Genomic DNA, 61,863 nt, shown 5'->3' on the forward strand with positions numbered 1-61,863 from the left:
TACCGTCTTTTGTCCGCAACCCAGCTCGACCACCCTCCTGTGCAGATGCTAGAGACCACCGTAAACTATACGTATTGGTCATTTTCAACACTCGCTTAGTCCTAGTGAACGTAACAAATTGGTCTCAAAATGTTCTGCCAATGTAAGCTTAGAGAAAAATGTATGCGCAACATCCATTGAACCTTGGACGCAATGAAAGAACGCCGTTTGCATACAAAATATATTAACGGTGTCTTCTCAGTTAACATCATGCACTAAATAACACTCAGAGGGCGGCAACACTTTCTACAAGCAATGTGAAAGCAATACGAAATCCCCGCTCAAGCAGGGTACCCACGGACTCTACATATGGCAACTTTGACGCGCTAGACTCGTATCCTGGCAGTGAGTGCATAACTGGCCAACTGCCCTCTGCTAGCAGCGAGCAAAACGTTTATAAAAATGCACACGGAACAGGTACCCATAAGGAAGGTTTCGATCTCTTGGATCGTTTCGATCACCTTTTGGTTAACGTACAAAAGGTTGGCAAATGCACCATGTATCACAGCTAGGTGAAGTCGCTACCTGATGAATCTTCGGTGCTCCAAAAGCTCATCTGTGAGGATAACCGCTGGAATTTACTACTCTGGTCTCGCTTCGCACTGGCAGTGTGGGCCATTTCTGTGGAACTGTCATCACTGTCATCCACCGCGACCACTTCTACTTCATGAGCACCTTCTTCCTTCTTCCTTGGTCTCCCTCTTGTTCGCTTCTCTTTCTGAGAAGCCTCTTCTTGTGCACCTTCTGCCAGGTTCTCGTTCTTTCTCGGTCTGCCTCTCGGCCGCTTCTCTTTCTGAGGTTCTTCGTTTTGCTCTCCGTCTCCGGCGCTCTGTCTCGCTCTCTTTGTACTCTCTCCCGCTCTCCCTCCCCTCCCTCGACGCCCCCTGACCCCGCGAGAGCCACCCCGTCCCCTCCCCTCCGCACTCTCTCCCGCTCCCTCCGCACTCTCTCTCCGAGTCTGACTTCCGCTGACTCCCAGCTCTGCTTGCTCAGAGGTCGCGGTCTCTTCTCTACTCGGTCCTCCCGCGCTCTTTCTCGGTCTCCCTCTCTTTGCTCTCCCCACTCCCGCACCACCCTCTGCCACACTCTCTCCTTCTGGAATCTTCCTCGGCCGTCCGCGCTTCCTCTTCACAACTTCTTCCGGCTTCCCACTTCCACAGCCTTCAACATCACCTTCCACATAATCGACATCATCAGCTCCAGCATCACAAGCCTTCCTGCCGCTAGCCTTCCCTCTTGCTCGCCGCTTCCTCGGCGACCGCACCTCCTCTCCCTTCCCTCTGGCGTTCTCAGTCTTCCTCTTTCCCGCTCCTCGTCTGCCGAGGGCCTTCACGTAGCAGACCTCCGCCTCGGCGCCGTGATCCAGCAGGTACTGTATCCACAGTATCTGCTTGGTGGAGAGCCGGTCGTTGGGCCCCTTGACCTCGACGATCCGCGCAGTCAGGGTGGAGGGGTTCCACAGGACCAGGTCGGGAAAACCGCTTCTGGTGAACCTGAGGAGCGGGAGAGAGGGTGGGATTAGAGTTAAGTACAACACCAGCCGAATGGAGGAGGGGGGGGGGGGGGGCAGACATATACATAACATACAACTTCACTGGTATACACATTGACTGCACAAAAATCATATCAACATTTGTTAATCTTGATCACCTTAAGCGGGTGTGCGATAAAGGATATGACTGACTCTGAGTCATGATTCATTCTTAGAACGTAACAATACAAATCAAAGAAGAGTTAAGAGTTATCTAGATGAACATTTCTAAGGCACGCACGTAATCTTTAGGCCACACGAATAATACGAAAAAATATACAAAAATAAGACTGAACAACAGAATTTAGTTCTACGACCCTCCACGGCCCGAACAGGAGGCCATCACACCCAATACTGCCTCTCCTCGAATTCAATCTGTACACCTCAAACCCCACTTCCTTGCCATTGTGCTCTCCTCGATTCCCGAATTAAATTCTCCACTGATGAAGCATGTATTTATCGACTAGAATTCCCTCAAATCTTTCCTTAGCCCGAGTCACATATCCTCCAGTCTCTCCCCCCCCCCCCAATAATTTCACCGCAACCACCCACCTAAAACGAACCAATCTCCTACCTCTACCCACCAGTCCTGTCTCCCACTTTTCCCTCCCCCGTCCACCCATCTCCCAGTTACATTCCTCTGTTTGATTCCCACCCCTCTCCCCTTTCTACCCACCCTCTCTACTCTACCCACCCCTCTCTCCTCTACCCACCTGTACTCTGTAGCCAGCCGGCGGCAGATGGCGGTTACCAGCCGTACTCCCAGACACCTCAGCAGGCTCAGAGCGTGCTCACAGTCTCTGAACACATCCCAGGAGGCCAGTGATAGACACCCGTGGTGCGCCTCCCACACCTCCGCCACGCGCTGACAGGCATCCTCCTCTGAACCGGCCTCCAGTTCAGCCAGACGTGCCTCCACTGCCTCACGACGACGCTCCAAGAAAGCTGGCGAGTTGAGATCGAGTGGGAGGGTCTGGTAGGCACTCCGGAAGCTGTCTGGGACCTCGGCGGAGTACAGAAGATCCCAGAAGAGGAGGGCGAAGAGGGTGACGGTTGGCGCTCCCTCGCGGTGGACTCCTTCAGAGTAGCGCGATGAGTAATGCGAGAGAGCCAGTTCCTCCACTGAGCAGACTGTGACGTCACCGCTGGTGACGTAACCAGTGACGTCAGCACCGCCGGAGGGCTGTTCAGGCCGGAGAAAGACCATCTTGAGGCCTGGTACGTCACGCGGTAAGCAGCGAGCCTCGATCTCCACACTGGGGAGGTGATCGGGCTGGAGTGGGGAGGGGGTTAGCGTCGGCTCCAGGCGGGCTAGCCGCTGCTCTAGCGCCAGACGTCGCCCACCGCGCACCTCTGGGTCTTCCAGTGCGCTCCTGACAGCCTGGAGAGCTTCATCAGGGCGGCGGAGGTGTTGGTGTAGGGTGAGAGCCAGACGGTCCGACCAGAAACCGCGGTAGTCTGGAAGATAGGTGTGTTGATCGAGCAGAGAACGTAGCAGGGTCACAGCCGCGTCATGCTCCCGTCGTCTCTGAAGAACCTCCACGCTCTTCGACATGACGTAGGTGATGATGGAGCCGGCGGTGAAGCGACGAAGGAACGGAGGAAGAGAGGCGTCATGCTTCGCCAGCTCCGGAGCTTCTTTCAGCGAGGCCAGCATGGTCTCTGCCGCTTGGTAAGTCTCGTAGGCCGCGTCCCACTGTTTGGTTTCAATTGCATTCCGCAGTTGACGCTCTAGCTGACTCGCTGTCTCGTATCTTAGCAGATCATCCCGGGTGGCGAAGATGGCAGTCTGTCTACTGACGGTGACTGGAGGATACACCATCCTCCCCAAGTTCACCATCAGGAGTGTCAACAACTGCTGCGACGTATCCTCTTCGTCCTCATACAGAGGAAGGTGGAACAGACTGAGGACTCTCAGCAGGACTCTCCGAGGAGCTGAGGCCACGCGCACACACCGTCCCAGGAGCGTCCGCGCTCGTCGAGCTGCCACCTCTGCCGGAGATGTCGCACCGAACATCACCGCTCCGCGCTTCTTGTCAAGCTCTGCCAGTCGCGCCAGGAGGTCTGGACGAGGCCCGGTGGCAGTCAGGTGCAGCTGCTGGCAGAGCTGCCGCAGCTCGGGCGCTGGGAGAAGCTCCGCCAGCTGCACGACACCTCCAGTCAGTTGACGTTCGGTTTCTACCAGTCCTTCAGCCGCCAGGGCGTCCAGCGCCGCGTTCACCGCCGACTCATCACCAATCTCTGTGTAACGCAGCTTCTCCGGCCGAAGCCAAGCGTGCTTACGCTGGAACATTCTGACGTAGAGCATCTGAGCAGCGGCAGGCAGAGAGCGGAAGCTACTGATCACGTTCAGATCATCATCATCGAGCAGAGGAGTGTGAAGATCATCGGAGAGCACAGAGTTTATGATGAAGAGGAAGTTCTGTAAGTAGTATGGCTGGGAGGAGTCTGATTTCTGGGGCGAGAGGAGAGCTACCTCAGGCATCTCGGTGCTGAACTCCTGGGAGAGGATCTCCTCCTCTTCCACGCTGAGATTTAGTTCGGCATCTGCATCTGCGGTTAAGGTCCGAGTTGAGCTTCTGGCGCTTTCCGAGGTCAACATCGAAGCTTTTGCCGATGCACCGTTTGAGTCGCTATCTATTGTGACCACATCGCCAGGCGGGATGGGATCACTGGCAGGTTCACGCCCGTTGCTAACACTGTTCTTTTTCAGCGGCGAGCAGGGAGTGACAGCGTTGTCGGAGTCTACTCGGAAGTTTCCGATCATTCGCTCATCTGAGTCGCAGCGAAGCAGCCCCACGTCAGCCAGTCTCACCAGGCCGTTTTTCTTGCTCCCGCCTCCTTCGTTTTCCCTTTCCTTCCCCTGGTCTCCTTCTCTTGCTGATACACGAAGTCGATTTGGACTTCCAAAATCTACCAGCTCGGAATGTCCCACCGTGTCCCCTGTGGCTGAACGTGAGGATGCGGTAGCGGCAGGTGAAGCTGGCGCAGGCACCTCCCCAGAGGTTGTTCGATACAGCCGTCGTCTGGCAGCTCCTGGTGAGTTCAGGTACCGCAGAGGGTTCGTTTTGGGGAGACGCCGGTTAGGACTCTGTAAAGGACTCGACCCCGGACTCATGAAGGGGCTACTTCTCGGATTCTTCTGTTGACCTCCTGGACTCTTGCCTTGCCACCTTCCGGGACTCTTGCTTTGACTTCTGCTGGGACTTTTCCCGGCACCTTGTTCCCTGCGCTGTGCGGGACTCCGCCTCGGACTCCGACCTTTCGCTGGACTCTGATTCCTGCTAGGACTCGCACCAGTCGGCGCAGGCAGATTCAGTCCGGACAGTGCAAACCGTCCCATACGGCCGGCCACCGCTGGCGAAAGCCGTACCCTCGCTCCCGGCGACGCCAGGCGACCTGCCGGCGATGACGTCACAGCCGCCGGTGATGACGTCAGCGGCCGGCCGGGCGTGACGTCACCAGGAGACTCTCGAACACGCCCGCTGGGGCTGACGGAGGGCGAGCGAGTGGGCGACACGAGCCAGCCGCCCGGACCGACTGCCTTGCAGCGCAGTTGAGGTGTGTTAGGTGCGCTTCTCTCACCGACGGAGCTCGAGTTACTCCACATGGTCTCGCAGAAGGCAGCCGCGGCGCCTCCAATGACGTCAGAGATCTGCGGGGAGTCCTGGCCCCACACAGGCACGTCGTCCTCCTTCATAGGAGTGGAGGAGAGTGGTTGGGCGCTGCCTGCGATGGACGGCTCTGCAGTGGTCGAGGGATTGGCCACATCACTGGAAGGGGCAGGTGAGGATGTTGTGGATGTAGGCGCACCAGCTACAGATCCAGCTGCTTTTGATGGTGTACTTCTTCTGGGTACATCAGCAGTGCTGTAGGGATCTGGTACATCTTTCTTGACTTCCAAAACATTTCTTCTAGAAGCACTTGGTAGAGGTAGAGGTGCTGTGGTCTTTTTGATTGGAGTTTTAGTGTCCTCAATGATTTCAATGTCTGAATCGCTGTCATCCTTGGGGACAGGGCGTTTCTGGTTAGCGACTGTGCAGTTCTTCTTGTGGAGGTTCAGCTGAGGGGTGCTGACTTCCTTCAGGCAAACTGGACATTTGGACACAGTTTTAACAGACCCTGCTTTGGAGAAGAAGGCAGTGAGGGTCTGCTGGCCCTTCTCCAATGGCCTGTCCTTCAACAGCTTTGATCTGTTCATTTAGGCTTTCACGCCTTTCTTCTACTTGCATTTGCAGTGCTCACCTCTGAAAAGCAAGTGAACCATTAAATTTCTCACAGGCAATGACAATGCAAGAACAGTACAATATAAGTACAAAATGTTCAACTCTACTGAATCATTGAAGACTAAAATAAAACACCCATCTGCAAGGAACTACATTTCTTTGATCATCAAAACAATGAGTTTGTCAGATTTCATTTGTTGCTAGCATGTGCAAAAGCTAATGCTAGGCTGCCATTGCTGGGAGCAGACTTGGTTTGTGCAATCAGTGATACTTGCACTTTGCAGTGTATCAATTCTATCATGTGAAAGTTCTTTTACCAACGTTTGACTATTGTGTATACCTACCTCCACCCTACTCAACTATTTTCAGGGCATGTCACACTGATGTCATTTCCGCCATTATCACATTGTTACATCATTGGTGGTATATGTGCCAAGCTATTGATAACTATGCCAAAAAAGTGGGCAATGCAACATTGCTGACATTACCAGCCTGAGCTGACAGGAAGCATAGTCAGTTTAGATAGGCATTTGGTATTGCATTCAACATTGTATTTCCATAGCATTCCTTAACCCTCGCCGGACCTATTGGTTTTCTACATACGCGCCGGCCGAGGGGGGGGGGGGGGCGGGTACGACCCTCCCCCCCTCGCCGTTTCGCCCCTGGTGGAGCTAGCGCGTCGCGGAAAAAACGAGCGTGTGCGCCGTTACGAGACGCAGAGATTGGTACCCGAGTTTAAGGTCCTAGGTCAACCGGTGACCTCTGAGGTCAGGTCAAGTGCCCCAAGGTACGGTTCAGATTTTGGTGAATAACTTCGCAAAAAACGGCCGCAGAGCGCTGATTTTGGCAGCATCGTGTTCGCCTCGCTCAGGCGCGTCGAATGCTATACTTTTTGTCCGGGTCAGGTCAACTTGGGGTGTTGACCTCAGGTCAAGGTCAGGTCAGCACCCCCAGGTCACGAAGTTGGTCGAAAGAGGTCATGTCGCATATCATTCGATTCGGCAGGCCTTCCTGAGTCCATTGGTGGCTTTCCCGACTCGCTAGCTCAATTTGATCAAGAGTTATTGACGAAATCTAATATGACCTTGATGACGTCATAAATGACGTCACGCAAGGTCAACATTGCAAAAGTGACGCATCTAACCTTGCAAGGAGTGCACCAAATCACGATTCTGTGTGCTTGAGATAGTTAGAGATCGTTCCCGGCGCCAGAATAGCAGTTTTCATTTTTCCCCATTGACTTATAATGGTGAGGTCACGAAAATGACCTGACCTCATATGACCTTTAGGAAAAATCCGAGATATACAAGTTGTGGGACTCATAATGGATACTAGATCCTGCAAGTTTCATTTCCCTGTGACATCTCCTCTGGCAGTGAGGACGTTGCGAAGTTGCGACATCTGAAGACCGTGCAGAGGTTCACTTATGACGTCATAGGTCAGTGACCTGACCTGACCCAAAAATGCAGTTGGTGTCAAAAGATCGGGCTTGGATCAAAGGTCAGGTATGCCAAGTTTCAGCTCTCTATCGCCAGCGTGTTCGGAGCTATCGCGAAAAAACCCTATGGGGGGGGCGGCACCCACCCCCTCCTCGACCGGCGAGGGTTAAGGTAAATCTATATTTGCTTGAAGTCAATTCAATCCCAAATGTAAAATCCAACACTCATAAAATACACATTGGTAGGTACAATAATTGTGTGACAAACTCAAAGTCAATCAAGTAATATCGCAAATTGTAAAAGCTCAGCCTCAGTTCAGGAGGCAGCGGCAGCACGCCGCAGCAGGCAGCAGCCAGCAGGCACGCACCGAGAGAAGGCGGTTCCGAAGAGGCAATAGAAGCAAAGGCATCTAACTAACTTTTCAAACTAAAAACCTTACAGATGAAAAATGGGAAGCTAGCAAAAAAGTGGATCAACACAAATTGATGTAGTAAAAAGCAAGTTGAGATTCAAAACAAGGTCCAGTGGTTGAACACGCACCACAACACAAACATGAACAGGGAGGGGCGCTGTGTCTTCACAATATGAATCAAAATTGCTGAAACATTGATAACCAGTGAAGTGCTTAGAGCACCTCAACCTCATAATAATGGGAATTTGAATTCGATTGAGATTCATCAACTAACACCACAAAAAAGCATAGCATAATCCAGCCTAATCCTCACACACGAATGCATCCCTCGGCGGCCTCGGCGAGAGCAAGGGCGAGAGTGAAAAACGCGCGAAATGAAAAAAAAAATCATTCGGGTACTGTTCATTTTCAGATAATTTTAAAGTCACATATGAAATACACGAATCAGTGAACTAGTTTCCGACTTTGGCATACATCTTTTGTGCTAACAAAATCACAAAACAGAACAGGTATGTATAGATATCGAGCGTCATTTATGTAGCATAAAAGTGCTTCCATATCCACCCACATTGTTTACATGTATGGCGCAGGATATGCATTTCATGTTGATCATACACTGCCCATCATACAAAAAGAGTATTTCATATTAAAATAACGAGTAGGTGCTGGTGTTGCATGGCTGTTTTCACGTCAAATGTCTCCTTCACATTTCAATTTTGTGGTATAAGAAAACTGCACTTGATAGCCCAGTTCAAGTTGTATTTTTGCACGAATTTGCCCCACTAGTCTCACTCGCTGTAGCACCCATCCCAGCCAAATACCTATAGCAAATAATACATGCTACTGAAAATTGTGATTTTACTTACTTTCATTAGGTACATGCGTCTACCATGATCCATCCAGTGGTTGCATCATTGGTATCGGTAACCCTGGCACCACCAGTACCTAGTGCTTTCGTTCAAGGTTAAGGTTTCCTGTATTAGGCCGCCTTGTCAAGCCGGAGCATGCTCTGATGTCACTGGGTAAGAGGAGATGATAAGGTACCACTCTATTAGTGTCGACTGAGACTCAGATAGACTCAGACTGACTCAGGCAGACTCAAGCTGACTCGGACCAACTCAACGGATTCAGATAGACTCAGACCAACTCAGATAGACTCAGAACGACTCAGACAGACTCAGGCAGACTCTAACAGACTCCAGACGGACTCAAACTGATTCAGGCTGACTCAAACCGACTCAGGCAGTGTCAGACTGATTCATACCAACTCAGGTACCTAGACTCATAATGACTCAAACTGACTCAGACCAACTCAACCGACACAAATCGATTCTGATCGACTCAGACAGAATCAGTCAGACTCAAACTGACTCAACCAACTCAAACCGATTCAGATCGACTCAGACAGACTCAGCTAGACTCAGAACGACTCAAAATGACTCAGACCGAATCAACCGACTTAAATCGATTCTGAATTCTGATCGACTCAGACAGACTCAGAACGACTCAGACAGACTCAGGCAGACTCAAACCAACTCAACCGTCTCGAACCGATTTAGACCGACTCAGACAGACCAATTGGTTTGACCTGAATCATCAGACCTGAATTGGTTTGAGTCGGTCGAGTCAGTTTGAGTGTGCCTGAGTCGGTTTGAGTCTGCCTGAGTCTGTCTGAGTCGATCGGAATCGATTTGAATCGGTTGAGTCGGTCTGAGTCAGTTTAAGTCGTTCTGAGTCTATCTGAGTCGGTCTGAGTCGATGTGAATCGGTTTTAGTCTGCCTGAGTCGGTTTGAGTCTGCCTGCGTCGGTTTGAGTCGTTCTGAGTCTGTCTGAGTCATTCTGAGTTTGTCTGAGTCCATCGGTATCAATTTGAGTCCGTTGAGTCGGTCTGAGTCAGTTTGAGTCGTTCTGAGTCGGTTTGAGTCGGTATCAGCACCATCATCATCATTTATTTCGATTGGAACTCCATATACATGGCTTTTCAGTCCAAGAGTCAAATACAGTATAGTTCATACAGCTATCATCATCATGCTATCAATAATCAATAAAAGTGACACCAGACTACCTAGCGTTGAGGTGCTTCCTGCAGCGTTTGCGACACGGCGCCGATGATTGCGATTCTCGAACGTCAGCGGGGAGCGAGTTCCATAGGCAGGTAGCGCGATATTGAAAAAACGTACGGGCGTGTTCAGAACGTACTGGTACTCTCGGTACCTACCTCGAGCGCCAAATTCTCTGTAGCACGTGTCCGCCTGCTCGACACATCACCACGTCGCAGGAACCGCTCGGAAAGACATTTCGGTGCATGAACATTGTGACACAGATAATGAACAACACCGCAGTCGCTCTCTGCCACTAGCTGGTCCACTGTGGGCCGTTCTAACTCAGTCAGCAATGGAGTCACGTGAGAAGAGCGCCGCACTCGCATGACCACCTGCGCACAGTGGTTAATGATTTTCTGAATACGATGTCGCTGCACTGCGCCACAGCCCGACCACACGGACAAACGGTGGTCGGGACAAACGATATGAATCGGTCTGAGTCTGCCTGAGTCGGTTTGAGTCTACCTGAGTCGGTTTGGGTCTTACCTGAGTCGGTTCGAGTCTGCCTGAGTTGGTTTGAGTCTGCCTGAATCTGTCTGAGTCGTTCTGAGTCGATCTGAGTCAGTCTGAATCGGTTTGAGTCGGTCGAGTCAGTTTGAGTCTGCCTGAGTCGGTCTGAGTCTATCTGAGTCTCAGTCGATACCGATAGCGCGGCACGTTATCTACTCTTACCCAGTGACGTCACAGCATGCTTCGGCTTGGCACGGCGGCCTAATACAGGAAACCTAAACCTTGAACGAAAACACCACCGCCCACCGGTGACGCCAGGGTTACCGATACCGCATCATTTGCTGGTGTGAAATACTGGTGCTCATTGTTTCAGGCAATGGGGGCCAAGAAGAAGCAAAAGCTCTTGTCTGCTGCTGTGGATGATTTGAATGCTGGTAAGTGACTGTTTATGCAGTTACTCTTTTGGCTTATGTAAATCACAATTTAACACATGCTACTTAAGCTAAGTGAATAGTTAAAGTGGCAAACCTACCTAGCTCACTGACATATAAGACTCATGGAAAGGGTTACAAAAAATATGCATTGTGAACATGAGCCTTGACAAAGAATCTACTGAAATAGAACCCCCACACTGCTGTCAATACCTCATCAAATACACCATCACATGTACTCACTTTCTTCACCCTTCACCCGCAGGTCTGCAGGCCATTCTCCATGACGCCTCCCTATCCACTGAGGAGCGGGCCTCTTCGGCCGGCCGCGCGCTGCGTCAGCCCGGCCTGCCGTCTGGCGTCTGCCGCGCCGCTGTCGACTGGCTGCTGGTTCAATCCGACCCAGCGGTGGGGGCCACACTTCGGGACTGTCTCTCGACTCCCGGAGTTCAGTGCGCGGTGGATGCGGAGCCGAAGATGCTGGATAAAGTGCTGCTCTCCGCGGCTGGTGTGAGTGGTGGGTCTGATGGTGCTGGAAGAGATGTGAGAGATGAGGGAGGTCGTTCAACTGGTGGTGGTGCAAGCCGTGGAGAGGCAGTAACGCTGGATCTATCGGCCTTCCCCGCAGAACTTCTCATCAGCCCAGCAGCCTCCGCGGCCAATCAAGCTCTAGCTTCGTCCTCATCCACCAACCTCTCAAACTCTCATAACGTCACCGACTCGAATGACGTCACTGATTCCACTGACATCACTGATTCCCGCTCCGTGTCGCTGTTTCGATGTCTGTGCTCGCGTCTTTCCAGCGTGGCCGATCCGTCTGAATCCCTCCGCGCTACCTATCTCGCCGAGCTCCTTCTTCCCAGCCTGCGTCTGGCCTCTGCTCGACCCGACCTCACAGATACCGTCAGAGGGCCTTTCGAGGCGATCGCTCTAGGTTCGGACGGACTAGCTGGACTGACGGCTGCGGCAGGGGAGGGACATAAGGCCCCTGAAGGACCGGCCCAGCAGCTGCTGAACGCGCTACAGAATCTGTCGGCGACGGAGCCGTCACTTGGAGTTGAACTTCTAGGTCTTCTGGCCGGGAGGCTACTAAAAGAGAAGACACCCCTGAATGTGATCACTCTCCTGGCGAGATCTGTTGGAATCGCCACTGAAGCGCTTGATGAGACCCAGAAAACACCTCAGAAGTCGACACCGAGCGAACTCGAGACCGACCTTCCGCTATCCACTCGTCTCTTGATACTCGGAAGACTCGCCAGATGTATCCGCGAAGCTCGTTTACCTCTCACCTCAGCATCTGGCGGACAAACCCTCCTTCAGTGGCTACGGGCGGCGGCGGCTTCCGCAGAATATTCAGCTAGTTCTGCAGCTTCGTATCGAGACGCTGACACGGCTGCGGCGTGGTTTGACTGTGCGGCTGAGCTGATGAGGGTGACACCTCTAGTTCTGCCACTGCAGGGCAGGCTTGGAGCGGTACTGCTGGAGGCGATTGAGGAGAGTCATGGGGAGGAGGGTGAGTGCCGAGTGGGGGAACCATGGGACGGAGGGGTTGGGACTAGCTAGTCTGAGAAGAGTCATGAGGGAGGATGGATGGGAGGAGCTTGGTACTTTGAGACTTGAGTATGTATTTTTTTTTTTTTTGAATATTTTGGCTAACTTAGAATTCAGATGTTGATAAGTTTTATGGCATCGTCGTCATTTTAATGTACTTTTTGCTTATTTCCGATATGATTCCAGAGCAAAACTAACTACTCCTTCAGCGAATGCCATTATGCTCCATATTTCATGACCTCTTTATACAATATACATTATTGCTGGTTTTCGAAACGACTGTCGTTTGTTTCGTCACCATTAACGCAGTCTCCCCTCCGCTGTCTCGCGGTTTCAGGTCCCGCCTCGGCCACCGCCACTCGTCTGGTCTCCCTCATCATGAGCACCTACTCGGAGCTGCGACAGCTGCCCAGACTGCTTCCACGTCTCCTACTGGCCGCCCGCCAACTCTCTTCAACATCAACACCGTCACCAGCTTCAACACATACACCGAAGAAGCGGAAACACCACGAAGAGGAAGCGGGAGAAGCGAGGAAGCGGAGGCGGCTGCGTCTGACGCCTGCTCAGGAGGCGCAGTTGGCTGAGCTGGTGGCGCGCCTGCCGCAGCAGCACGTGCAGGACGTGTGGAAGACCCTGCTGTACCATCTGACGGAGGACGGAGCGGCCAGGATGGCGCGCGGAGAGGAGAGCGAAGGTGAGATGACAGAGGAAAGGGAGGGGGAGGACGGGAGATGGTAGGAAGGGATAAAATATGGAAGGAGCTGGGCTGGATAGGGACAGGAGAGAGACTGAATGTGGTCTACAGTCTACACACTCTACAGCCAATACAGCATACGTGGGGGGAGGTCAAAGTGCAGAAGGAAGGGAGAGGAGGGGAAGGGAGGGAAGAGGAAAGGAGATAGGGTAAGGGGAGAGACAAGAAAGATGGTGGGAGTGTGTCTTTGATAATGCCGTGAACTTGTGCTGCTATCCTACAGCTGGACACTTGCCACCATTGATGAAAATCTGGATCCGCCCGATATCGCAACCCCAAGCTTATTAATTTACGGTACCGGGTCCCATTACCGTTGGCACTAACCCAACCCACTCCCTCCACCTTTCAGATCTCATCTCTCCGGTCCTGGAGCTCACTTTACAGCTGCTCTCCGTTTTTCTCGGGCACGCCGCCGTGATCGACCAGACCACCGTCACGGCCGCCACGCGCGCTCTGTTGGCCGGTCTGATGACTCAAACTGCCGAGACTCTGCAACAGGTGGCAGCACAAGTCACCAAAACATACAGGGTAAGCCGGTACAGCGGGATTGCTGGGAGATATATTTATTATATAGCTATCATGCTTTAAATGATTGCTTGATTTTGCAATGGTTTTGTGCTGGTTAACCCGCGCCCAGCTGGGGGTCCTGGATTTCCACGCCCTGCTGGGGGGGGGGGGGTGTTCAAACACCCCCCTTCTAACTCGGCTCCTGGGCCACGTAGAGATACGCCGAAGGCGGCGTTCGAAAGAGCGTCAAAAATAATGACGAAATCACTTCGGTCAATTTTTTGTTCAGGTCAAAGGTCAGGTCACCAGAGGTCATTGAAGGCAAAATTTCGCCGATTTCCAGGTCGAATGTCGACAATTTCCAAGAAGCCAACGCATAACTCGGGAACCAATAGAGCTACAGCGCCGCGGAAAAGCGCATCCGATAGCCCTATTAACGCCCTTTCTGAGTAATTCCTTCAGATTTGACCTAACGTCAACGGTTTTGCCTGCAGGGGGCAAAAACTGCAAAAATAGCCGATTTTTTCAGAAACAGTTTTTCTGCAATAACTTTTGATCCAGGCCTTGTACGAGCTTACTTTTACCGGCATCGTGTTCCTCTCGTCAAGACGCGTCGAATGAACTATAACTTGACCTTTAAAGGTCAACTTGAAAATTTGACCTCAGGTCAAGGTCATGACCTGACCGGGAAGGGTCGTGTTGCATATCAGTCGATCCGTATAGTCGAGCTGAACACGTCTAAGGCGTTTTCATCGCTCTAGCATGCCTCTATCAAAAGTTATTTGCGAAAAACTGTTAGATACCATTCGTGACCTAAGATGACCTCAGGGCATAAACAGGGGTCACGGACACCATTTTCATGTTCAGTGTGTCTAAACCACTTGTAATTCAGTGTTTGGGAGTGTTTATAATGCCTTTCGTCAAAAAGAGGCGCATTTCAATTTTCTCCCATTGACTTATAATGGGGAGGTCGCAAAATTGACCTGACCTTAGGTCATCGATATCAAAATTCTGAGATATACATTTTGTACATGCTATTGCTCTTAGCAATCGCTGAAAGTTTCAAAGCGATCGGTCACTCGGTGTACCTTTGACAGACATTGAAACTTTTTATGAGGTGAGGTCACTTCAAGTGACCTGGTGACCTGACCTTGAATGACCTTGGTCTGAAATTTTAACAACATGTGTAGAATTGATGTATGATAAGGTGTACCAAAAACGGCGGCGCTCCGCGCCGCCGTTTTTGAGATATTCGCGAAAAACCACAAGGGGGGTGTTCAAACACCCCCCCCCAGCAGGGCGCGGGTTAATAACAGTTTGATTACTAAGAAACATGATTTTCGTCGTACTCGGCTGAAGTGAGCGTTATTTCAATAGGCAGTTTCAACAATCAACATAACCCAGGATTAATTTACCATTCTTCTGCCGATTTTTATCGAGTCATTTGCTTTCGTCATCTCCATTATTCAACTTCGCACTTCAGGTTTCAGCTTCATATCCGATCTTATAAGTGTTTTATGATCTTGAAAGTGTTTTATGCCAACATCGACAATTCTATTATGAGTAAATACGACGCGATGGCTGGCACTCACTGCACTTGAGAGCTATGATATTCTTGCATTAACAGAAATGAAACCTAAAGTTGGGTTGATGCCTGAACACCCTGTAATGGAACTGCCCGACTACGAATTATTTACTAGCAACTTTTCAGCCGGAGCTACTAGGGGCACGGGAATTTATGTAAAAAAGAATCTGATGGCCAAACAAGTTTATCCCACGGGAGACTGCAACTTTCAGGATTGCACCTGGATTACGGTTAATGCCCGGGGTGGAGCAAGTATGCTTGTTGGGGTGATCTACAGAAGCGGGTCACCAAATAAAGCTATTCTTCAAGATCCTGATCTTCACAAAATGCTTGGCTGGGCAGCATCCACAAATCATTCGCACAAGGCTATAGTCGGTGACTTTAACCACCCAGAAATATTCTGGACCCCGGACCCAGAAGTTCCAGAAGGTGTCAGCCAGAACAGCCCAGCTCGTAAGTTTATCGAATGTATACGCGATACCTACTTTCTACAGCATATAACAGAGCCAACAAGATACAGAGATTGACAGCGCTCTACTCTCGATGACCTACTCTTTACAAATGAGCGAGACTTGGTGGAACAACTGACAATTGGAGACCCGGTTGGAGCAAGCGATCATGCCAGTGTCTCATTTGCTATATCGTTTGTCCCTTACGTTCCAGTAAGAAAGAGTGCGGTACTGAATTACCACAAAGCCAACTATGAAGAAATGAGGAAAGCACTGGACGTTGACTGGCAAGTACTATTTGAAGGCAAATCTGTGCATGAGATGGCAGACACGCTTGAACAAACGATCACGGATTTAATGGATAGGTACGTGCCCAAGCTGGACACCAACAAGAAAGCGAAAAGAGGAAATCCCCTGTGGATGAATCGGAGTGCTCTTAGAATGGTGAAGAAAAAACATCACGCTTGGGTTCGTTTTCTGAACACCAAGGACAGTAATGATTACGAAAGTTATGTCAAGGCAAGAAATGAAGCTACCCACGCGACCAGGAAAGCAAGGCGGGAATTCGAGTCGAAGCTGGCTAAAGAAGTCAAAGGAAATCACAAAGTGTTTTGGAACTACGTCAACCGTCGCAGGAAATCAAAATGTGGTATCTCGGACTTGCGTAGTGCTAATGGTGAACTGGCAACTAACGACAAGCACAAGGCTGATATATTGAATCATCAGTACGCAAGCGTTTTCACAAAGGAAGACAAGTCATCGATCCCAACGCTAGCTCCAAAGCCTTTGGAGGCAGAGATGCAAGTTGCGATAACTGTTCAGCGAGTCCATGCCAAGCTGGAAACACTGAAGATTGATAAATCGCCAGGCCCCGACAACATGCACCCTCGTGTTTTGCACGAACTTGCTGACCAACTTGCGACACCCATCACATCTCTGTTCTGTAAAAGTATTGAAACTGGAGAAGTTCCACGGCAATGGAAGGTGGCCACCGTCACGCCAATCTTTAAAAAAGGCGACAAAAGTGATCCCGCGAACTACCGACCAGTGTCACTGACATCAATATTATGCAAGATTCTGGAGAGGATCATATGCGAGGACATCATCGCTCATCTGAAGACAAACAATCTTATCGCTCGCCAACAACATGGTTTCATCACAGGGAAATCTACAGTCACAAACCTACTGGAAGCTCTTGATATTTGGACGGAAGCGCTAAGCCACAGCTTACCAGTGGATGTTGTGTTTCTGGACTATGCCAAAGCGTTCGACACCGTGCCCCATGAACGGCTTCTAGCCCAGGTCCAGGCTCTAGGGGTGAATGCAAAGACTCATCAGTGGATAAGGAGTTTTCTAACAGGCAGGCGGCAAAGAGTGAACGTCAATGGATCACTCTCAGACTGGGAGTATGTAACAAGTGGAGTGCCGCAAGGCTCAGTGTTCGGGCCTCTCTTGTTTTCCATGTTTGTCTGTGATGTTCCCGACCTCTTAAATTGTCATATCTCTATGTTTGCGGACGATACCAAGGTCTACCAAGTCATCAACGAGCGCGATGGTGAACTTCACAATCTGCAAGAGGACATCAACTCTTTGCAAGATTGGGCAAAAACAATGCAGATGATCTTTCATCCACTCAAGTGCAAGGTCATGCATCTAGGACCAACAAATCCTGGAAGTGAGTATACCATGACAACTATGGGTGGAGGCAAACATACCCTTGAAGCAGTCTGTGAGGAAAAGGACCTGGGAGTCACTATAGACATGAAGCTATCCTTCTCAAAACATGTCACTAACCAGATTAACAAGGCCAATAGAATTCTTGGTGCAATCAAGCATACCTTTGCAAACATTGACAGCGAGATTTTCAAAGCCTTGTACAAAAGCATTGTCAGGCCCCACCTCGAGTATGCAACTGTTATATGGAGTCCCAAGTTCAAAAAGGACAAAGATGCACTCGAACAGGTGCAGCGGCGGGCAACACGGCTGGTGAACGGACTGTCTCACCTTTCATATTCAGATCGCCTCAGGAGCCTTAATTTACCTACTCTGGAATTCCGACGGAAACGGTCGGACATCATCGAGACCTTCAAAATTTTGAAAGGCTTCGACAAGGTGGACTTCCAAAGAGAGTGCCCGTGTTGTCACAACAGCATGTTCAAGAACTCTCTCAGCCGTGTCACCCGAGGTCACGATCAAAAACTTCAAGTTCAGCATCAATTGGGACCCAGAAAAGCCTTCTTTGCGGCACGAGTAACTCAGACATGGAACAAGCTGTCAACCCACACCATCGATGCTCCAAATGTCGATGTGTTCAAGTACAGACTGGGGAAGGAATGGAAGGACCACCCTGAAAAGTTCAACTACAAGTTCTCATACTAATGATCATCGTGGCCATCAATGTATGGCCTCACCTAGCATGGCAGCCTACTCGTCTTCGTCAGAAGAAGAGGAGGCATCTCTTGAGTAAAGGGTCTGATTACTCGAAAGGGTACCTAATGACCTTTACTTAAGGTAAATACTTAAGGTAAATACTTATAGTGCTGCAAAGACAGTAATAATCCAAACACCAACTGTTAATTAATGGGGAAAATGACCTTTGCATTCGGTGAGCCCTAAAGCCCCAATAAACAAACGACCAAACCTACCGTCACTGCTAACTGCACCCTCCCTCCTCCCCCTCAGTCCCCAGGTCACGTGTCCGGCCTGCTCTCCGCCGCTCTCTCCTGGCGGCGCCTGCACTCTGCCCTGCTGCACTACTGCCCCGCCTACCGGTCAGAGATGACGTCAGAGGACGCAGGGATGACGTCACCTCTGGCGCCACTCGGGGAGAAGCGATGGACGAAACTGGTGAAACTGGAGGCGGCGACTGAGGCCGAGTGCCAGACACTGGTGGTGAGTGGGGCGCCGGGAGCTGGGCTGTGAGGTCGGTGGTAGCTCGAGGAGTTGGGCGCTGTGGAATCCCTGGAATTAGATGGATGGAATGGGGCTCGGAAAGGGCTGGCTGCATACTGCATAGGTACGATCAACAACTTTGAATGGGTTTAAAAGCGGAAACTGTTTGGGATGGCTTCACTAAAGGCTTTGATTGGTGTTTAGTTGCTATTGATCCTCTGCCCAATCGACAATCGTGTCCCAGATGCAGTGTATCTTTTTATTTTCCAGGCACTGGCGAAAGTTAAACCGTATTCTCTTTTCTTTTTAGGTTGCACAATTTATCATTGTTTGAGGTCTTTTCAGTTTTACAGCAGGAATCCTATTCTTTTGATGATAACTAGATAAGCATATTTCTGACGACGGACCGTTTCCGCCTTCCCCAGACGGAGTTCGTCTCTGAGGCGGCCCGAGTCGCTCCGCCGGACTGGCAACCGCCCGCCGCGGCGGGGGCGAGGGCGGGTCGCCCGCTGAGCGGCCCCGCCCTCCTGCCCCTCTCCCCCTCCCAGCTGGGCGCTCTGCTCCCCTCGGGAGCTGAGCAGCGCCCCCTGCCTCTCGCTGTAGCTGTCCTACTGGCCGACCGGCTGGCAACGGCTCTGCCACCTAGCGACGGGAAAAGGAAGCTCGAGTGCGGCCGGCCACCGCAGCAGCTGGCGGCGGCGCTGCGAGCGGCGGCAGCAGCGGCGCTGGAGAGGATGGATGCGACGGTGAAGATGCCACAGCCTATGCCGGAAGATGTGCTGGAGATTCTGGAGGAGGTTGGAGCAGCATTGCAGGCAGACGCAGAACGCTGGAGCTCGACCAATGGAAGTTCAGAGGCGGAAGATGTGAAGTCTGGGAAAAGTTCAGCCTCACTGACGAGGCCTCTTCAGCTGGTGCTTGCTCTACCACTGGAGCATGTCTCGGAGCTGGCAGCGTCTCTCCTCCTCCCACTGCTCTGCCTCTGCCTCCTGCACTCTCCCTCCGGCGGCAGAGTGCGGGAGCTGGCTCTCTCTGCCCTTACAGCTCTGCTCGTTTCGACGGGCTGCAGCCGACCGCTGGAGACAATCCAACCGGGGAGACTCCTCACATGGCTGGCTGCCACTCCTCCCTCTCTCCCCTCCTCCCATACTCTTTCCACTGACAGTGATGGCTCGGAATCAATGGATGAGGACGAAACAACCTCTAAGAGTCATACAGACTCGAAACATACCAACGGTACGGTCTCCTCTCCCAAACCCCGCCGGAAATCTACCACGTCTGTTCCAAACGGCTGTGCTGGCGAGGTCGCGGGTTCAACTCCTGGCGCCGGCTGTACTTTGGCCCGCCGGGCAGTACTGCGCTGTTACCCGGGCAGACGCTGTGCCCGGCTGGGGCCGGTGGCGGAGCAGCTGGCGGCGCGACTGCAGGACGGCTCGGCGGGAGAGGGAGCGCTGGATACGCTGGTCGAGATGCTGCAGCACTTCGTGCAGGTGAGAATGGGGCTGGGATGAAAAGAATGGTGTTTGAGACGTTAGTCACCTTTTAATGAGTGATAGCAGATCAGGTGTACTGTGGACTTGGAGACATGATTTGTAATGATTCGTTTCAACGAAGGAAGTATTTTATAAACATTGTGTTGCATCAAAAGGAGGTTCATAGATCCTAGTGTCTGCTGGCTCTAAATGATAGTATGACTTTTTCCAGAAACTTTGGTCAATAATGATATTATGATGATGATTTTTTTTTGTCACGATGCAGTTCATATACTGTTCTGTTTCTGTACCAACCTATAAACCCTCCACGTGCTATTATCCCTCATTATAAACACATCACTGAAAGTCTTTAACCAACCCCTTCCACCTTCACAGGCCAACACCTCTCTGAAGGGCTCGGACTCCGCCGTGAAGGAGCAGGCCAAGTCTCTCTCCGCCTCTCTGCCGCGCCTGCTCTGCGCTCTCCCCTCTGCCGGTCGGCGCCTCACTCTCTCCTCACTGGCTCTTCTGGTTCCTCTGCGAGCCCATAAACCCACGGCGGCCGGGGGCCGCCCGCCACGCTGGCGGAGACTGCTTGCCGAGATGTTCCCCGTGGCTTTGGAAGCTGCTAGAAGCAAGGAAGAGGAAGTGGAAAGGAAGAGGGAGAGTGAGGTGGAGGAGAGAGTGACGGAGGAGGGAGAGCAGGGAGCGGCCTGGGAGCTACTGACGGCAGTGTGTGCAGCCAGGGAACATCTGAAGAGTGATCTGCCGCCGGGATATGTACTGGTGAGTTGAACGGTGGGGTGGGTAGGGGACGGTGCGGGGTCATGGGTGCCAGGCATGCATGAATTGCATGAAGTTTTAGGAGTTGAGGTGACCATGACGTCCATAATTGAAGTTTTTCTTTAGATATGTACATTCCTTTGTTGGCTGTCAATGCTGTATAATCATTTATAATTGCCCTACACTCTGCATAATTATGTATGTAGATGGCTCGTTTCTAAATCCCTATGTGCATTGGACCATAGATAATTGACATTGCCTCCGCAGTGGATTGTAGCTGGACACCTTCACCAAAACTAAATAGGCTGGCAAAATTACAGTGTTGACGTACCGAAATGGCGTCCCTTCTGCTCCTATGACGTCACCAGTATCGAACTCCGCCCAATTGTTTCGTCAGGATGTGTGGCGGTGTGCCCGCTCGAGTGACGTCACTGTCGATCAGCTGCGCACAGTGCTGTCAGCCGCTGATGATGCCGAAATTGAACAGATGGTCACCGAGCTGACAGACGAGACGGTGAGAGGGTTTGGGGAATGTGAGATGAGGCTGTGCTCAGGGTGAGATAAATGTAAGCTAGTGTAATGTTTGGCGAGGGTTGTGTGATATTTTTAAAGTTGCGATGTTGTAAGGAGAATATGAATGTGATATAGAAAAGTGAGGGGCTGGGGTACTGTAAGATTGCGATAGGCTTTTCAATAGATAACATGAGTCATGTCATCTATGGCTCTTCTTATGTGAGATGGTTAGAAAATGACATATTGAAGGATGACAGTTTGGTTGTGTGGGACTGCAGCTGTTGGGGTGTGCTGACATGAGATTGGGTGGATGCGTCTGGCCACGTGGGGCCTGTGAACGCCTGGTCTCCCAGACACCCACCACACTGCAATACCTCTCTCGCTCGGCCCTCTCTAACTCCCGCTCCGCCCACCAGACGTCTCTGCCGGTCTCTCCATCCGCCGCCGCCCTCTGGCGTCGCCTGCTCTCCGCCTGGAGGGCACTGGCCGGCTGTACCCAGCTCTCCACCGCTGGCCGCGCCCAGCAGAGGCGCGGGCTGACCCGGCTGCTGGCCCGACTGGCCGATACGCTGGTTAGAGAGCCAGCGGCGCTGGTCGGGCCCGGAGAGAGTGTGGGAGCGGAGGGACAGAGGCTGAGAGTGGAGGTCGTGGAGACGGTGACGGCCGCCGTGGCGCAAAAACACGTGAGTTATGGGGAGGGGATGGAGGGAGAGGTGTGGATAGGATATGTATGGAAGGAGTCATGAAGATCTGTAAGGGTGACTGGAATATGGAAGGAGTGAAGAAGCTGGGTTAGTTATTGTGTGTTAGCAGTGTGATTGGCTTTTGTTTTGCTTTGTTTGGACATATTCGCATGTGCTAGACATCAGAGTGACGTGTCTTGGATTTGTGTAGTAAGGTAACTTCCTTGGCATCAAATGATGGTTGTCAATGTTCAAATGATCTTTCCTTATCTTTACCTGAAAGACTAGCCGGTGGCTACACGTTTTTCAAACTGCATCAACCATCAACCAGATATCAATTGCATCCTTCACTCGCCTCTAATGGCTTTATTTCCTCAGGTTCGTCTGTCGGACACTGCCTACGCGGACGGCGTGCAGTGCTGCCACCTGGATCTGAGCTCCCTGACTACCCTGGAGGCCTGTGAGGTGCTGAGGACCGTCTGTGAGCTGATATACCAGCTGGTCGGCACCCACCAGGCTGTGATCTCTACCAGGCTACCCCTAATCACTCAGGTAAGGGGGATAGTACACTGGTGTAATTGTATACTGCTTATAGTTTACAAGCTGATTACGAACACCTACCAGGCTGTCGTTTCCACCAGGCTGCCGCTTATTGTACAGGTAAAGGATGGGAGGCTGGTTTATTCTACTAGTTTACTTAGTGATATACCAACACCCACTAGGCTGTGGTGTCTACCAGGCTGCCGCTTATTGTACAGGTAAAGGATGGGAGGCTGCTTTTACTACTAGTTTACCTACTAGCTGATATACCAACTTTTTACCACTAGTTTACTAGCTAGCTAATATACCAACACCCACCAGGCTCTGGCGTCTACCAGGCTGCCCCTGATCACTCAGGTAGGGGATAGGTAGGAGGGAAAGGGAGAGAGCTTCATGTACCACTCCTTTCACGCATTGAATGGAAGATAATGGAGGGTTTCTCCTACACAAGACGCTCTCATGAGATAAACGCGGGCTGGGGAGCGGGTAAGGCTAGTCGTGGGTGGTCTGCACTGATACGGTAGATACTTTTTTCTAGTGTATAGTTTATTAAAAAGCAGCAATGAATTCCCTAAGATGCTTCGAGAGATTTGCTTCGGGCCCTAACAGCGGTATATGAAGTCGCTGTTATTCAGTCTGCTGCTCTGCTGTGTTGTACCAGACAGCCTAGTGTGATGCGGCAGCTGTTCCTCTGGCGTGCTGACTTCATAATAGTATGCCACCCCTAAACTATGACACACCAGTTACTTCTTTCCTGTTGACAGGCGGTGCAGTCTGTGGCAGATGAGCCCTGTCAAAGAGCCGCCTAGAAATGGCAGTATGTAGAAGTCACACCTCCAGCTAATTACTATCTCCCTTCTTCTCTGACAGGCGGTACAGTCAGTGGCCGATGAGGCCTGTCTAAGAGCCGCCTAGAAATGACAGTGGAAGTCACCACTCCATTTAACTACCTCCCTTTTTCTTTGACAGGCTGTACAGTCAGTTGCGGATGAGGTGTGTCAAAGAGCCGCCCAGCAGAAACGGCCCAGCTCGGACGAGGTGGCAGCCCTGGTGGCGACAGCTAATAGGATGACCAGGTACGAACTGAGGGAGCATAGATGTACATACAGAGGGGCGGGGAAGGCCTGTTGGGGGGGGGGGGAGGGTGCTGGAGTGGCAGCTGAGAGTGTAGGGGACGGGTCGTCCCAACAAAGACAGTATTAGAGTGGGAAGGGGTTGATGTGAAAAAGTAAGTCGACGTGGATTGCGGAGATGATCCATCAGAGCAGGAACGTACCTTGCCTAACAGTCACGAGATGGGTTTGGAAGGCTGGATAGAAAATTTGTTCAATATTTCAGAAACGGTAAGTGATCAGCGTATGAACTGGTTTTGTCATTTGAATAGCTACTCGCATGTATTGTTATTTTATCAGTTCTTCACTTCTGCTGTTTGGTACACATCCTGCTACCCCTGGTGTCGTCCTCTCTAACCTGTAGTTCTGTATCCCGCCGCTAGGGCGATGCGGGAGCTGGTTCAGCTGGGGCCGCTGTAGCCCTAGTGTCTGCGTCTGTAACTAATAGTTCCCCGTCCCGCCACCAGGGCTGTTCGGGAGCTGGTCCAGCTGGGACCCCTCTCGGAGCTGCTGTGTATCCCTGTAATCTAGTGTCCGAGTCTCTAACCTGTAGTTCTCTGTCTTGCCACCAGGGCTGTGCGGGAGCTGGTCCAGCTGGGACCCCTCTCGGAGCCGCTGGCGCCGTACCTGATAGCGGACCTGCTTACACTGATACAGAGGGAGCCGATCGACGCAGAGGTTCAGGTGAGAAACGAATACATGTTGTGGGGAATCGTGAGCGTGTTGTGTTCATGAGCTGGCTTCGTAAAACCGAGCGAAATTTTACACGAAACAACGCTCGTGATCATGATCGGGCATAGGAATGCATACTGCATGTTTGTAGCAGTCCAGTTTGACCGTATTTGGAGCTGGGGAAATGGGAATTTCAGTTGGAATAGTTTTGAATGCTAAGCGGTTGGCTGTTAAATACCATCGTGATCACGTACTGTCAGAGATGGGTTTTGATCAGCACATTTATCAGCCCAGTCGCGTGCTTATAATGTCGCATTGTTTACAAATAAAAACTTGCTTTTGTAGTCTGTAGACTAATCATTCATGCGTAGGTCGATTTCTATAAGTGCTCAGGCGTCTGACCCCACTCTGCCCATCCCATTCCCAGGAGGCCCTCACTGCCAGTCTGTTCTGCCTGCTGACCCAGTGCCGTAAGGAAGTCATCACGCGTCTGCGGGTCACCCTGCCGGCTACAGTCACCCATCTCTTCCACACGACCGTCAGCACGTACAAGAAGTTCCACAAGTTCGTCGGACGGGTGTAGTGTATGAGGACGACGCTAGAGTGTGAGAAGGAACGAATAACACTGCTAGATGACAGGTCGAGTGAAACGGAGGAGGGTTTGTTGGGGCTGATTCAGGTGCCTTACCACCGTTTACCTGTTACCTAATGGTTTGTTGTTAATCTGCAGTGCGGAGAATGCAAATACAGCTGCTGGGATTGATGGTAAATTTTGAGTAATAAGTAAGGTCTCTGGATGGCCAGGACGGTAGGGTTGATTTTTCGGGACCAATCCCCCAGAGAGTGAAACTGTATCAGCTGACCGTCCGTCCGGAGGAACGCGATGAGTGAGCCGACTTTCAGCGCCGTTCTAAACTGACGAGACGGGTGGCAGAACGTCGCTAATAATGAGACGTTCTGCTTGCCCCTGCCAATGTCTCTATATCCCTTCACTCAAACACAGACGCGCCCATTTGTCAACATTCGTCAACCATTCTACTAATCTCGCGACGAATAGGTCATCCACCCTGGACTGCTTATCACCCCAGGGTGAGCATATTTATGCGCGGCACGGTTAACACATAGCGTTCCGACGGTGTTGGATTCATAAGATACTACAACACCGCCAACAGGACGTGTGAGGGTCGAATCACAAAGAAAGCTCGTACACAAAACGGTATATTTGCCTCCAGCACACATTTCACAAGTGATTCAGATACATATTACACGTTACAACGAAAGTCACCGGCCCGTAACTTCTGAGCCTTAGCCCTTACCCGACACTGAACAAATACACTCTGGGTTACGTGTGACAACGTGGCGTGAAAATCACGCTTAGCATGGGATCTGGCCCCCAACACGGCATAAAAACGGATACAATGAGCGGCTACCAGAACATAAAACATCTTTCTCCCTTGCTTCCGAGCCCTTCAGAGCTCAAAAGCCTACATTGCGCGCCTGCGCCACTCAGACTAAAGACAAATGAAATGTAAAACTGGCCTGGCTATGGAAATAGAATAACTACGCTGTTTCGTTTTCACAACGCAAACTGAGAACTTATATAGGGCAGAACGACGTGGCTGTTGGAGCGAAATGTAAACAGTTCGGCCAACAAACAAAACGTGTGGCTGCTGAAAGGGGACGTTTAAGATGCAAAATGGGTGTAACAGGTTTCAGGCTTATGCAATGTCTTACTCAGTTTAGCTGTGACGATACAGGGCCCAGAAAACGGGCACCTGTCATTTCTTTTGTGATCTGTCAATACGAGCTCATGAGTTATTCCTGCAGTGCAGCGCAACCGCTTTTAAAATAGCCTCTACCAAGCCCCACTACAACACTCGCGACAATTGTCTCAATGTACGCATACAAGCGCGTGTAGTTTTCTCTAGGAATGAATGTTTTCCACACTGCACACAATATGACATGTTCTGGATAGTTCACCTTCAAACACCCTCTGTAGATAAAATATACATGCTATTACAAATCACTGCAGTATCACACACGGGTTAGCGCTCATAGCATTCATTTGCGGTGGAAGCATATTAAAATTGGCGTTACAGGGAAGCCAGCTATTCTCTTCCGCTTTTTGTTATAATTCATTGCACGTTATGATGTTGGAACTTCACACTATCATGGTTTTAACCAGGGCTGCGGAGTCGGAGTCGGAGTCGGAGTCGGTCGGAGTCGACAGCTGTGACCGGAGTCGGAGTCGGAGTCGGAGTCGATTTTAGAAACCCGAGCCGGAGTCGGAGTCGGAGTCACCGAAAATATGTCGACTCCGCAGCCCTGCTAGGTCTGCGGAGTCGGAGTCGGGAGTTGGAGTCGGTCGGAAACGACAATTCTGCACGGAGTCGGAGTCGGAGTCGGAGCTGGTTTTTGAAAGCCGGAGTCGGAGTCGGAGTCGGAGTCGCCGAAAATCCATCGACTCCGCAGCCCTGGTTTTAACCAGAAAGTAGCGCATCAATTAAATTCGGGGTTACATGCAGAATTATACGAGTGCACATGCCATGGTTTCAGTAGCTTGTCACATTGATAGCATATTGTTGACTAATGTTTATCACTTTTAAGTGAATGTTGGACTACCAAACGCATAACTTCCAATAAATATAGCAACGTTCGCTTTCTGACACCTATGGACAAGTGCAAATCACTTTCAAGTTTCAACATGGAGAGACTGAGCTCGGACATCACCACTACAGTACACACGGCCAGTCCACGGCACATAAATGAATCCACCTACGACCTACAGTAGCTCAATTCCGGACAACGACACATCAAATAGCGCACAGTGACCACAACTCTCGACATAACTTCACCAAATGTCTTTTCCATAATCCTCCCAACCCTCCAAAACAAAACGTTTGTCGTTATAAAGCATCTCCTGAACTGCAAGCTCAGGCAGACTAACAAACTCCTTCGCACATCTTCGATACCGAGAGAACCAACTACATGTCCATACGAATCGCGTGATCGCTAGCGCGCTTCACTGCGTCTCGTAGCACAACGAGTTTCGTCCTCCGTCGGTCCAAGAACGACGAGCCTCTGGGCTTTTCACAACGTCCAGCGAAGCTCATAGACTTTAATAGTCCTCGCAGTGTACGCACGGATGAGCGGATGAGAGTTCCGCACCGTGGGCGTTCTAGGACTCTCTAGTGCCGCGACACTCATTGAGTTCCAGATACTCTCAGCGAATTTCTGACACGAGATTCGAGATTCCCACTGAGTACTCAGTCGAGTTCCTCACAGAGTCCCTTAGATTTCACCGAGTCCCTGCAACCTTCGCAGTGACTTCATGCAACCTTCACTGACTCACTGCATTCTGCAATCTTCACTGAGCCATTGCAATCTTCACTGAATCCCTCTCCGCGACTGTCATGTAGTCCATGTGTCATTCCCTGCATCTTGGCAGCATTCACGGATTCCCAAGCGGCCCTCACTCAGCGGTACCAACCAAATCCCCGCCACTCTTACAGTCCTCACACCCCGCCCTGTATAGTATACAGGGCGGCCCAGTGTACCCCCACAGCCCTCAGTCGGCCTGATACCGTTGTAGCAGGAAGGTATGGCAGGCGTCACAGACTCGGACCGGTTTGGCCGAGGCGGCCAGGGCCATCGTGTTGTCCGAACACGGGTTGCAGAAGACGCCGCCGCAGTTTCGGCAATGGTGCTGGGCGGGCGAGATGGGAAGGGGAGGGTTAACGAGAGTACAGAGAGCGATCATGGATTACAGATGCTGGTCAGTCGGATAGCACGAAAAATTACCTATTAATGCAGAATGGTTAGATTGTTGGGATAAGTGATCGAAGTGGATCATAAAGAGCAATCGGTTCATATCTTAGCATCGTCTGAATTATTCCTGCATGGATTTTTCAAGTTCCGATCGTTCAACGAAGCGATTCATCACGCAATTTATCTAAGATATCGTATCTATTATTTGGTCTTCCCATAGGTTGTCATCAGTTGCAGTCAGTTGTCATCAGCAGCTAGCAGATTCAAACCTCATTCCCTTTCTCCTTCGTTATCCCTCCTGACATCTTTCTCCAACACTAACCATCCTTCGCAAATAAACGCCTCCTGTCTCACCACCAACCTATTCGTCCAGCTACCCCTCCTCTTCCTGTCGCCTACCTTCCTCCGACTGATGGTGAACTCGTTCTTGCAGCCCTTGCAGTGCTGCGCGGCACTGTCGGGCACCCATTGGCCGTCCAGGGCGTAGCGCGCCGTCTGACGAAGGTCCTCCATTCTGAGGAGGGAGGGACACGCGTGAGAGATAGGATGGAGGTCGGCAGGCCGGTAGGAAATGCATACTGGGTGTGTCAGTGCTAGATAGCAATTGATAGTTGAGACGAAAGGAGTCTCGGGAAGTGCACGATAAGCATTTACACCTTTATAGTCATCGATGCTACAAAATGCTGATATATTTTTGAACGACAAGACGAAACCATTGTGTGAATGACATTTTTCAACTGAAAGAAAACTAGCTCGGTGGAAGAAAATCGTAACACAAACGGTGCCTTTAACTGACATGCATTTGTAGTGTCCTTTTCGATTCTTACCGATGCAACGTCAGTTGACACTACACCTATAAACGCGTGATGTTTCATTCTCATCAGATTTCACCACAGCGAAATTTTGTCCCACTGACTGATTTTGTCATTTTCTCTTACCTCAGTTTGGACTCTGAAAGGTGGTGTCCCAGCTCCTCCAGGGTCCTCTCGTGTTCCTCACAGCGGACCCGCAGTCGCTCCATCTCCACATCTGTCCCTTCCTGATCCTGTGAGCGGGTGATGTATAGTGTCAGTGTGATATGACAATGGTTACACTGACATGCATTAAGCGCAAAAGTGACATCATTACGAGGCTGGTGACTTTTCACTTTGTTGGTGGTGAATTGTCTCGGTCTTCAGGGCATTCGAACTAACCATCTGTCCGAAAACACAATCCAAAGTAGAAGGAATAAATGTATATAGCAAACAGGCGATTAGCGCAGTAACTTACAATCGTTTTAAAGATCTAAGTGTAGTATGATTGAAATAATAGCACATTCCAGCTGAAATGCAGAGACGAATACAAATTGAAACAATAGCCTCCCGATTTCCAGGTATTGTTAGGCGCGGTTCCCACCATTACCACTATAACGAGTACCTCCAGTTTTTTGGTGAGCTGCTCGTTGGAGCGCTGCAGGGCGGCCATCTTCTCCCTATCCTCCACCATACCGGCCTGAAGGCTCTCCCGCCACTCGCGCTCAATCTGCCAATCAGAGGGCACACACGGATCAAACAACCAATCAGAGGCTCTCCCGCCACTCCAGAGGACACAGAGAGAAAAAAACAATCAGAACCTCTGCCGCTATTCTCTGTCACTTAACCCTGCCAATCACAGATTGCGTGAAGATGAAAACCGACGATTGGAGGCCACCCCGCCGTACGTAAATCTTCCAGCCAGAGCACAAAAATACGAGCTATTTTAGATCGAAACGAGACCTTTCACAGCTGGATCTCAGCTCTTAGCAGACCTGACATTTACACTGAACTCGACAAACCCTACGAGCTAGGAAAAAAAATCATTAATAATCGAGTTCTCCCTCATCCAGCAGACACTGCACCCACCATGAGATCATGAGACCTTTGACAGCTGAATTTCATAGAACTCAGCGAGCTCGACACCTAACTACATTAAGATCGGACGAAACCTTGGACAGCTGGATTTCACACTAGAGTTTGTCAGAGACATGTTTCTCGCCTTGAGGTCTGACGAAACCTTGAACAGCTGGATCTCACACTAAAGTTTGTCAGAGACGCCTTGAGGTCTGATGAAACCTTGGACAGCTGGATTTCACACTAGAGTTTGTCAGAGACATGTTTCTCGCCTTGAGGTCTGACGAAACCTTGAACAGCTGGATCTCACACTAAAGTTTGTCAGAGACGCCTCAGCTGCCCGGCGGCGCTGCTCCGCCTCCGTGTGACTGCAATAAAACAAAGGGCAGGGCAGGGAGGGTTCATTTGGGGAGAGGGGAGAGCAGAGAGCACCTAATCCATCAGGAAGAAACATACCGTAGATGTACGAGTAGGTCGCGCCCCGTGTGCGTGTCAAACAACGATTGCATAAAGCTACCTAATGCAGCCAGGTATTTGCGTTCCGTCTCTATGGAAACGTAAACAGAAATTGGCCATTATGCCTACATTTCCACGGAAACCGAGGGAAATGCCTTGTAGCGTCAGGCAGCGGCGTGCCGCGAAACAGGGCCCAGGCTATTTAATTTATACCAGCAGGCATATATCGCCAATACCAGCAGGCATATATTTACCATTTAACACACAAATAACTTCTAGATAGGTACACTCATAAAGGCAATATTCATCTAGACAACCTACCTCACTGAAATAAACAGTCTTACGGATGAACGATAACTTACACTTCGTCCATTTTTCGGCTGGTGGCGGTCAGTGTCAGTATCTTCTCCTCGAGACCAGTGACGACGTCATTGCTCTGTTTGAGAGCCTGCTGACACTCCTGAAAAGTATGACGTCATGCCGTTAGATCTGCCCAATGCCTATATCGAACAGTAAGCACACCGATATAGGTATGGAGGCGTCGTGAATGATTTACTTAGATCTCCTGTGTGTAAGTTCGAAATCAGATGTTTGCGCTTTGTAGCCTATCAAGCGCATGCTCTCAGGTCTGGAGACTAAGTGGATATCGGTCAAGGAACGAACACCCAATACTTGAGATAAGGTCTTTAATTCGGCAAATATTTAAAACGACCGCAATCGAATAATACAAGGCGTAAATTTCAGCAACTGACACTACTCGATTATGTCAATTTTGTTACGGGACACGGAATTCAAATCAATTCCAATTTCTGGATCATATTCGATGGCTTTGCAACCGTATTCGATAAAGAGTTACCCAGCATTTTTTGCGTCAAGCTCCGCGTGGCTGTGCTAACTACTAGGCGGGACTGCTGAGCATCATCAATAAAAAAGCATGAGGCAGCCCCGACCTTCGTCAACGTGCGTAATTTGGTTCCAGGAAGCCACAGCCAGCTACAAAAACAATCGAGGCGATTATATTGTATTTACCACATCAGCAGTTTCAATAGCACAGTATGCCATGCTACATCATATTCAGTAACACCTGCATCAGCATCATCCGTAGCATGCTTGGCGACAGTGACCGATGCAGCTGTGCGTAGCTTCGACAGCATCACATATTCTCCAGCAGTCGCTACAGTGAATTTACCGTGTACGACACATTGCATGGTGTCACTTCACGTCATTACTCTGACGCTACATCACTTTCATGCTAACGTCACGTCAGTCCACGTCTGGGCTGTATTTTCAGCTCTGAGCAACGCAGGCTCTATCTACCTACATTTACACCTGTGCACTGTGCAGTGATCAGTGATACGCACGCTGCCACACAGCACACTTCGATTTCCAGCAACTGGTTCTTTCGCTCCTGACGGATATATTGTTTTCAGCATCACTATCAGTTCTGCACTTTTATCGCACTGGTGGGTAACTGGCCATCCTCATTCCTCAGGTGATTATACAAATACAAAACAGCCATCTAAGAGACCAATGCCGCCAAATATTAGTAAGCGTTACCTCTTTCCACACATAATCCGAAAAGTCTTTATTTCCTTCAACATAAATCATCGACGCAGTTGCAATAAATGTCAATGACTTCTACCAAGGCTATTGCACCGTTTGGGCCATACTCAGTCATGACAAACGATGCTGACAAAATGCCTTTTCAGCAATACATTGTGGGTATCGTTTCTGGCCATTTCAACACTGTGTAAACGATCCAAAGCTGCAGTAGTATTGTATGAACATCAATATCACGGATACCGTGGTATATACATCATAAATACTAAGCAAGCACTGAAATACCTACAACGCATCGAGCCAGCAAGTCGATAAATATGTTAGCGGCTCCCAGGCTCGAACCCCTGACCCCTCGCGTGAGGAAGCAGCTGTTTCAGTGCGCGACTTGACGTCAACGGCTCCGGCTATACATTGTCATTCATGGGGGCATACAGCACTTCCCGCAGCCGCTAAATGCGGGAAAAAAACGGCAAGTGTCCGTTTTCAGCTCTAAGCTCAGTACAGGCGCTAACACCACCACCTAACTCCGTGACAAGGGCTTACAGCTGCCCGTGAAACGAAACACACTTCGCGTATGATTTCTTCTCCGAAATCTCTTCCATCATTCGGGCCGCGTATTGGTACACAAGCTTGTGGTACACCAAATCAATGAAAGTGGAGATTGAATATGAAACCAATATTACACTCATAATGCATATCACTGTTGCTCACGTAATGACAAATGTGCAACGCAATAACTACATGCAAAACGTAAAATAACTGCTACAGGGTGGACCAAAAAGGATGGAAACATTTTAAACTCGTATAAAACATGTATAATTGCATGCATGTGACTGGGAATGATACCAAACAAGAGTACATTTCGTGGAAATTCATAATGGCATCACTCTCATATGCCTTCTCCCGTTTTCAGTCTCTCACAGCAAATGTTCGAAGTGACCACCTTCGCGAGAATAGGCACAGAGCGACCAGCCTGGCGGCTGACACGATAGCCCGCTTGTATGGCTCACACAGCCTTGCTGATCGCTCTCTTCAGTTCAGAGGCTTTCTGGACCTTCCTTGTAGACCTGGCCCTTGAGATGACCACACAGTAAAACATCCATAGGGGTCAGGTCGGATGAGCAGGTAGGCCAGTTCTGACTGGCACCGCGGGATATCATCCGGTCACCGAAGTGGTTTTCGATGCACTTGAGCGTTGTTTTTGCGATGTGAGGAGGCGCACCGTCTTGCTGGAACCACATAAGGTCTATGATGAGGCTGCCATGCTTCGTTTGGACTCGCTCTCAGAACTTCCTCAGCGCCGCCTGGTATGCGCTGTTGATTGGCGGTCACGGTGTCGCCGCTCCCTTCCTCGAACCAAAGTGGACCCACGATTCCTTTTCCGCTGGGGGCACACCATTTCGGTGACCTTGCTGCTGTGCAGTGACTTCTTTATCATCTCATCTCAAGGGCCAGGTCTACAAGGAAGGTCTCTGTGACCTGAAGAGAGCGATCACCAAGACTGTGTCAGCCATACCAGCGAACATGTGTCGTCGGGCTATCGCGTCAGCCACCAGACCGGTCGCTCTGTGCCTGTCTTGCGAAGGTGGTCTCTTCGAACATTTGCTGTGAGAGACTGAAAACGAGAGAAAGCAGATGAGAGTGATGCCGCTATGAATTTCCACGAAATGTACTCTCGTTTGGTACCATTTCCATTCACATGCATGCAATAATGCATGTTGTATGCAAGTTCAAAATGTTTCCATCCTTTTTGGTCCACCCTGTATACTTGTAAAAGTAGCAGATGAGAATAAAAATCGCATCAACACGGAGTAAATATTAAATAACTATTCTCGTGACTTCAAGCAACTACGAAAAATACAATAAAACTGCATCAAAAAGCGCTTCATTCGTTGGTGACTCAATGCTAATAAGCATACGTAAAACACTAGTTTGCCTCCATCTAAGTCGTACGTAGCGGCCAGCATAACACTCAGCTAGCGACATGTCTTCTTAGTTGCAAAAGGCTCTAAGCTTCCAGACAGCTCTCGCGTTGCACTTCACTACCATCTCCACACACAGCCCACCCCTATTTCCCAATATCACAGTCTCCCAGCACCATCTAGCGGCCATTCAGTAACCACAGCTTGCCGCCCGGCCGCTAGATCTCATCCCCATCAATCGTCTCCCATCCGTCCATACTATGCTCCTGATCCTCCGATCGGGGAGTGTCAGGAGTCTGAGGAGTCAGACCGCACTCCGCCTCCATCCTGCGATTGGCCACGCCCTCCGACACGTCATCAATGACGTCACCGGGCGTCGGAGTGACGTCATCTCGCGGTGAGGGCGGCGGCGGCGTGGCGGCCGCCGGCGCTCGGCGGAGCGCCTCTTGTAGAGTGTGTGCGGAGCGGGAGGGTCGCATGGCGGGGGCGGGGGCGGAGGAGCGGGAGGAGCCGCCCAGCTGCTGGAGGCCAGACAGGAGGCGGCCCACCTCCCACGAGCGCGCCTGGAGCCGCGAGATGAGCTCCGCCTTACCCGAGAGGTCCAGCTCGCACTCCTGGGGAGAAAGGGAGAGTGAAGGGGTCAGATGGTGAGAGGGAGAGAGCAACACAGAGTGAAGGATTGGGCTGAAGATGAGAGGGCCATTGAGCAAGTCTAAAAACAGCCAGTTCACAAACATCTTACACAAAACAACACAATACAAAACATAAGCTTGATATCAAAGTAGCACGTCACAACGCTCAGGTATCTCAACATTTTAGGTCATTGGGTGTTTTTATCATTTGGGATTTGATTTTCGTCAAACCGACCAGCTAAAATTGCCCGTAGGTCGTGCAGAGAGTGCTGCGACTCATTTCCCGAACCAATATCAGCTCGGCTAGACCCAATGATTGAACGCCCACGCCCCGAACAACGTGATTACGGAGCGAGCGAAGCGAGCGTAGTCTTTCCTTAGATTAACGGAAATTTCTGAGTATGAGCGGCCGGCCGGCCGGCCGGCCGGCCGGACGCTTTTGCGAGGCTTATATCTCAGCAACCACTTGACCGATTTACACCGGGTAATTTTTGTAGGGTAGCTTCATTCCTTCTACCAAGTATTGGACTATTGCCGATGCATGTGGGGGGTGACCCCTTATGCACGTGCCACGCGCAAAACGAAGAGGTGTCAGTTTTGTAATTGTTGCAATATCTCAGTAACTACTTGGCCGATTGCGCTGAAAGTTGGCATGTAGGTAGGCACCCACTAGGCACTGCATATCCATGTGCCAGAGTTGGGGTGCTACTGCACGTGCGCACGTGCAGGGGTCGTTTCCAGATCTCGAGAACGGCTGGACCGATGGCGCTCAAATTTGGCACACGGTTAGGGACCAGTTAGTAGGGTGCCGTGCACAAGTCAGTTGGGACCCATTCTGCACGTGCGCACGTGCAGGGTGCCGCTTCCAGATCTCGAGAACGGCTGAGCCGATTGTGCTCAAATTTGGCACATCGCTAGAGACCGGTTAGTAGGGTGCCGTGCACAAGTCAGTTGGAGGTATCCCCTCGAAATTTCGCACGTGCAAGGCTCACCCTCTCGCTCGCTCCGTTAGTCGCCCCAAAAGGCGCTATACTGGTGATATTGGGTGATATGGAGCTCATAAACGGAGATAGCCAATTCGAGGAAAAAAAACGGCAAATAACTGTAATAACCTCTCTACCCTTGGAACTAGTATACTGGCATGTCAGGGAAGTTTTTAACGATATTATACCCCGTCCCGAAGCTTGGCAATTACAAGTTCCCTAAACCATGCTTTTCATTTGGATGAAGTCATATTTGTTAGCGCAATCTTCTTTGCTGACATAACTGAACATACGTGAAACTGAAAATGATTGAAACAAATAAAACATGGTTGCATGCTACATAAAAATAGCACGATACATATCTTGATATCTACAAACATTGCAATAAAGGAAGAAAACAAAACATACCGAGACGGGACCAATGATGTCTTGAACTTGTCGACAAGCACCACGAGAAAACTTGGAGCACAACAAAATACCACTATCAAAATACTTAATAGTTGGTGCACTAAATGTGTGAAGCAGCTGACCACGGTAGCAATTTGTCTCACAAATTACTCCCTTTCACTTCAACATTGCAAGAAATCGGCAAAAGTAACATCAAAATGCGATGCAAATTAAATAGCATGAAAATTATACAATATACATATCAGGCTATGCCTTACAAATTCTCAAAGCACATATCTTTTTTTTTCCTTCGAATAATCTGAGCCTTCGATACCTCACTTCGTACTGGAAGTCTGACAACTACCTCACGGATATAGCGACTGAAGAGACCACTCGGTGGAGCTGAACACCACTTCATTAATTTTTTCAGCAATAAAACAGCAACAAAGCATAACATAAAATTTAACAAAAATAAATAACTAAAACGTACGAGCAAATGGCAACGATTCCCGGCTCGCCAAATTAGATTCCATTCTAAGCTTCTCCAGGTTACGACGACCTGTGCTGCACTGCACTAGCCGATCGATCGATGTTATATTCTGACGAGTTTTATTCTCGGTTCGACAAAACCAAGAAGCCTGAGCCATATTTCTAGTCACTCAGAAACTGAAACAACTCAGATCCGTACCTGCAGATTTTGTATCTCTGGCCTACTCCCTTCCTGTAATTTGGTATATTGTTCCCTTCTCGTACATGTAGTTGGCTATACGGATTTCTGGTCAGCCCGTATAAATCTCCGTACCCATAGTTTGTTTCCGTACCTGTAGTTTGTTGTACTGGTCTCTCTCCGTTATAACTGCACTATATTGTAGTTATGTACATCTCTTCCCGTACCTGCAGTTTGTTGTACTGGTCTCTCTCCGTTATAACTGCACTATATTGTAGTTATGTACATCTCTTCCCGTACCTGCAGTTTGTTGTACATCTCCAGGTTGATAGCCTTGATGTCGTCCAGCTGTCTCCGCAGCGTCACGATCGTGTCCTGCTTTTCGTGGACGTCCTTCTCCAGCAGCTTGGTGGCCATCTCCATCTCGGCCTTCATCTGAATCTGTGGGAGGACACGGGGAAGGGGGTGTTGATGGTAGATTGGATGCGGGACGGCTGTAAGGGATGAGTAGAAATCAGTGGAAAACTGAGCGTAAGCCGTTAACAATGGACTTGGCATTAACTACTGGCCAACTACTGGCATTAACTACTCTGGGACAAAATGAAACGAACTTTTGAAGTATGCGTTACCAAGTGGAATATTTGTCCGCATTGATGAATCCGAGAGGACTTTCAAAATTCCGCGCCGGTGCGGGCAAAACCTTAATTTATCATGTTTATCCCAGTCAACATGTGGGACTCGTCCTGTGTTTCACGCACTGGCATCTCCATTTTCATCCCAAAGCCGACGACACTGCCAGGCCAGCCGCGCGCGATTCTGCATTGATTTCCCGACAATTATCACCTCCGATTATATCAATTGTCACTAGTGATGTCAATTACTGAAAATCAGGATACCGATACCAAACCAAATACCAACCAAAACCATGGTAAAATACCGAAACCGAACCAACTTGGGAATACCAGGGAAATACCAACTTTTTACCAAATTCGCAGCCTCTTATACATTAGTGAGGTTTCATAATACCAACAAAATACCAAAAACATTAGGATTGAAATACCAAATACCAAGTTGCTATCGGTTTGGTATCGGTATAACAAAAAGTCGGTATCCGATTGACATCTCTAATTGTCACCTTATCATCCCTGACACCGTTGGACCGCAATTCTCACCAACCTGCATCTCCATTTCCTTTTCGATCTCCCTGCGGTGGGCCCGCTCCTCTCTGAGCTGGGCGCGGAGATCCTCCAGCTCCTCCGCACAGCCGGACGGCGAGCCTCCCCCGCCTCCCCCTCCTCCGCCAGAGCTACTCTGCTGGGAGGAGCGAGAGGCCACCGACTGAAATTAGAGAGAGGAGGGGAGGTTAGTAAGTTGGAGTGGTGCAGTAAGGACAGCACCAGCATAGAAAGACAGATGGAGAAGAACCTCTAAGAGTGACACTTCGAGCTGTGAAGGGATACTCGTGATCGTGCACACCGCACACTGTATAGTTAGATAGGTATATGTAATTTGAAGTAGATACTAAGGAAAATTATGGTACTTGCTGGGACAATTAGTTAATATGCTCTTCTCATTTTGGCACATAAATTTGTCGCTCTAATTAGTTTTATTTCGTTGCCTTTCTCATACTTTGTTAAACAACTTAAACTTAACAACGCTTGAGCACTTCGTAAGTCTTTTTCATTGGGAACTTTGCCAGCAGCGTCTCTAATATCCCCCACTCACCAGCGTATCGGGCGTCCTGCCCGGCGCCGGCGACGGCTGTCTCCCGGCCGCCTGCTGCCGCGCTATGGCCAGGTCCTCCCTCAGCAGTGCACAGGTAGCCATCTGTTGCTCCAGCTTCGACTGGAGGTTCGTCACCGTGGCGCTGTAGTGAGGGGGGAGGGGGGGGGGTGTCAGTGGGTGGGAGATGCCGTCATATGAGAGGGAACTATCGCAATGATGTCACATGAGAGAATGCCGTGATGTTGCAAGCTGCAACCGGGCGACATTATGATAACACCGTCCAAATAATAGCGTGAGACGTGCCATTACTGAAGGAGGAGGGGGCAAATGGGGGTTCATATAAAACAAAGCCATGTTTTTTCTCATTATAGTTCACTTAGTCCAAATTCCCCCTCCCCTATAGTTTGTGTTTGTTACCCATCATCAGACAACCAGGATTCAGGAGTGCCCCCCCCCCCCCACCAGCCCCGCGACGCAGAGCAGCCTTACGTCAACACACACCAGAAACCGTGATGATTTATCAATCAACAACCACTTCTTAAAAAAGTAATAATAATTACACATCCCCCAGGCCCAACATCGCTTCCCAGCGTCTTTCGTCGCCACCTACTTGAGATGCCTGTTGAGTTCTTCGATGTAGTTTTTCTGATCGAGCACCCTCTCATACTTGCTATCGGTCATATCCTGAGCTCCGACAGCTCCCGGCTCTCCCTCCTCTGTGGGAGAGGCTCGGAGGTAGAGGGAGAAGTCGATCACCCCCTGCTGGCAGTCGAGCTCCTCCTCCTGGGGAGAGAGGGAAGGTGAGAGGGGAATGAGGGGAAGAGAGAGAGAGAGAGAGAGAGAGAGAGAGAGAGAGAGAGAGAGAGAGAGAGAGAGAGAGAGAGAGAGAACACACGCCTGTCTCCGATGTACGTACGCCATCTTTCAACACTTCACCACAGTACCCTTTTCTGGCCTCCTTACATCACAAAAAAACTATTCCCATCACCGGCCACTACTGAAATCTTCACTGACTATCGCAGCTTCACTGCATAGTTAAAACAGACACTTTCACTCCTCACACAGAGAGCTCCATCCTACCTTCACAAGTTCCATCACTTCTACACCAGCAACTTAATTTTTGTGCAGATGTTGCAGTTGAAATTCCTCCCCCCTCATTCCCCAGAGCTGCCGATGCTATTTCCACCTACCCCTACCCACATTCTTGTCTGTTTGTTGGGGGTTAAGGGCGCGCCGACTGCGAGGTCATTTTGCGCCCATACCTACCCACATTCTCTCATCCCTTTTAAAAACGACCCTGCTACCCACCTTCATACAGAGGTTGCAGTCAATGACGTTGAGCCCAACCAGCAACCCGAGCACGTGGATCGCCTCCTCCGACAACATCAGCGCACCAGGTTCATAATGCTCCTCCAGAACCTGCTGATTCTCTAGCAGCAGCCGGACGTAGTCGGGTAGCTTCTTCTGCATCAGGGCTAGCCGAAGCCAGGCTCGCGCGCGGCCCAGAGGGGTGCGTACGGTGGGTAGGTCCCGTACTGAGGTGGTGATATCGGCAGCCTCGGAGGTCAGTCGTTCCACCGTCTGTAGCACGTCCCAGAGCTCCTTCTTGGGACCGAGCAGGCCCTGTGGGACGGAAGACAGTATGTGCTCATTGAGATTTGAGACATAGTCCTTGGACGCCTTGGATTAGTAGCTATTGCAACACGTAGTTGAGTTCAATGGGGCTAAGGCTAAAGCTGACCCTCCGGCTAGACCCGAGCAAGTGCTTAGAACAACTAATCAAACAGTCAAACTCAATAAAGTTAAAAAGAATTTAAGAACTTGTAGTCTTCAAAATATAAGCGATTTTTAAAGAGCTCATGGATGATAGCTGGAGGCCCAAGCTGAAAACCCCACATGCATTTTCCGTCATTTTCCGGCCCTGGATCTGGTTCAGAGGGGAGTTGCCGACCGCTGTTCAATCTCTCACGCAAACCAACTCTCCATGCAATTCACTTCTATCACTACATTTTACCCTCATCCCCCATTAATTCCTTTCCAGCTTCCGCACTAGAATCCCTGTCACTTGTCCCTTAACCCGCGCGGGGCTGGGGTCTCCAGCCGAACGCGCGGGGCTGGGGGGGGGGGGTAAATTTTACCCCCCCCCCTGTTATCTCCCGAACTAATGGTCCGATTTGGAAAATTCAAACGCCAATCGAAAGCTCTCATCACGAACTACTAAAAACATGTACTTAATTTAAAGTTTGAGGTCAAGGTCAAGGTCAGGTCAAGGGTACAAATTGCAAGTTTCTACAGTATCGGCCTTGCACCGTAGTTGCAGAAGAATGGAGTCATGGACTGAGACTGATCGCCCAAAACGTGTTCTTAGGCTACCAAGACAATATTAGTTGCATACAATATCATTCAGAGGTCAAGGTCAAGGTCAGGTCAGGTCAGGTCAGGTCACCAAAAAACAAAATATAGAAAAGGGCATGTGCGACACATGTTTTATGGGTCATTTTACTCATAGAATTCAATAGGCACACTCAATAAGTGATATGGACCACCTCTGGATGAATTTCAGGTCGAGGTCAGGTCAAGGTCAGGTCAAGTGAGGTCAAATTTTGAAGTTGGTTGTTAAGGCCTAAAAAGGTGTCTATCTGATGCAGTTTTTCACGGCGAATCGAATGGTGCTATTTTTGTTTCCGTACGAGGTCTAGAACTTCCAAAAAAGTCATTTTTCAAAAATTTTGTGTGTCGTGACGTCATACAATTTTGAATAACTCCCACATTTTTGAACTGATTCTTCTAAAATTTGGTATGTAGGTGCACATAGACCACTTCTCTGACATATATTCCGGTTTTTTCGATAGACTCAAAATTTTGGATTTTATAATGATTTTCCCAAAAAAATCAGTTTTTTGAAAAAATTTAAGCCAAAATCCAAAATTTTCAAAAAACCGAGATAGCCATTTGATAGACAAAGTAAAATTACGTATAACCTTTTTTGTTACGTCTTGATTCCTTTAAAAATGAAGATGTTAGCGGCGTTTGAACTTTTGCCGTTTTTGAGGCGAAAATGGCGAACATGACGTCACTAAAACGTCAATTTCTCAAAAATTTTCCGACGGATTTCGCTCAAATTTTCAGGGAACGTGTCAAATTGATGTAAGAAAAGGTACTGAAAGTTTGGCGGCGCTGCGCGCCGCCGTTTTTGAGATATCGCAAAAATTCGCGAGGGGGGGGGGGTAAAATTTACCCCCCCCAGCCCCGCGCGGGTTAACCTTCCCTATTCTTTCCTCCCCAAACTCACCCGTTTCGGCCTGAGTCCATGACGCAGCGCGTGCTCCAGCACGATGAAGAAATGCTGCAGGGGGACATGGTCTGAGTCGAGCATGCGTCCGAAGGGCACCGAAGTCTCCATCAGCTCCTTGACCACCAGCTTGCTGATGTTGATCAGGTTGCTGCGCTCGATGGCCACAGGGTCTCGTCCTGAGGGGGAGAGGGGAGGGGGGGAGGGGGTGATAAGTTTGCTGGTTGTCACGGGGTTGGGATGAGTCATATCATATATTAGAGGGTTATTTTGCTATTAGTGTCATTTAGAAGCTTCCCTGAATATCATCCCTCATAAAAGTGTATTTTAAGTCAATTAGCCGAGTTTTTTCTTTTTTCAGTAATTTGTGAGATTCACAGTAAAATCAAAATAGCTTGTTCGACCAACATTTACACTGTGAACGTCGTTCGAACAAGCTATTTTGATTTTACTCGAATCTTTAGCGAAAAAAGTTTTCCATTAGTAATCGTCTTATCCATTAAAAGATATGAGGTGTGTAAATTGTCTATCCATTAGCGAGACCCACAGGTCACCCACATTCCTAATTACCCAAATACTATGCCAACGACCAATACTATTTATCGCGTGATCGGCCCAGTCCACTGCAATTCCACCGGGGATCACATCCATTAGTGGAGACAGATGACGCACTCTCCGAGATCGGCGGCTGATATATCGGGCCAGACGTCCATTCAGGTAAAAATAGCCGGGACAGAAGGTAAGTGGTAAAAACTACACTCTCGCTCACATGCACAAGGCTAGGGTTCACGTCATACTATAGGTTCTTTTTATAGGAAAATATCGGCAAATATTTCAGACGAGCAGCGACTTCGAAAGCGTCATAAGTATTGAATCATTTCTAGCAATCAGATCTCCCTAACGCAAGAACATTTGACTCCCAAAATAACCGGTCGTCCCATTCTTCCCATTCCGTCCTGTTTTGTACTCTAACCTTCCTACCTCGTCCCGTCCTGTCCTTCCAGGCTCCAGCTTCAGTCGTTATACCTCGTCCCATTCGGCCCCGTCCCACTCCGCTCTATCCCGTCCTGTCCCACCTCGTCCTATCCCGTCGGGCCATCCCGTACCCCGTACCATCATATCCGGGCGAGACCGGTCGGTTGTTTCCAGAGGGCGGGCGTCCCATTTCTGCGTCCTGTAGCTCCTTGAGACAAAGCCAGTCTCCATCGACGGATACACGAAAGTTGCAGAGGTAGAGAGTCTCTACAGTGCCCACTGCAGTGTCGTCAGACATGATGGCTTGTTCAGTGTTTGTTGGTATAGCAGGTGTAGAGAGCTGGGCTAGAGCTGGTAAAACTGGTAACGGCAGGAGATACCTATTGAGCTGGTACAGCAGGTAAGCACAGCCGGATCAGCGGTGATTCAGCCGGTACAACGTGGCAGAGGCGCTACCAACAGCAAATAAAACGCTGATATAGCCGTTACGGACAGTCCGCAAAGGCCGCGATGTAGAACCGGTAGAGATAATTAGGTGCTTCAAAGAAGAGCGTTTGAAGATGTGGGGAGTTGCTTCAGACGACAGCTTAAGGTTCGCAGAGAGTGTGGACTGTAGAGCTAGCTTCAGTTCATGTCCTGAGCTGTTCGATACTTCTCATCGATTGCTCCGCAAAGCTCAAATAAAGTATTTGAAGCTTCTCTTTACTCCAGCAATATCTTCTTCACAGTACACTCTTCGTCAGATTCAAGTTCCGCCAATAACCTCTTACCAACACCTCGGAGTTAGCACTCCTCCAGACGTTTCCAGCTCCGTCCCAACTGTTCCAAGGGTGTGGTTGCGTCCGTTCGACCCAACCAACCACCACCGCTCACAGCACGGCAACGCTCCACACAAATTCCAGCCACAGCTCTCGACTTTTCCTCTCCTCAGAGTCTCCTGAGCCGATCAGTGGAGACAGTTCCAACCACCGTGTATCGTCTCCGCCCCAGTCCCACCACACACTTCCACATACACCCGTCTCCAGCGACACGCCAGCACCGACTTGACGCAGTCGCCGGCGCCGACGAACAATCGATGGTCGGGCGGCAGCGCGGCGGCGGTCGGGCGGCAATCAATGTGAGCCGACCCCCACCCGGCCCCCCTACCACCCAGGCCACCCTCCACCCAGCGCGGTGGGTCGGACAGGGGCGTAAACAAGGACGACTTCGGAGTAGTTCTAGAGAAGGTTCTGTGTAAAAGTTCAGTGAAATATGCGACAGACTGTAGGGAATATTGAGCTGAATTGGTTGGATCGGATTATACAGGAGGTTAACGATTCAGAAGAAAGCAAGTATCGATCGATACTTCTTCTGGAGCAAGAAACATGTGGTGATAAGACGACTTTATCAAGGATGTCTTACCAGTACAAAACAATGGTGACACAGCGTTCAGTAATTTAAGTCAACTGTCAAAGTCATCCCACTGCCAACCATCCTTTTCTACGGAGTTTCTACAATAAAGACAAAGAGCCATGCATCTGTTCCAAACGGCATCCGGAAATCCCAATTCCAAAATCAAGCATAGGTACCAGCGTTAAATGCCGGAGTCCCAACATCCACAAATAAGGCCTCTGAACCCAGCGGTCTGTAGGAGATTACCGACGTCACACGATTACCAGAGGCGGACTGTGTATAGCCTCGGGGCATGGTCGGTCAGCATGCCTCTCAGTGCGCTATCTGAAATCCCTTTGGCCAATCGGATCGGAGACAGAAAATCGCATTTACTAAGGACGCGCTCAAAGGATGGATATAATTCAAAAACGATTTAGTTGGACGTCAAGAGAAAACAAGCGCCCAAGAGCAGGAATTGATATGCCTGGACCCTGGAACATTATCTGTAAGGTAGACAGTCGCTTACACTGAGTTCGTAAACCCCATATCTCACAATGGAAAAATTCAACCACAGTTCGACGAATCGCTGGAACAAATAGTTTCACTATTGAAAAGGGCGAGCCCTGGCAAATATTACGGAGATATCTGCCATGACCCACAAACCCATTACAGTACAGCTTGATCAAATGGAAAAAGCGCCGAAGACATTGGATTTAACCCAATTAGTTTCTCGCCACTCGGTTGTCAACATTTGCCGCCACCAGCCACCACAGGCCGAATGGACCGCCGCTCGGGGCGATCTGGTCCGCGGGTGCTGACCTTGCCCGAGCCAGACGGCCAGTCGGTAGTGGGTCGCGCACGGGGCATGGAAACCAGCGCTCCGAACCGCCTGTCGAGATCTTTTGTTATTTGAAAATGTGTAACTATGCATTCAAGCCACTTTAAAAAGGGATCGGATCACAAACAAGATATGATGCTGCAGTGAATCAATTATTCGCAGAGACCGACGATAATCGACTTCCAAGGTAGGTCCGGCCACACGGGCACATTCTTCTTTTCCTTTTCGATATTTCCGCATTCGAGTTGTGCATAATTCCTACGTGGGCCGTCGGGCTGTTACTGTCATTACTCCGCACTACGTGACTACAACACGCAACTTCACTAGCTTCCCTCAAATGACATCAGATAACGCTCCAATCATAAATACTGAAATACGAACGTGCCCACACAGATGGACATAGCCAACCTCGCCTAATGACATTATCCGACTTGTGCTACGACCACTGCCATTAACCCTAGCCGTTGAGGCAGCCCTTGACTAGCTAACTAAGCCCTAGGCGGTGTTTCACGGCACGCTGCTATTCCATTTCGCGAGCTGACTTCACACTTGTGGTAGTGTTGGAGGAATAGACTTGTTGACGTCTCCATGGAAACCCAATTTGACACGTGTAATAGCAGCGTGCTGCCATCATCGGTGAAACACCACCCTGATGGGCGAAGCAGCCTGAACGAGGGCCGAAACAGCCTGAACCGGGTTCAGTTGCCGTTTTTTATCAGCATACTGCCAGCCTGCTGACCTTTCTGGGCGCCTTCTCATTGGTCAGATCCACGTTGTATGTGTGCCTCACCACTGAGAGGCTAGAAAACGCCAGCAATGAACTCCATATACAGGGTGGGGCAGCATAATCGGGAATAAATATCAAACGGGATTATTTGGTCATGAATTTAAAAATACAGCTCCAAGCACTATTTTAGCAACATCCCATCAATTGGTCACCTTTTACCTATCCCTCATCCTATGTGACCGCCCTCGGCGTCGATGACCTTCTCAAGGCGGGTCCAAAAGCACGCGCATGCACGTGCAACCTCCTGCTTGTCCATGATCGCCCATCAGCATCGTACCTTGCACTGAAGACCGTCTTTACTGATGATAAGTTGTTCATTAAAGGGACCCTCCCACCTTCAAAAAAGTTAATGAATTGGCATAAAAGTGATGTAGCGTGAATCACAAAGAGCGAAAATGAACATCTACCAAATTTTACCGGAAAATGTTCACCCGTTTTCGAGATATAAGACTTTTATTTTTGTTTACTTTTTGGGAAATCCGCTGTTTCTATGACGTCACATAAAGGTTTTCTTTACGTCGGCATTTGGAAGCAATAGTTTGGTATCAAAGTGCGACAAATATTGCGCGAATGATGCGTTTATCTTATCAAGGTCAATATATGATGGCCAATAAAGGATTCCAGGACAATTCTTATGGCATTTCTTCGTATCGCAATTCTTCGTCTGCACATCTTCGTCAGGGCATTTATTCGTACCTATCGCATTACTTTGTCTCGCACCAGGGTATATGAAAATCGGCTCGCATTTCTTCTTCAACGCAAATATATGCAAGAGTAAGCATTGAGGGACAAATAAATGCACCGACGAAGATTTGTAGACGAAGAAATGCGGACGAAAAATTGTGCTACGAAGAAATGTCATGCGAGGATTCGTTCGGGTACCATGACATTTATGTGATTTCAAAGTCAAGGTTCACAGCTGATCTGCTAAATCAAGCCAAGAATCCAAACTATCAAAAAACTATAAATATTTGTTTGTCTGCAGTGGCGTATCTAGGATTTCTCTCAGGGGGGATCCGCAGTCAAAAGGGCCCTTGACTGACTGGGTTGAAAGGGCCCTTAAGTGGCAAAAGGGCCCTTGAAGCCTGAGTTGAAAGGGCGTTAGCCCGCGCCCCGTAAGGGAGGGGGGGCGAAACGGCCCCCTGTCCTCTTCCGTAGCTATCTCCTAAATGACTGCAGATATCGCCACCAAACTTTCAGGACCTCTCCGGGCATCCATTTTACACATTGTGACCTTTTTCCAGAGGCTATGATAGGTTGGCCGCAAATACGTCAGAATGACGTCATGTTCTGCCATTTTCGACCCAAAAAAAGGTTTCGCAGGAAGAGCTATCAGGCCTACAGAGCTGTAGGAACATGAAAATGTTCCGATATAAAAAGTGTACAATTAACAGGCTTAGGTCAAATCTGAGCACAGTTTACAAAAAGTGCATTAAAAGAGCTTTGTTTGTTTTGTTGGGTTGGACCCAGGCCCTTTCGGCTTTCGGTCTGACAGGCCATTTCAGGGCCGGAGGGATGATAGGAATTGAGGGAGACATTGGTCTGGGCGGGCACCTTGGTGACTCACTGGGGCTGAGCCTGTCCAACAGGACAGGCCGACCAGCCTCCCAAGTGCTCACTGCGCCCGGTTATGAGTGTGCTTCCTTAGGAGCTGCAGTGCGCTCCAATGGGAGCCGCCCGCATGGAATAAAGTTGCCCGTCCAGGTCCAGCCCGGATCAGGGGTTGCGGCATGGAGGAGAAGGATTTGAATGTCCTGAGGATGGAAACGGCGAAAGGGGTGTTAAAAGAGCTATTAACTACGCTTTTCCCCGGTACTGTAGCTCTATTCATTTCCGAATCATGCGGTGGTTTGTTGAAAATTGTCGAAATTGGACCTGAAAATTGGCGAAATTTAACCTTGGATGACCTATGTGAACTGAATTTTGAACTGATCTAAAAAGTGACAGGCGTAATTTCGTCATTATTGTTTGCTTGCGTCCCTTCGAACACTGCCTTAAGCGTGTTGGTACGTGGCTCAGAAGCCGAGTTATAGATGCAGGGGTGCGGAGCCGGAGCTGGAGCCGGAGGAGCCGCCGGTGCCGGCATATTTTGCCTGGAGCCGGAGCCGGAGCCGGAGCCGTGAAACAATATAGCCCGGAGCCGGAGCCGGAGCGGTAAAAAAGGCGGCGACTCCGGCTGTTTTTTTTTTTTTTTTTTTTTGAAGAGGAAAACATTATTGACCTAGTTCGGTTCCACAGTGCCTGCAAGGCAGTAAAATATGTGGTATTCAAAATAGCCTTGTCATGCAAATACAGAAACAGCGTGAACCAATCCTTCATCTTTTCTTTTCCACCCGTATTTATTTGTATAAAGGATGAACTGAGTACTGGAGTCGAAGCCGGAGCCGGAGCCGGAGCCGAAGCCGATTATTTTTCTCCGGAGCAGGAGCCGGAGCCGTCTGAAATTTCCACGCCTCCGCATCCCTGGTTAGAAGGACCCTGGCCGGGCGGGGGGGGGGGGGCGTGGGTGCCACCACATCGTTTTTTTTGCGACAGCTCGGAACACGTCGGCAGGCAACAGAGAGCCAAAACTGGGCATAGCTACCTGACCTTTGATGCAAACCGGGCCTTGTGACGCCCGCATTTTCACGGAGGGCCTCTGGTCGTCTTAAGGACCCTCTGTTACCCTCAGAGGGACCCTCTGATGGCCTCTGAAGACCATCACTGGCCTCAAAGGGTCCTCTAGTGGCCTCCATGGACCTTCTGGGTACCTGAAAGGTCCCTCTGTTTTCTCTCCAGGGGCCCTTTTTACCTCAAAAGGTTCTCTTTTACTTCAAATGACCGTATGTTGGTCTAATACATGAGGCCCCTAGTGGCCTAAAATAGCCCTCATATCATCTAAGGTGACCCCCTGTTTGCCTTAGAAAAGAGGTCCCTCCGGGTACCTGAGAGGCCCTGTTTGTGTCCCAAAGGGTCCTTTGCTGGCCTCATAAGGCCCCTAGTTGACCTAAAAAGTCCTCTGATTGTCCAAGGGCCCTCTGTTCGCCTCAGAGCTTTTTCCTTAGAGTGCCTGATGACCTCATAGAGCCCATAGTGGCCTGACATAGCCTTCATATCACCTCAGAGGGCCCTCTGTTGTAAGGCTCAAGTGGCCTTCTCAGAGGGCTCCGACTGCCCTGTGACTGGCAATTGTCCACTCTTATCCCTCTTTTGGGTGACCTTTTCCCCCTCTGACACCCAAGCCAAAATACGATTTTGGGACACTGACTCCGAGGGCCAGTTGATTTTCAGAGGGCCCTCTTTGAGGTGGATGTTAGGGCCCTCTGTTCGCCTAAGAGGGCCCTCTGGTGGCTTCAGACTTCAGAGGACCCTATTTTGGCATCAGAGGGCCCTCGGAGGCCTCAAATGGCCCTATTACATCTCAGAGAGCTGTCTTTGACCTCAGAGGGATCTTTTTTACTTCTTTGTGGTGTCTAAGGGGGCCCTCTGGCCTTTGTTCGCCTCAATGAGCCTTAACCCTATTAGTGGCAGGGGGGGGGGTTATTTTTATCCACCCCTCTGGTTTTTCGGGAATATCTCCGAAACCGCTGAAAATTTTCTGACTTTTCCTAAAACTAAATTGGGCACATTCCCTGAAAAGTTCAAGTTCATAACTTTACCAGGGGCGGCTCCAGAGCACTGGGAATTGGGGGGTCCTATTCGTGAAGCGAGTCATTTGGGCGAAGATCACGATGCTGCACCAGTTTTACGAACAGTGAATGAAAGGTATCATGTGATAACATATATACAAAGTTATTGTGCATCCTCTTTTGACACGTTTTTGCTATAATAGGCGGATCCAGGCGTCCAAAAAGGGGGTTATTTTTTACCTCCCAACATAGGTGCCCTGACACCGCCTATGCATGACCAATACAATTGTAGTCGTTCTCTCATAAGTAAATTGTAACATAACAAGTAAATTGTAACAGACACCGCCTATTGTATTGAATTGAAAATTGAATTGAATTGAATACAATTGAAAATTGTAACATAACAAGACCATTGCCACCCTTTTTAGAAACAGTACCAACAAAAACCTTATTTACTATACTTTTTGTGTACCCCCAATCTCAATGATCTGTATCCGCCTATGCTTTTTGAAAATGCATATTTTTAGGATCCATGTGAATTCCTGGTTCATTCTCTATCGATCGGCAAAAGTTGCGTTAAGATTGGTTCAGAAACCTGGCCGTGATAATCAGTCTAAAATGTATCTGCAATTTGCCCGTTTTTACCCCCCTCTACCCCCCTATTGACATTTTTTTTTTAGAAATGTAGATCTCGTTGAGCGAAATCGAATGCCGTTTGAATTTTGAAAATCGGCCCGTTAGATCTCGAGATATCAAGGGGGGGGTCGTAAACAGCCCCCCCCCCTGCCACTAATAGGGGTAGCCAGGAGCCTGCCACTAATAGGGTTAAGGGGTACTCCGATGACTTCCAAGGACCCTCTTTGATCTCAGAGGGCCTAAACCTCATAGGGCTCATGGTGGTCTGACATAGCCTCATATCACCTCAGAAGGCCCTCCAGTGGCCTCAGAGGGCACTTTGTGACCTTTGTAGGCCCTCCATTCGCCTTAGAGGGCCCTCTTTGATCTCTTTGATCTCTTCGATCTCAGAGGGCCCTTTGTTCACCTCAGAGGGCCCTTTGGTGACCTCCAGGGACCATCTTTGATCTAAGAGGGCCGTCTGGTGGCCTCATAGGGTACCTTGTGGCCTGACATTGACCCTCGTACCTCAGAGGACCTTCTGTTCGTCTTAAGGGGCCCTCTGCTGGTCTCAGAGGGCCCTTTGTGTGCTTGGGAGGCCCCCCTGAGTACCTGAGAGGGCCCTCTGTGTGTTTGAGAGGGCCCTCTGTGTGCCTGAAAGGGTCCTCTGTGTACCTGAGACGGCCCTCTGTTCGCCTGAAAGGGTCCTCTGTGTGCCTGAAAGGGCCCTCTGTGTACCTGAGAGGGCCCTCTGTTTGCCTGCGAGGGCCCTCTGTTTGCCTGCGAGGGCCCTCTGTGTGCCTGAGAGGGCCCTATGTGTGCCTGAGAGGGCCCTCTGTGTACCTGAGACGGCCCTCTGTTTGCCTGAAAGGACCCTCTGTGTGTCTCAGAGAACCCTCTGTGTGCCTGAGAGAGCCCTATGTGTGCCTGAGAGGGCCCTCTGTGAGCCTGAGAGGACCCTCTGTGTGCCTGAGAGGCCCTATGTGTGCCTGAGAGGGCCCTCTGTGAGCCTGAGAGGGCCCTCTGTGTGCCTGAAAGGGCCCTCTGTGTACCTGAGAGGGCCCTCTGTGTGCCTGAGAGGGCCCTATGTGTGCCTGAGAGGGCCCTGTGTGAGCCTGAGAGGGCCCTCTGTGTGCCTGAAAGGGCCCTCTGTGTACCTGAGAGGGCCCTCTGTTTGCCTGAGAGGGCCCTCTGTGTCTAAGAGGACCCTCTGTGTACCTGAGAGCGCCCTCTATGTGCCTGAAAGGGCCCTCTGTGTACCTGAGAGGGCCATCTGTTTGCCTGAGAGGGCCCTCTGTGTGCCTGAGAAGGCCCTATGTGTGCCTGAGAGGGCCCTCTGTGAGCCCTAGAGGGCCCTCTGTGTGCATGAGAGGACCCTCTGTGTGCCTGAGAGGGCCCTCTGTGAGCCTGAGAGGGCCCTCTATGTGCCTGAGAGGGACCTCTATGTACCTGAGAGGGCCCTCTGTGTGCCTGAGAGGGCCCTCTGTGTGCCTGAGAGGGCCCTCTGTGAGCCTGAGAGGGCCCTCTGTGTGCCTGAGAGGGCCCTCTGTGTGCCTGAAAGGGCCCTCTGATTGCCTGAGAGGGCCCTCTGTGTGCCTGAGAGGACCCTCTGTGAGCCTGAGAGGGCCCTCTGTGTACCTGAGAGGGCCCTCTGCGTGCCCGAGAGGGCTCTCTGTGTACCTGAGAGGGCCCTCTGTGTGCCCGAGAGGGCTCTCTGTGTGCCTGAGAGGGCCCTCTGTGTGCCTGAGAGGCCCTATGTGTGCCTGAGAGGGCCCTCTGTGAGCCTGAGAGGGCCCTCTGTGTGCCTGAAAGGGCCCTCTGTGTACCTGAGAGGGCCCTCTGTGTGCCTGAGAGGGCCCTATGTGTGCCTGAAAGGGCCCTCTGTGTACCTGAGAGGGCCCTCTGTTTGCCTGAGAGGGCCCTCTGTGTCTAAGAGGACCCTCTGTGTACCTGAGAGCGCCCTCTATGTGCCTGAAAGGGCCCTCTGTGTACCTGAGAGGGCCATCTGTTTGCCTGAGAGGGCCCTCTGTGTGCCTGAGAAGGCCCTATGTGTGCCTGAGAGGGCCCTCTGTGAGCCCTAGAGGGCCCTCTGTGTGCATGAGAGGACCCTCTGTGTGCCTGAGAGGGCCCTCTGTGAGCCTGAGAGGGCCCTCTATGTGCCTGAGAGGGACCTCTATGTACCTGAGAGGGCCCTCTGTGTGCCTGAGAGGGCCCTCTGTGTGCCTGAGAGGGCCCTATGTGTGCCTGAGAGGGCCCTCTGTGAGCCTGAGAGGGCCCTCTGTGTGCCTGAGAGGGCCCTCTGTGTGCCTGAAAGGGCCCTCTGATTGCCTGAGAGGGCCCTCTGTGTGCCTGAGAGGACCCTCTGTGAGCCTGAGAGGGCCCTCTGTGTACCTGAGAGGGCCCTCTGCGTGCCCGAGAGGGCTCTCTGTGTACCTGAGAGGGCCCTCTGTGTGCCCGAGAGGGCTCTCTGTGTGCCTGAGAGGGCCCTCTGTGTGCCTGAGAGGCCCTATGTGTGCCTGAGAGGGCCCTCTGTGAGCCTGAGAGGGCCCTCTGTATCCTTCACAAGATCCCTCATTGGCCTAAATGTGTCATCTAATAATCCTCAAAAGAGTTCTACAATACTTTTTCTTTTAGCGAATAAAATGGGAAGTGGTCAAAAGGGCCCTTGAAGTCATTTCAATTTGTTCCGTGTTATAAAAAAAAAACTTTTTTTCTAGGCTCCAGGGGGGATCCTAGGACCCCCAGGGTCCCCCCTTGGATACGCCACTGTTTGTCTGTCACAGAGGTCTCAAGCAATATAAGGTTGACATATGTTGAATCAAAAATCTACTGCCACAACTCACATCTCCTGCCTTAGTTTATCATTGTTGTTTTAACTTGCTTTCAAGAGAAACAGAAGCCAGTATCTGATATCACTTCAGATGATTGTTTCAAGATCTGAGTTCAAATGGAAATAAAAGCAAGATCAAGATGAAACAGGGATTATTGCTGTTAAAGTAGTTTGGCCATGATACAACAAGCACATAAATCATTAGCCAAATCAAATACTGGTTGGTTTGTCAAGATGTTTGTTGTCTGTCGTGTGTCGAGCTGCTATGAACACTGAACGCTCTCACTCTTACTTTAAAGAGAGTAGTTTAAGTTGAATGGTAGTGAGCTGTAATTAGACAAAGCAGCTATTCAGTGCTCACATCAAGCCAGGCTAGGAAATGGCATCAACTGTGGTGGGAGGAAGCAGGTTCGGCAGCCCTATGTTGTAAACTTCTGTTATGTCTTGTGTTTGATCAACTGATGTTTTCTGCTCTGTTTTGTGCAGTGGTAGTAGCAGGTAACTGCATGCTTGTCAAATTATGTGAATAAACGAATTCATAACATTGCATTTTTCTCTCCATGCAAGGAACAAGTAAGATGTTGTAGAAAATGTAATAGAGGGCTGCATTGCTGATTTTGCACTTTATCAGAGCTTTATTTAGAATTGCTTTCCTGAAAGCTACACACAGGCCACAGTGCTGAAATTCACAATGTCATAGCTTTTGGCAGAAAAAAGAAAAGACTTATCTAGGAAAAATTGGCTGAAAGTATGGCAGAGCAGGTCTTGATGCGTATGCCCATCCGTGTGCTTGCCGAAGCCGAACTGACTGCAACACATTTAATTCTGACCCACCATGGTGGCTGGCATATCCTGAACTTTCACCACTCTAAACAAGACAACTTTCAGCCCTCAGCATTGTATTAAAACACTGTACAAAACACTCAAAATTTGTTTCAGTGCCATCCACGGACAACATCAGTCGCCATTCACCAGGCCAGTAAAAACAGAATAGATAATAGCTTCAAACCCATGTAGTCAGAGTTACTAGGTCTGCACCTCAAAACAAAATCCAGGTGACATTCACCACGCCAGTAAAAAACAGGTACTTAGGTAACGTAACAGCTTCAAATCTGGTAACATGTTGGTCGGACTTTACACTACCATATTTACATGGAATAATATGATACCAAACAATAGTGCAACCATTCTGGACAACAAAAGTGTATGATAAAATTAATTTAGAATACTCTGGCAGCATGATTTACGAGCACAGGCAGGTGTTACCTACCAGCCTTCTCAATGCTCGTAAAACCAACATTGTAGTTTTGATTTTACCTTACATGATAACACACTTGGCTGCAATGGCACATTTAATTTAATACTGTGAAAAGACCAGTTATAACCACTTCACAAGCACAATTGCACCTCATGCCGACATCCTTTTCCAAAGACAGTCAGCAGCGTCTTTCGTCAAAACTGGAAGATAAATCCCCTTTCAACTGTTAACATCAAAAAAAAATTCTTCATGGTGTGACTGTGATCTCCATATGGAAACCTTGCAGGAAAAGAATTAATGTCAATTGTCAGCTCTTCAAATTTCTTTGGACTTTAACTTGCGGTACCATATCCAGTTTGCTTTGATATTTTGTTTTTTATTCCATGTTGAAGTTGAACTGTGGTGCTGTGGGGCTGTTCACCACATATCAGTGACTGGATTTTACGTTAATCAGAAATGGAGAATATCAACCTGGTGCGTGTTCCAAAAATTCAATCAGTTCGATCCAAACGGCCCCAAGTAAAAGAATTAATTTAAGGAGCGGGTTGTTATATTTAAATTACCAAAACGAAGTCAAAAACCAAAACAGCGAATCAGACCATGGAGCGACGAAGAGACGAGAATGAAATCCAAGTTGGCCAAATATGCCCTGCCTAATCTAAGTTATAAATCCCGGACAGAACGGGCCAAATCGCGGAGCCAGACGTGACGCGTCTGCTCGGGCCAGGAGCTCGGCCAGAAGTCCCTGGGAGCGCGCGGCCCGACGCAGCGGGCCGGGCCCAGACATGCGCAGAAGCACTCGGACACCACGTGGCTGCCGATCGGAGCGCGGATTGGTCACTGGCCGACGCACTGCGGCAGCGCAGGCCGCAGCCACGCGGTCGCATCGTGATGGGACAAAGTTCACGAACAGACACGTCCTGGGCCGCCCCCCAGCGCCGGGGCGGGGTAGCGACGTCACAAGTCGGCGCGCGAATCGGTCTGCGCCGGGAACTCCCGTGCCGGCCGGCGACACACGTGGTTACCACAGTACTCACCGCCTCAGCGCGGAGCGCATACACGATAAGCCAAAACAATCACTTTTCACATCACTCGGTGCGCGACGCGATCGACACTTCACTGCGCGACGCAATAATCACTACACGGTACGGCGCAACGCAATTGTCACTGCACGGTCCTGCGCGACGCAAGAATCACTACACCGCGCGACGCAGTTATCACTTCACTGTCGGCGCCACGCGATCAGGATCGTCCTCGAACGCACGTACGCGGGCGCACTCAAAAGTATCGGAAGTCCGGTTGCGGCCGGAACTGCACGCGGCGGCCGCTGCGGGTGTGCACCGGCGCAGCCGCGGACGGCTTGTCGTCCTTGTCCGGCGATGTGGAAGACGTCACTCCAGATCTTGAAGTCCTCTTGCTGGACGGTCTTGTAGTCGTCGGCGTCTGTGTCGGCTCGTCGGGCGCCCCAGTGGCGAGGGGCCCGAGCGAGGTCGACGGTGACGGCTGCTGCTCCGGAGCCGTAGGCTCGGTACTGCTCGGACCAACCGTGTCCTCAGGTGGCGGCATGTGTGCCGGTTTGAGTCTGTCGACGCTTACAGTGTCGTGGGCGCCAGTCGGCAGCTCCAACGTGAACACTTTAGGGCTGCGTCTGATGACTCGCATGGGGCCGCGGTACGGGGACTCCAGAGAGTGCCGCACGCGGTCAACGCGTACCCACACGTGTGTGCATGTCATGAGATCGGGTGGGACATGCGTCGGTGGTGTGCGGGCGTGGTTCGAGCCCTGTGAGAGTGTGACGAAATCGATTTCTGACATACGCTTTGCCAGTTCTTGGACGTACTTTGTCCCGACGGGGACCTTCTCGACGGCGCAGCGGGGAAACAGCACCTGCGCGCCTGTGACGGCAGTGAATGCCGAAAAACCCGACTCTGCTGGCATGGCTCTCAAACCTAGCAAAACGACGGGTAGCGCGCGCAGCCACTCTTGCCTGCGCGCCCGGATGGCGGCTTTGAGCGTTCGGTGGACTCTTTCCACCATCCCATTACATGTCGGATGGTAAGCAGTGGTTCGGAGGCGATGGAAACTTATCATTGAAGACAAGTGTGAAAACAGTTCTGATTCGAATTGGGAACCGCGGTCCGTGACTACATGCAGTGGCACTCCGAACCGGGACACCCAAGTGTCGAGGAAAGCGGAGGCTACACTTTCCGCGGTGATCGAGACCAACGGCACGGCCTCGACCCACCGCGTGGCGCGATCGATGCATGTCAACAAATAACGAAATGGTGCGGTGAAGGGGTGCCCGTGAGGTACTGACGGGGGCAGCGGCCCGACTATGTCTATATGTACAGTTTCGAACCGCTGTGAGGGCACGTCAAACCGACCAGGCGGAGAACGAGTGTGCCTGTGCACCTTGGCTTCCTGGCATGCTTCACACTCCTTCACCCATCGCGCAATGTCACGGCGCATATCATGCCAGAAATAGCGAGAGCTGATGAGACGGGTGGTGCCTTTCCTACCCGGGTGTGACAGGCCGTGGAAACGATCAAACACGGCGCGCCTGCATGCCTCTGGTACGTACGGGCGTGGATGTGGTCCAGTGTTTTCACACAGGACTGTGATGTCGCCAGACAGTGTTACTGGCTCCAATCGGGAGGTGTCCTGCGGCTTTGAGCGCGATTCTGAACCTGACTCGGCATGCTGGTGCTCTGTATCAGCACTGTCGGCGTCTCTCTCCTTTTCCTGTTTCTGAGCCGCCGTGATAAAATGGAGGTCACATGCATCGAGGGACACTGCATTTACCGGGCGACTGAGACAGTCCGCCACCACGTTGTCACTGCCACGAATGTACGAGACCTCCGTGATGTATTCCGTGACGACACACCAGTGGCGCTGTTGGCGGTCAGACTTAGCCGTGTGCGGGCTGTGAAAAGCGCGCACGAGTGGCTTGTGGTCTGTTCGCAGGGTAACGTGGCGGCCTTCGATCATGTCACGAAAATGGAGTGTGGCCAGATAAGCCGCGAGTAGCTCTCTGTCATACGCGGCGTACTTCTGTTGGGCCTGACTGAGCTTCCGTGAGAAGAAGCCAATGGGAACGGGTACTCCGTCCACAATCTGATGGAGCGCGGCGCCCACCGCGACTTGTGATGCGTCAGTGACGAGCTCGTACTGCTCGCAGTGTGGCACTGGGTGTGGCAGAGTGCAGGCGCCAGCCAGCGCTGCTTTACTGTCACTGAACGCCTGAGTCTGTTCCTCTGTCCACGTCAGTTCTTTGCTTTTTGGGTTGAGTCGAATCAGTTCGGTCAGGTGGAACGTGACATCGGCGAATCGCGGAATCATACGCCGGTAGAAGCCGATGAGTCCCAGATAGCGACGCAGTGACTCTGAGTCATGCGGTAGAGGGAGGTCCAGAATCTCCTTCACTCTGGCCTTGGGAGGTGTGACACCTGTGCTGGTGACGTCATGGCCGAGGAAAATGAGTGACTTCTTCATGAACTCGCATTTCTCCAGTGAGATGCGAAGCTTGTGCTCAGCCAGCTTGCTGAACACGAGGCGCAGATCTTTCTCATGCTGCTCCTGGTTCTCGGAAAATACCAGAATATCGTCGAGATAGACGAACACGCACGGCACGTCTCGGAAGATACCATCCATGACCCTCTGGAATGTGGCACCTGCGTTGCGAAGCCCCATTGGTATGAAGGCGTATTCGTACAAGCCGAAGGGCGTGGTGACGGCCGTCTTCTCTGAGTCAGCGGGGTTCATAGGCACCTGGTGATATGCACGGAGCAGATCGATTTTGCTGAACCACTGAGCGTTGTGGAGCTTGGTTGAGAGGCTCTGAATGTGCGGCAGTGGGTAGCGATCCGGTTTGGTTACGGCGTTGAGTGCGCGGTAATCACCGGTGACACGCCACTCACCAGGGGTACTCTTCGGAACCATGTGGATGGGTGAGGCCCACGGGGACCTAGACGGACGAATCACTCCTGTTTTGAGCAGCACATCGAGTGCTTGCTTTGCTGCGGTTAGTTTGTCGGGCGGCAGCTTGCGTGGGCTGGCGAACGTGGGTGGAGCGCTGCCGGTGTCGATGAAGTGAGTGGTTTTGATTGGCGAGTCTGTGTAATCCGGCTGGTTAGGGCTGAGAACAGCGGGGTGATCCTCTAGGATGGGCCGCACTGCCTCAGGCACCTGAGCGAGATCGTTTATCACCAAATGAACAGACTCCCCGGTCGTCGGTACACCGGGAGCAGAGAGCAGAGTGGTGGAGTCGCGGAGAACTTGGGAACCACAATCGACAACCAACGAGTTGTGAGCGAGAAAATCGTTACCGAGTAGTGGCTCTGTCACCTCAGCCACTACATATGTCCATGTGTAACTGCGTCTGAGTGTGGGGAGGACAATATCGAGAGTGGCCTCGCCATGCACGCGCAGTGGCTGCCCGCTGGCAGTCGTGATCGAAACAGCGGACGGGTGGATTAGAGTTCCATTCACATAGGAGGGTGGAACCAGGGATACACCAGCGCCAGTATCCACGATGAATTTCAGGGGCTGATCATTCACCTTGGCTGTTACCCTAAGGAGCGGCAGGCCGAGGGCTGCGTTTACGGCCTGCTCCTCTCGTTTCCCGACTCTTGAGGCTGCACGGGAGGGAGATGCACCTCGTGAGGACGGCTGCATGGTCAGATCAGCAGCTTTGTCGGGCCAGTGACACCATGGCTTGCAAGTGCGTGCTCGGCTGCCGAAAAACAGGTGAGCACGGCATACTTTCGGCTTCTGGTCAGGGTGGAACGGCGTGAGACAGAGAGACGCCCTTGAATCACGAGCAGGTGTGTGTGTGGCGGCTCGGCTCTGCGGCTGAGTGGCCCTGTGGTACTTTGGGTGCTGCTGAGCCACAAAGAACGCCTGTGAGTCGGACTGTGGGTCCTGATCCTGACAGTGAACCATGTTAGCAGCTGAGTTTTGCACAAGAGGCATCAGTTCGTCCGCGAGTTTGCCCAACTGCGACAATGAGAGCTCGCGCTGAGAAGCCAGGGCTGTTGCAATGCCTGTAGGTAGCGACTGGATAAATTTGTGCCGAACGAGATCGTCTCCGACACCAACCTTGTCGGCCACCTCTCTGAGTTCGCTTAGAAAGAGTGAGGGTCGGCCCGTCAGACGCGTTTTGCTGATCAGTTTCTCAAACATCTCTGGCTTTGTCTTTTCGTACATGTCAGTGACGGCTGTCTGTAGCTCAGAGAAATTTTTGTTGCTCAAGACAGCACGCGGAATGTGCGAGATGGTTTCCGGAGGCAGGGCAGAGAGAACGTGGTAGAATTTGGTCTGCGAGTTGGTGATTTTGGCAATGTTAAATTGGGCGTCCATAATAGCAAACCAGCCGTCAACCGCGGTGTCCATAAAAACCGGCGGCTTGATCGACACATGATGGACCGGCTCAGCATGAGCGGGTTCCATCGTGCCCTCGTTCGTCATGATCGTTAAAGTATAGCCGGTGTTTGCAATGCACTGAACAATTAAAATTTAAAACACCGAGTGCAAAATCCGAAAGAGCCAATAGAACGCCAAAATAAAATCACCGAGAAGATAAATGCCTAACTACATAATCACACGGCGGAGAGATGGCACAGAAACCATCATGGAAAAGTGGCGCAGAAGCCACTGTGGAGCGACGGAATAGCAATCCATGTGGGGGAATAATATAAAATAATTGATTCGGGAATGAGCGGAGGCGACAACCCGGAAGTATGGAAAAATCGAACAAGAATCACGTCGGGGGTCACCAATATGTGGTGCTGTGGGGCTGTTCACCACATATCAGTGACTGGATTTTACGTTAATCAGAAATGGAGAATATCAACCTGGTGCGTGTTCCAAAAATTCAATCAGTTCGATCCAAACGGCCCCAAGTAAAAGAATTAATTTAAGGAGCGGGTTGTTATATTTAAATTACCAAAACGAAGTCAAAAACCAAAACAGCGAATCAGACCATGGAGCGACGAAGAGACGAGAATGAAATCCAAGTTGGCCAAATATGCCCTGCCTAATCTAAGTTATAAATCCCGGACAGAACGGGCCAAATCGCGGAGCCAGACGTGACGCGTCTGCTCGGGCCAGGAGCTCGGCCAGAAGTCCCTGGGAGCGCGCGGCCCGACGCAGCGGGCCGGGCCCAGACATGCGCAGAAGCACTCGGACACCACGTGGCTGCCGATCGGAGCGCGGATTGGTCACTGGCCGACGCACTGCGGCAGCGCAGGCCGCAGCCACGCGGTCGCATCGTGATGGGACAAAGTTCACGAACAGACACGTCCTGGGCCGCCCCCCAGCGCCGGGGCGGGGTAGCGACGTCACAAGTCGGCGCGCGAATCGGTCTGCGCCGGGAACTCCCGTGCCGGCCGGCGACACACGTGGTTACCACAGAACACCAAGCTCCAGATATAGCAGGCAGCTTGATCATCTTCGGCCTTGGTATAATATCAGTCCAAGTTCCAGTGGTGGGTATCTTCTAATATTCAAATTAAAATGAAAAGCAATAGGCTTTCTCAGCGCCGACGACGGATTTCACGTTGATAAAAAAGGGAGCTCAAGGTCAGCAAAACTCGGGTTCAAGGAATGGCGGGCGTTAAAATGACTGCTGACGTCATCAAAAAACCGCTAATGGTTAAAGGAAATAGTTCACTTTTAACATGGGGTTTGGAACTGGAATAGCAGTTTTGTTGCTTGCGCTGAGACTAGCACAAATCAGAAGCTTTTACGGCCCAACGATCACCCTAGACGAAGATATTCCATTTTTCGTTCCGAAAAGAGTGCCTTGCAGAGGAATGCGTGCCTTGCTGAGGAATGCAGTCACGTCATCATCAGCCAATCAGAATGCTGCTTACAGCCGATGGGTTTGTCCTACGCAATATGATTGGTCAACGCGTAATAAGCTTCCGCGTCAACCATTATTTTATATAGAATATAGTTCTTCTTATACTAAAATATAGAAAATAATCTTTTTTTACAAAAACGTTTTGTTTTATTTTCTGATCATTATGAGCATAAAAAAACATAAATCCATAGCAAAATACTAATTTCAGGAAAGTGAACTATTTCCTTTAAGAGATAGGGACTAAGCTGGTCCCACCCTGCAAGTAAAGGGAAGAAATTTCTTGAACACCATAAAGCTGCGGGGGTTGCGACCAGGATAAATGGTGGTTTCTGAGCCTGGCCGCAAACTTGGCTATCTCAACTCAAAACTAATGTTAAGGTGGGATGGTCCCTTTAACCTTCTACCAAAAAACGCTCCATGTAAAGAATTAGGTCGGATTTAAATCGGCGGAGTTGAAGGACCAGAAGTTTTTGGTTCATCTCAGGTGGAGGTGCCCTACACAATAACATGTCGTCCTCACTGCAGTACCAGCACGGACAGAGTCCTCGTAAGACGTGATCTGGACCGTCAGTGATCCTCTGTTCCGACGGCTCCACGTGAGTCTGCCAGAGTGCGGATGTATTTACCAGAGGTGCTCATTTTATCTGGGCTCGATGAAGTAGGGTGCACCACGTGCACCTCCCTTGAAGACCACCCATAGGTCCATCACCCCAACAGGATGTTTACTTTGCATGACCGCTGGAATATTATCGATACAATCCCCTATATGGCTTGCCATTCTTTTTTGTCGTATTCCAGTCGGTGGTGAGATTTTTGGTCGCTGAAGTTTTGAACATTGTTTCTTTTTAATATGCTCAAGAGCGTCTTCCTTATATTCAAGTGAGTCCTCTGTATGTCCTCTGCTAAGAGTTATTTTACGACGATTACGTTAACCTTTTGTCCTAAGTATTCCCACACAATCCTTATTGTCCGTGATAACACGTTGACCTGTCCAGCAACCTTTACGTGGAATTGCAGGGGTTTCAACAAAATGTTCTTGTTTTACTCGTTTAACATTAGTGTCTATGGGCGCGCGCAAAGCACTTGGAGCACCGTCGAACTATTTTGCTGCTCTTTTCCAGGAGGTTGCATGCTCATGGATGTAGTCATGTTAGATGATGCACAACTTTTGGGCGTTTCATTGCCATGCTATAATTTATCAAAATAATGTCATGCCTACTCATGATTAGAGCCCAAAAAGCATTCCCGATTATGCTGCCCCACCCTGTATCGGAAAACTAGCTATATGCTGTGACATAGACCACTATATACCGAC

The 61,863-nt window shown here is 50.4% G+C and overlaps 3 protein-coding genes across 7 annotated transcripts; 1 reads left to right on the plus strand and 2 right to left on the minus strand.

The window, feature by feature from the left end:
* Positions 1 to 206: 206 nt before the first annotated feature.
* LOC122365116 (fanconi-associated nuclease 1-like) lies at positions 207 to 8,018 on the minus strand. 3 transcript variants are annotated; one of them, XM_043336071.1, is made up of 3 exons: positions 7,961 to 8,018; positions 2,284 to 5,817; positions 207 to 1,532 (listed from the first exon to the last, which is right to left on the minus strand). In XM_043336071.1, the coding sequence occupies exons 2-3, from the start codon at positions 5,769 to 5,771 to the stop codon at positions 548 to 550; spliced, it is 4,473 nt and encodes a 1,490-aa protein (XP_043192006.1). In that variant the 5' UTR covers positions 5,772 to 5,817; positions 7,961 to 8,018; the 3' UTR covers positions 207 to 547. The 3 variants fall into 3 exon arrangements, with proteins under 3 accessions (XP_043192006.1, XP_043192005.1, XP_043192004.1); XM_043336070.1 differs by having other exon boundaries at positions 7,965 to 8,007; XM_043336069.1 differs by lacking the exon at positions 7,961 to 8,018 and adding an exon at positions 7,924 to 7,948.
* Positions 8,019 to 8,218: 200 nt separating this feature from the next.
* Positions 8,219 to 24,914, plus strand: LOC122365117. 3 transcript variants are annotated; one of them, XM_043336074.1, is made up of 14 exons: positions 8,219 to 8,283; positions 10,574 to 10,634; positions 10,897 to 12,144; positions 12,520 to 12,876; positions 13,286 to 13,464; positions 18,160 to 18,369; positions 18,795 to 19,859; positions 20,238 to 20,627; positions 21,022 to 21,138; positions 21,554 to 21,820; positions 22,199 to 22,372; positions 23,330 to 23,436; positions 24,045 to 24,156; positions 24,572 to 24,914. In XM_043336074.1, the coding sequence occupies exons 2-14, from the start codon at positions 10,577 to 10,579 to the stop codon at positions 24,725 to 24,727; spliced, it is 4,440 nt and encodes a 1,479-aa protein (XP_043192009.1). In that variant the 5' UTR covers positions 8,219 to 8,283; positions 10,574 to 10,576; the 3' UTR covers positions 24,728 to 24,914. The 3 variants fall into 3 exon arrangements, with proteins under 3 accessions (XP_043192009.1, XP_043192010.1, XP_043192008.1); XM_043336075.1 differs by having other exon boundaries at positions 8,231 to 8,305; XM_043336073.1 differs by lacking the exon at positions 8,219 to 8,283 and adding an exon at positions 8,310 to 8,343.
* A 435-nt stretch (positions 24,915 to 25,349) lies between these two features.
* LOC122365115 (protein RUFY3-like) lies at positions 25,350 to 42,692 on the minus strand. The gene is made up of 14 exons (XM_043336068.1): positions 42,518 to 42,692; positions 41,405 to 41,583; positions 39,421 to 39,735; positions 38,723 to 38,895; positions 38,113 to 38,254; positions 37,564 to 37,725; positions 36,688 to 36,828; positions 30,599 to 30,696; positions 30,053 to 30,148; positions 29,793 to 29,808; positions 29,329 to 29,433; positions 28,851 to 28,957; positions 28,312 to 28,426; positions 25,350 to 27,850 (listed from the first exon to the last, which is right to left on the minus strand). The coding sequence occupies exons 1-14, from the start codon at positions 42,675 to 42,677 to the stop codon at positions 27,713 to 27,715; spliced, it is 1,947 nt and encodes a 648-aa protein (XP_043192003.1). The 5' UTR covers positions 42,678 to 42,692; the 3' UTR covers positions 25,350 to 27,712.
* Positions 42,693 to 61,863: the final 19,171 nt, after the last annotated feature.

This window comes from Amphibalanus amphitrite, unplaced genomic scaffold, assembly GCF_019059575.1.
Source record: "Amphibalanus amphitrite isolate SeventyFive unplaced genomic scaffold, NRLGWU_Aamphi_draft 000715F_arrow, whole genome shotgun sequence".
In the NCBI taxonomy this organism is placed as follows: domain Eukaryota; kingdom Metazoa; phylum Arthropoda; class Thecostraca; order Balanomorpha; family Balanidae; genus Amphibalanus; species Amphibalanus amphitrite.

Bases quoted from the DNA above. Each gene is read 5' to 3' on its own strand.
- LOC122365115 (XM_043336068.1), bottom strand. From the start codon at position 42,677: ATGTCTGACGACACTGCAGTGGGCACTGTAGAGACTCTCTACCTCTGC. The intron at 41,584-42,517 runs GTACGGGGTACG...TCTCCCCCTCAG, and splicing joins GGTCTCGCCCGGATATGATG to GACGAGACCCTGTGGCCATC. The intron at 28,958-29,328 runs GTACTCGTTATA...ACCCGCTCACAG, and splicing joins AGCTCACCAAAAAACTGGAG to GATCAGGAAGGGACAGATGT.
- LOC122365117 (XM_043336073.1), top strand. From the start codon at position 8,323: ATGGCTGTTTTCACGTCAAAT. The intron at 21,139-21,553 runs GTGAGAGGGTTT...TCCGCCCACCAG, and splicing joins CCGAGCTGACAGACGAGACG to ACGTCTCTGCCGGTCTCTCC. The intron at 21,821-22,198 runs GTGAGTTATGGG...TTATTTCCTCAG, and splicing joins CCGCCGTGGCGCAAAAACAC to GTTCGTCTGTCGGACACTGC.
- LOC122365116 (XM_043336071.1), bottom strand. From the start codon at position 5,771: ATGAACAGATCAAAGCTGTTGAAGGACAGGCCATTGGAGAAGGGCCAG. The intron at 1,533-2,283 runs GTGGGTAGAGGA...CCCGCTCCTCAG, and splicing joins CGGCTGGCTACAGAGTACAG to GTTCACCAGAAGCGGTTTTC.